Source organism: Rattus norvegicus, chromosome 18, assembly GCF_036323735.1.
Source record: "Rattus norvegicus strain BN/NHsdMcwi chromosome 18, GRCr8, whole genome shotgun sequence".
Lineage (NCBI taxonomy): Eukaryota > Metazoa > Chordata > Mammalia > Rodentia > Muridae > Rattus > Rattus norvegicus.
In genome coordinates, this window is record NC_086036.1 from 34,849,624 (window position 1) to 34,903,521 (window position 53,898).

The following is a 53,898-nucleotide window of genomic DNA, read 5'->3' on the forward strand; positions in this document are numbered from 1 at the left end:
GTGAAACACAGTCCTGAATATTTCCACTCACAACCCAGTTGCATTAACTCCATCAAGCTGTGCATGGGCGTTGAGATGTCCTTGTGAGTAGGGGGTAGGAAAAATGAAACCTGACTGGTCTCAGCTGAAAGTCCTTGAGACCAGGAATCCAAGTAGGCACACTCTGCAAAATACAGCTCTGAAGACAAAAGTTTAGAATTGAGATATCTTTTGTTTGATTCTCCTAAATAAATTTTTCAGGCGGTCTACCTCTATCAAATCTGATCAGTATGACTCTGTGAAGTTTCCAGAGCCTAATCACACCTTTTACAAGCACAAAGACAAATTTTTTCTCCCAAAATACTGTGTTCCTTTTATCTCCTTTTCTTTTCTTTTTTTCTTTCGAGACCTTTTCTCCCTCCGACATACTTTCTTGTTGTTCTGTAAGGATCCTCTGACCTGTCCTAATGGCTGTAACGGCTTCCCACACAAAGAAAAAAATAAACAAAATTACCAGCCTTGCCCACAAAGGATCCATAACTTTCGGTTTCTTCACAGTGGTTCTCCACCTAGGCCCATATCTTTCTTCTTCATAGCCAGCTGCCTCATCTTCTAAATCCTCTTCCTCAGAGGGGCTAAGCTTGTCTGTTTCTGAACTATCAAGCCCCAAAGCCTCTAACTCCTCTACCGGATAAAGGCTTTTTTTTCGGGGTTTTCTTCTCCTTCCTCTGTTTCTCTCCCAGGGCGTCCTTTCCCTTATCTCTCGCTTCCTTGGATCTAAAGTCCTTGGAAGGGCCTTTTTTCTTATGTGCACCTTTTCTCTTTGAGCTCTTTAATTTTTCATTCCGCTCTGTTTCTGACATGCTGTATCAAGACCAAACATGCCTCTCAGAGTTTACCTGCAGTTCTGGACCCTCTCCGCGAACGGAGGCTCTCCTCGGCGCCGGCGATGGTGAGGCGTTTTTTCTGGGTTTCGGCACCATATGTCCCGCGCTATCGTCCCGCCAGCAAGAACACGCGCGGACACCAGGATCCTTCTGCAGCAAAGCGTTTATTGCATCTTGAAGGGGAGAGACCTGGGGCCCAGAAAGGCACTACTTATAAAACCCTAGCACGGCGCGTCCACGCCTGATTGGTCGTTTACCCATGATCTCACTGGCATGCCCTGGGGTGGGCAAAGACTTGGCGCGAACACACTCTTGCACATGCGCACACAGCTAGTTTCCTGAAAGGAAGTCGGGCTGGCGCGGCGGAAGCCAGCGCCATCTTGTGATGGCGAATGCTATCCCGGCTTTCCACGTGGGGTGCAGCAGAAGCCAGCGCCATCTTGTGATGGCGAATGTTATTGCGGCTTTCCACAAAGACCCTTACAGGGAAGACCATCATGCTCAATGTTGAGCCCTCGGACACTATAGAAAATGTAAAGGCCAAGATCCAGGATGAGGAAGGAATTCCTCCTCATCAGCAGAGGTTGGTCTTTGCTGGTAAGCAGCTAGAAGATGGCTGTACTTTGTCTGACTACAACATTTAAAAGGAGTCCATGCTCCATTTTGTGCTGAGACGTCGTGATGGTGTGTTGGGAGCGATGCCCTTGAAGCCCTCCATTATTGATGTTATTATTATGGTGAGAATTAAGTATGACTGGGTTCATGGAAAATCCCCAGCCAGCTGCAGAAGACTAATACAAATCTGGTGGTCAAGATGAATAATGATATGATAAAGTTGTGACCTTGCTGAGAAAGACATCTGACGTCAAGATGCCCAATGTGATGACCTGTAACCTTTCTGAAAAAACCAACATCCTGCTGACCAATAGATATGACAAACCTGTGACCTTTCTAACATCCAGTTGACATCAGCTGACCACACGAATACTGTGTCCTTGGCCTATGTAAATGTTTCACACTTCCCCCTCCCTGTTACCCCTGTTATGGTATAAATTCAGCCTTGGAAAAAAATAAAATTGTCACCTTGATCAGACTCTTGTCTTGGCATCCTTCTTCTTGTCTCTTGTCCCCCATTCTCTTCCAGATACCCTTAGCACCCTCGTTGACAAATGGCGCCCAGTGTGTGGCTGTTTGGAGGTCTCCTGGAGGAGAATATCATCCCCTGTGAATAGACAGGCCTGTCTTCCTTCTTTGTTGGAGCCTTTGCTCCCCTCTCAGAGCTCCCCCACTTCTGGCAACCATGGACTGCCTGACCTTGGTTCAGAGGCTTGGTGTGTATTTCTCCTCAGACAACGCAGATCTCAGTGGTGAGTGATGGCACAAGCATTCTACAGTCACCTTAGTGACAGGACTCAGGGAGTCACTCAGGACGTGAAGAATAGGGTTAAGAAAAAAGACTTAAAAATTCTTAGATTTTGTAGGAAATATTTGTCCATAGTTCCCCCAGGAGGGAACAATTGATACAAAAGACAGTGCAGAGTTAGTGACTGTTTTATGGGCCAGCTCACCCTCTTGCTGAAGTCTGCCCTCTGTAATGAATAAAAATTGTGTGTTTTTTGGGTTTGAGGTTGCCTCTTCTTGCATGGATGAGCAACCCCATGTACGTGGATTAAAAACCTTATACCCTCATGCTATTGCAGCGGTGACTTTGTCAATCTGTGCTCTGTGGGTGGTGCTCCTGAGGTAAGGTCACTATGGGGTCTTAAACATTTTGATGCATCAGTTGGGAACTGCACTCTCCCCAGACCACAAGTGGTGAGGAGATAGGAGGTAAGCTTGGGGAAATCTGTGTTCTGTGTTACTTTCTGTTTTGTCATGTTGTTTCCTGTTGTCTTGTATTGTCCAAGTCTGCTGTCTGAAGGGTTTGTGTCCCTTCAGAGGGGGGTTCAAACCCCCTCCCGGGAGAAGGGTTAGAGTCCCCTTGGTGGACTGCCATGGACTGCCTGACCTTGGTTCAGAGGCTGGGTGGTCACTGTGGGTCCAGTGAGGGGCTTACAGCTCTGACAGGTAGACGTGCTAGTTGTCACAGGCCACAGGTCCTAAAGGATGCTCTAGAAGGAGAAAGGAATCTAGAGGACACTCTAGAATCCTGTTGGGAGGTGGGATCAGATGGTCTGCCTCATCCCAGAAGCAGCTAAGGTTAAGCTGCAGTTTGGGCCAGGTACAGAAGGTATCAGGCATCTGTGGAAATCAGTTATAGGACGCCTTGTCTTGGTCTTGTTTGTCTAGTTTGTTTTCTGTGGTATTGTCATGTCTTTTTGGCTTTTGTTTCATTTTTGGACTTGGACTGATGACTGTGTTTGAAAGCATGGAACTGTTTGTTTTGTTTGTCAAAGAGTTTTACTTGGTCCTCTTGGTGCTTAACTTGGAAATAATTTGCTTGAGAGAAATTCTTTTCTACCAGGGAGTTTTGTCTTTGTCTCTTGAGCTGCCTCCTCCCCAAGGAGAGATGCTCCTCCCTTTGCTTCCCTTGTCCAGTCTAGCTGCTGTTAACAGTTCATCACACATGGACTCCAGGTTAGTGAGTGACCCTGTCTGAAGCAGGCATTAACAAGAACCTGAAAGCTTTGCCGTGGATCCTGAAGGACCTCCCTGTTGCTTAGACATTCACAGCTTCTAAGGAAGGGACAGCATGGAGTGAGGAAGTGTGGGGCTAAGGGTGGCAGGCTAGCGGGCCTGCTAGCAAGCAAGCTGGCAAACTGGGCAGTGGCACAGTTCAGGCCAAATGGGCGGGAGATTGTCAAGGCAAAGGGATGGCCGACTGGGGTTGACGCTTTGACAGCAAAAAGATAACACAGAGTTAGTGTGCTTGTTTTAAAAACTATTATGAGACTTTTGGATCTGAAAAAACTTCCAGTTGTTGCCTTCGGTGGCCAGACCTTCAACACTTGCTCACAGAAGGAGAGCATTCATTAAGAGAAGTTCTTTGAGGAAGCCTGCTTTAGCTGCTGGCCCTATTCCAAGAGAGGAGTTGATCTCCAACATTAAGTCACCTTCCCTGTTAGTCATCATTGACATGGAGAGTGCCTCTGATCCTATCCCCACAGCAGTCAGTTCCTGCCCCTGTGGTCAAAATGCCCCAGGTTGGGGGGCAGGGGAGCCCCTAAAGTAGTTTCAGAAAGAGTCTGCAGCAGACTGCAAGGAACTTTGTTTTGCCAGACAGAACAGGCTTTACTCTAGGGTGATAACAGGAGAAAGTCTTGGCACTGGCTCTTCAGCTACTCCAACTGGAGACTGTGGCCAAGGTCAGGATCAATGTTTTCTTTTCCATGGCCCTCTAACCCAGTGAGACAGCTTGGTGAAGGGCTGCTACTGCAGTCCTGGGAGGCTGTAGTTCTATTAAAGATCAGTATTCCAGTGTTAGCAATCTCTTTATTGGATGTAAGAGACAGGAAGCTTGCTCAACTGTGGACTCCTACCTCAGGAATGGCAGCAGAAAGAGTCCTTATAGCCAGTTATCTCTGACTATAGCTTACTGTCTGATACCTGAGGCATCAATCGGATCACACCCCCCTGGGCAAGCCCTCCTTCAATAGTCAGATGCTATTTTTTCCTGGTCTCTTGACTCAAGGTTGCCAGGCATGTCTGACAGTCTGGAAGGAACTTCCCCCCCTAAAGTGAACGAACCATACAATTCTTTTATTGGCCACTTGGCATCTAGCACCCAGGTCCTAACTATCTCTCCATCCTTTTGTTATTAGTTCTTACTGGAAGCCTAGTGTCCTTTGGAGTCTGGATCTCTTGAGAGGCAGAACCACCGAGCTGACACTAAAGGGAGGTAGTCCTTAAGGAGAATCTAAGTCCAGAGAGACAGCCGGTAACAGATTCCAGCTGCCCCTCTGCTCGCCTTTCTGTTTCACAGGCACAAAGCTTATGCTTGTTTTTGCACTGGCCTTTTTGTCACAAGAAAGCTTTCTCATTTAGCTGTGTGACTGAATGCTATTTGTCACCTGATCTGGTTGTTCTGCCAGCTCTCACCAGGGCACCCCCTAGTTTTCTTGCCTGGCCCCTTTCCCCTGCTCTTAAGAATTTTATCACCTAATACACTGTGTTGTTTGACTTATAATCTTCCCATCCTGCTAATATGCATGTCCCAGATTCCCATTGTGAAGGTTCTAATTCTAAAACAAGGGGATGGTGCATCCCCCTAAATATTAAATTTACTTCCACGGTTCAAAACCAGGATTGGACACATGGATATACTTGGAGTCTTAGAATGTTTCAATCAGGTGCCAATACAGGGATTATATTAACCATAAAATTGTTAAAAGAGCCTGTGCATTCTTACTCCTCAGTTTCTGGGCACTGACCCCAAGAAGGAGCCCAGGGAGGCACTGAACATGGCGCAACTTTATCTACAGCCTGCACTCCACCGAGAGGAGCTGCTTGCTCAAAGAACTGCACCGCTTCCAGTCCATTGCCATTGCACAAGAACAATTGGAACCTCTATCACCCACTCCAGGACAGCTGAGATATGTATTCTTCCACAATGAGATACCTTTCGTGGGGTTTGGCTTTTTGGATAATGTGATTATGATTGTTACAGGAACCCAAATTGAACTGTCTATTGGATTTATTTTGGGAATTTCAACAATGTCAATCAACATGTTATTTTTCCTTCTATGTATCAACATATTATTTAACTTTCAGTCATTGATACTGTACTGTACTGACATGGGGTTTGCTTATTTCTTACATAACATGCATGGGATACCTATTAATGTCTTTTTTTCCCCTGATGGTTATAATTCAATGCTGAGGTTTCTCCAAATTATTTAAGATGTTTAATATCAGTTAAAATTGTAATTCCCTGCCTGGTGGCATCCCTTCTGTGATATTTCACGGTAAACATTTACCATCATATACATTCATTCAATTTTTAAACTTCCACATCTATCCAAAATGGAGCAGTGTTTTAGGTATATCTGACTTTTTAAATTTTGACCCACACTGTCTTTAAGAGTCAGAGGATAATCAGAAAGAACAATTGTCTTGTCCCTCTTTTACATAAACCATACACGCTAACAAGTGTACTTATTTCTGATTGACTTTTTACCTTTAATTTCCCAACTTTGAGCTATCACAGGGAATTCTGGTTTGTGAGAAATAGGCAGTGCTTGGACATTTCCTGTGTCTTAGAATAGTTAAAGAGAGCATGAAAAAAGTCAGAGAAGGCTTAGAAAAGAGAAAATGAGGAAGAAAAAAAGCTGAGAGCTGATATCAAAATCAGTTCTCTACCTCCCCTTGGTTATCCACCCTGCTTCCCTCTCTGTTGGGCCCCCTAGTAGGCCTTCTTTTGGTTATATCTTTTGACCCTTGGACATTTAATCTTTTAACCAACTTTATTAAACAAGAGATAGATAATATAGCAACAAAACCTATTCAGGTATATTATCATAGGCTAGCTATGGAGGATGCCTTTGATGAGGGCCAAGATCACCTACACATCTCCTACCAGCCTAGGCAAGGACATTTTTGTCCTTCAGCCAAATGAGGCCAACATTCTTTTCTGCCTGCTGTCCTGATGCCTTTGCTGAAAAATCAATGAATTGTCACCTCTGCATGCTGAGCTGGACAGTCAATGATGGGTAAGAGAGTGATATATTCATGAATAAAGGGCCTAAGACAGGAGGGCCACCATTAGCTGCTGCCTTATCCCATGACGGACCCTGTCCACAAGATTCTCTTGGCCATGTGACAAATATCACTCCAACCTAAGACAGACGCAGTTCCTGAGGGGCTCATTCCAGGACAGCATGGCCATTTGGTCACCTTTTCATTTGACTATAAGGAAGGGGGAGATGTTGGGAGCGATGCCCTTGAAGCCCTCCATTATTGATGTTATTATTATGGTTAGAATTAAGTATGACTGGGTTCATGGAAAATCCCCAGCCAGCTGCAGAAGACTAATACAAATCTGGTGGTCAGGATGAATAATGATATGATAAAGTTGTGACCTTGCTGAGAAAGACATCTAACGTCAAGATGCCCAATGATAAGACCTGTAACCTTTCTGAAAAACCAACATCCTGTTGACCAATAGATACGACAAACCTGTGACATTCCTAACATCCTGTCAATATCAGCTGATTCCCTGACCACATGAATATTGTGTCCTTGGCCTGTGTAAATGTTTCACACTTCCCCCTCCCTCTGTTACCCCTGTTATGGTATAAATTTAGCCTTGGAAAAAAAAATAAAACTGTCGCCTAGATCAGACTCTTGTCTTGGTGTCCTTCTTCATGTCTCTTGTCCCCCATTCTCTTCCAGGTACCCTCAGCACCCTCACTGACAGTGGTGCTAAGAAAAGGAAGAAGTCTTATACTGCACACAAGAAAAGTAAGCATAGGAGGAAGAAGGTTAAGTTGGCTGTGCTGAAACACCATAAGGTGGATGAAAATGGTAAAATCAGCCGACGTTGTTGGGAACGTCCTTCTGATGAATGTGGTGCTGGAGGTGGTCACTTTGACATGCATTACTGTGGCAGGTGTTGTCTGGCTTCAACAAGCCAGAGGACAAGGAGTTGTGTATGAGTTAATAAAAAGAATCTGAAAAAAACAAAAGAATAGGATACCATGGTTGTGCTGATGCAGGTGTTGTTGACTTTGACTTGGGTTATGTTCTGCTTGGGGACAATCAAGGAAAAGGAAGGGAGACCCCTGATAAACTAGGCACTGTAGGAGCCGAGCTAACGCAGCAATTTTCTTGTTAAACATAAAGCTGGTTTCTCTTTTTTCTTTCTGTGTTTTCAGCTTTTAATGGCATGGTCTCATGTAGCCCAGGCTAGCCTAGGACTCCCGATTTTCCTTCCTCTACCTCTCAAGTGCAAGGAAGGACAACAAGTACATGTCACTATACCCAGCCTAAAGTTGAAATATAAAGAAATATTTTATTTTTAAATGTGTGTGTGTGTGTGTGTGTGTGTGTGTGTGTGTGTGTGTGTGTGTGTATGTGTTATATGTGCTCCGGAAGAGGATTCTGGATACTCTGGAGCTGGAGCTGCAGGCACCTGTAGCTTCCCAGTGTGGGTTCTGGGAACTGCTCTTGGGTCCTTTGGAAGGGCATCAAACACTCTTAACTGCTGAGTCATTTCTCTAGCCCCATAAAGTTGAATTTTTAAATATTATCTTAAGTGAGTAGACAGAGACTGCGAAGGTATATTAGTCAAGGATCTCTAGGGAAATAGAGCTGATAGGATGAGAGTGTGTATGTGTTGTATGGTGTGTGTGTGTGTGTGTGTGTGTGTGTGTGTGACTTCCTGGCTACACACTCCAAGAATGGCTGTCTACTTGTCTACTAACAGGACATTTAAGAATCTCATAGTTTGGGCTGGAGCGATGACTCAGTGGTTAAGAGCACTGACTGCTTTTCCAGAGGTCCTGAGTTCAATTCCCAGCAACCACATGGTGACTTACAACCATCTGTAATGGAATCTGGTGCCTTCTTCTGGTGTGTCTGAAGAGAGTGACAGAATACTCACATACATGAAATAAAAAAAAAAAGAATCTCATAGTTTGGTCCATGAGGCTAGATGCTTCAGGAGGTCTTTAGTATATGTTGGAGTATCTTCTAATGCTAGTGATCCAGAGTGAGGCCAGCAGACAAAGAGCAAAAGCTTCTTTTTCCCATGTTTTTTGTCTAGGCATCCAGGAGAAGGTATGACTCTGATTTAGGGTACATCCTCAGACTGCAAATGATTGGTATTTAATCCCAGGAAGAATGTGGGAAAATGGCAAGCATGTGGGATTCAGGCCATGTGTCTGGGCTCCAGCCTCAAACAAGAGGGTACAGCTGTTCTGTGGGGAATAGGCAGATGTAGAAAAGGAAATTGAACGTCAGAAGGGATTTACACTGGGGAAGTGGCAAAATATGGGAATGGATATATGGCTTGTGCTTTCTTCATGGAAGGTGGGGTGAGGCCCTCAAGTGAAAGGGGGCACACAGTGGAGGCTTTGAATTAATGGGACAAATTAGTGCCTGGTTGTTCTGAAATAGTAGAGTGGCATTTAAGACTGGGGAGACTAATTGTCTTAGGGTTTTGATGGCTGTGACCATGGCAACTCTTAGAAAGGAAAACATTTGATTGGGGGCTGGCTTACAGCTCAGAGACTTAGTCCATTGTGGTCTTGGCATGGCAACTGCAGGGAGACATGGTGCCGTGTCGCGCGCCCAATGTCCCGCCAGCAAGAACGACGCTCGGCAACAGGATTCTTCTGCGAGCAAGCCTTTACTGTGTTACAGCTCTTCTCAGTGTTACAGCTCTTCTCAGTGTTACAGCTCTTCTCAGTGTTACAGCTCTTCTCAGTGTTACAGCTCTTCTCAGTGTTACAGCTCTTCTTAGTGTTACAGCTCTCTTGAACAGGGACCCCGAGCAGCAAAATCGCTCGACTTATATAGACAACTGTATGCTAATTATCTCTCAGGGATTGGTGGGGCTTGGATCACTCCACTACTTGTCCTCCAGTGATTGGCGGAGAATGAATCACCTCATTAGCATATTAACAGTCAACTGACACCTGGTGCATAAACCGCACATGTGCAGTACCGCTGTTCACCACTAGAGGGAGCCCTAGCAAGGGGGACAAGCCTGCACATGCGCAGTAAGTCATTTATATCCAGACAAGGCTGGATGTCGGTGCCATCTTTGTTTCGCCGCGCCGCTCTCTACAGTGCCGGAGAAGGAGCTGAGAGTTCTACATCTGCATCTGAAGGCAGTAGCAAGAGAGACACTGGGCCTGGCTTGAGTATCTGAAACCTCAAAGCTTGTCTCTCATCTACTCCAACAGGGCCACACCTCCTAAGAGTGCTACTCCCTGTGAGCCTACAGGAGTCATCTTCGTTTACCACACTGATTTCTGACAACAGCCAGCTCATGCATGTGATTTGTCTGGTGGGCCAATTCTCCAGCTGAGGCAGAGAGAAGGGCGTGGTTGGGCTCTTTAAAGGGGGTAACAATTCTGGGTACTTTGCCACTAGGAAAGGCTTTTCCCCTTCCATTTCTGTCTCTTTGATACATATAGGCTTCTTGCTGATGAGAAGATGTGAATGTGACTAGAGTTTGTAGCTCAGCTCTTAGTGGCATACCTCACATCCCTCTATCCCTCTAACCTGTCTGTGTCTCTATTATTTGGAAGATAGGATGAGACCATCAGAATGTGACTACATCAGAATATGACTACAAAGTCATACAATGCCGCCCCCACCCCAGCTAGATTCATTTCCATTTAGAACAGTGTTTTTTTAACCTTCCTAATTCTGTGACTCCTTAATACAGTTCCTCATGTTTTAACCCCCAACTATAAATTTATTTCTGTTGCTATTCCATAACTGTAATTTTGCTACTATTACGAATCATGATATAAATATCTGTTTTCTGATGGTCTTAGGTGACCCCTGTGAAAGAGTTGTTTGACCCCTAAAAGGGCTCAGAATTTACAGGTTGAGAACCATTGATCTAGAAGAAGCCATGTGACCTGCTAGATGGCTCCAGGTGGTCAATCCACAGATGAAGTGTCCCTGAAGGGAGGAACCTGCCCACACTCTGAGGAAGATTCTTTGGAGACACATTAGCTAAAATTTCCTGGCTGCTGCTGAGTTTGAGGAAAAGCTGCTCTGTAGGCCCAGAGGTCCTAAGTCCCATCTGCTGATGTTGAAAACTTCATCCCTCTTTCATTTAACAGAAGTCTTTTTTACCCTTCAAAAATCAGTTTTTACTTGGACAATTGCCTTCTCTGAACAAATTCTCCTAAAAGCTAACTATGAAAGACAGAGTTGCTTTCCCCCAGTATTTTCTGTAATTTCGTCTCTCTTTTGTTCCCAGGGTTACAACTGATAATAGATTAGTGTGTCTCCTTGCAGACTGAGAGATTTACCTACTCTGCTACTTTTGTTTACATTTGGCTGCAGGAGTAGGAAATCTCAAATAACAATAGTTCAAGCAAGTCAAAAGTTTCTGCCAGATGTAAGGAAAATCTGGAAGCGGGAGGTCCAGGGCTAAATGGTGGCTCCATATTGTTATAAGGAATGCAGGTCCACTTTGTCATACTTTATCTGTGGTTTCCATCCTGTAGGTCACCTGCTCCAATATGATGATAAAAGATCTAGCCATTCTTCTTGTTCACCAGACCAGATACAGCAGAAAAAAACAAAACACAAAAGCCCCCAAACCAACCAACTAACCGACAAACCAAATAAACAAACAAACAACAAAAAACAAAAACCCAAGACTCTCACTTATGTACACCTCTGATTACATCTCATTTAGCAGAATAAAGCCACATATAGCTGCAAGAGATGCTGAGCACTGAATAATTCCTACAAATAGCATACCTATTATTAAATAGAGAAGAAAAAGACAGTGAAGCCATCATGTGCATAGAAGGGCACAGTATCACTTTTGTTACATAAACTATGATTTTTCAACTCTCCTCCCAGTTTAATGTATTTTTTATCTCAACATAAGTACATATAGTTCCTATTTTACTCACTGTTACCCAGCATGCATAGTATAGAGGTATAATTTCTTCAGTTGTTTCTCCATAAGAGATCATTCGAAGTCTTTAAAATACTTAGATGCTATCCTTCCTGTATCCAGACATAAAAAACTGATACATAAAGATGGTTAAGTACACGTTCTAGGTTGCTAAGGTAGATCTGAAATATCATAGATTATCAAGGTTCATCCCAAATACTGCATCCTTCCACATGCAAAGCATCTTGGTAACTATCTCTGTATTGTTGCAAGTAAGGATGGGGACAAAGGAGCCAATGGAGAAGGGCTAAGTTGTTACATTTGGCCTATACATTATGATAGACCTCCGGAGCGGGGAGACCCTCACTCAAGTCTCAGAATGACTCGACCCCCCAAGAACTCACGTAAGACCATCCTTGCTGTAATTTACACAAGGTTTATTGATAGGAACCAGTGCACTGGGGTCGAGACTCGTATCCCACGCAGGGGCAGTGGAGTTTGACCACCAATAGCTAAGAGGAGAGGAATTTAAAGGAAGAAACCACAACCCAAGGGGATAGGGAGGGCGTCATTGGAAAAATGTTGAGAATACCAGTGAAAAATCACAAGAAAGAGCTTCCTGCTTCTCAAGATTGTTCTCTAAGATTTTAATCTAACTTTCTGGTCAGCTAGTTCCTGGGAGAGAGTTGTTGAACCTACCGATGTAATTCTATGGTCCTAGGAGAAGCTTCCTGGAACATACAATCCCAGGGCCTAGCTGTTTTTTTTTTTCTTCTACTCTGAACCTTTGTCTGGGGGGGAGGCAACCTTAAAACTTCTATCTTTCAATTACCTTCAAGGTTCAGGATTTCATTGGAAAGGTGTGTAGGGCTCACCTAGTGACTGTGCCTTTCACAATCAGCATCGCATGCTATTGGAAATCCTAGGGTGGGAGGGTCCCCCGTCTGGGCAGAGACAATTTACTAGGAAGCCACAATCTGTAAGAGTCTCCTAATTTATCTTCCTTCCACTTTTATTTGGCTTGGCATGCACAGCGGGCTTTTAAAACAAATACCAGATACTGTCGCTATAATGTTGCTAAGCTTCTACTATGTTTCAGCTCTTGCTGGAATATACTAGTTTCTATCCTGCTAAGTATCTTTACCTTTGTCCCTTTTTTCCAGAACGGTCTCCTGTGACATTTCACAGCAGGCTTAGAATCACATCCAGGTGCCAGCTAACATTGTTTTCTGGAAGTTGTCCTCACAAATGTCTCCGGTTCTGCAGTAAAGCCATCAGCGACTCTCCCATTGTTCTCTTGTCCCTTGACAGCACTCACCTGAAGACTTGTACAAGTACATGAATGTGTGAGCGGCATTAGGGGGAGCCGTTGTCTTGGCCATGGTTCAAGGCATGGACTTGTGGTAGGCTTAAGGTGTATTTTATCTTTTATATTTTGCTGCATGGCTCCTTGGAGCCTTTTTTTCTTTCTAGTGTTCTCAGAGCCTTTCCCCCACCATCTGCCCCTCTCAGGTTCATGCTGTTCCTGTGGTCTTAACCATCTAGCTTCCTCAGCAGTGTCTTGCCTTAGGAATACTTCATAGGTTGGGTGTCTTAAATATCTATTAAAAAATAATATCCCAAATAAAAAAATAGGCTATGGACAGTGTGAGGTGAGTCATCAACCATCTATTAAGAAAAATACTCGACCTAGCTCCATCCCACCCTGGGGAAAAATCAAATTCCATTCCTCTTAAGGTGTTTTGGACACAATCAGTATTTATTTTTATGGTTAAAGGAATAAGAGCAGGTGGACTGGGCACATGCCCATTCAGTTCCCATGTTTCCCTTCTTTGACACTAAAATAAAATTTTTAGTATGGTCCCTTTGGCAGGCGATCACACATGTTATGTCAGTGTATTTAAAAAGTGGGTAATTCATTTGTTAAATGAATACGGCGATTATTAATTTCAATTTATCCTGTTTATTGGGAACAGCTGTTCATTAACATTTATGTAACTGCTAATTTTAGAGCCAAACTAATTACCTCAAACACAGCGCTGTGGTATCCTGAATAGAAAAGCACTCTTAACTGTCCTGCCTGCCAGAATATAAATATAACAACAGCGAGCCCTCTAGGGTGCTATTTTACACTTGGCCAGATGGGGGCTCTCTTCAATTGGAGTTCAAGTCATATGCTCCAAAGGAGCTCATCCGGACAGAAACGCTAAAGGGTTCTTGAAGAACATGGTGTGGCAAATCGTCCCCAGGGGCCAGGCAGGTAATAAAGAAGAATGAAATGGGAAGGTGTGAGAACTCACACATGGTCATTGGTCTTTGTTTTGTCACTTTTGATCAAATTTGGTTATGAGAATCTGTGCAAGGAAAGGTGATAAATGCCTGTCAGTCCTTGCAGTTAGATTTCAGGAGAACCTGATGACACGTAGGGATTGTGGCAAACAGGACCACAACCATTGGACTGGATGCTGGGGGCTGGACAGGTACGTGGTACGGAGATAAGAGTTAGAACTGCTCTCAGAGGACCCAGCTACTGTCATCTGGGACTGGGACAAACACGAAGAACTACAGATCCTCCATGGAAACCAATATATGGCATTTTAATGTGAAATTTCCCAAATAGTAAGCATCAGCTCAAATGGTAATAGGCTCCTGTAGACTGACTTAGTACGTGTGAAGTCAAGGGCTGTTCATGTGTGGCTTGCTAGTTAAGAGCTGTTCCTTGGTGAGGGGTATGGCTTAGTTGGTAGACATTTAACCTAGTATGCTTGAGGTCCGAGTTTGATTCTTTGTTTCTGCTTTATTACCTGCATGATCCCTGGGGACGATTTGCTACTGTAGCCTTCAAGAACCCTTCAGCATTATAAAAAAGACATGTGGTGGTTCATGCTGTAATCCCAGGGCAGTAGATGATAGAGAGAGTTTAAGGCTTGCCCTCAACATGAAATCCTGCTCTTCTAATTTATCTGGTTTAATTTTTAGACCAGGATTTATTTTTATTATTTTAAATTTTGTATAGATGTGTGTGTGTGTGTGTGTGTGTGTGTGTGTGTGTGACTGCATGTGAGTATATGCACACGAATGCAGAGGCCAGCAGAGGCCTGTGTGCTGTCCTTCTGGGGCTGGAGTTACAGACAGTTGGTGCTGGGCACTGAACTGGGGTCTTCTAGAAGGGCAGCAAATTCTCTTAACTGCGGAACCATTTCTCTGACTCCCTCATTTGTCTTCTATTTCTTTCATACAGCGGTCTGTTCCCTTAAAGAAATTAATCTGAAGAAAAACTCATAACCCTCACATTGCTTCGCTATTCTTATTATACAACTAAGGAGTTGGGTTTTATTTTTCTGTAAAACATGGTATCACTAAACTTTGTGGAAAAATATGAAACTTACAGAGAACATTAAAATAGTCATTTTCATGTAGGAGTACTTTATTTTATTTCCTCATCCTTTTGTGGGCAAATCACCCTTGACATGGGGCAGAGGACCTTGGAATGCAGTGGGTCTTCTGATGATAAATGGCTGGTATGTGGTGAGAAGCTCCCCCGCTTGGGGAGATGAAGATTCCTGGAACATGCCTCGACTCTTTTTTTATATGCTAATCTAAAAAAAAATTTAAAATAGATCTTATGTGTTGGTGTTCAGCATCTGTTTCTGTCAATGTCTCAGCCCTCATGGGCTTTTAGCTAGAAGCACCTTTCCAGATGCCCTAGGTCACTGGGGTTCTAGAAGCTACTTTACTTTCGGGTGAGTGAAAGCTCTGGAGAGACTTTGAAGACAGAAGGGAGGCAAAGGCCATTTTCCTCTCTGATTTCTGTCATGTCTGTACATGTGAATATTGGCAGCAACCAGGCTGTATGTTCACTGTTCATTCTTTAGCTTTGTGGTGTGGGAAAGCTGTGGTCTCAGCAGTGGTGGTAGCCATGGAAACAGCACTAGCCCGGCATCTCCATGGCTGTGGTAGTTTATGATCCTGGAGTCTGAACCTGTTTCAGTCAGCACTGACAAGGTTTGGCCATGCTAACAAGCTACCAGAAACCTTAAATCAGTGGTTCTCAACCTTCCTAACGCTTTGGCCCTTTAATACAGTTCCTCATGTTGTGGTGACCCCCAGCCATGAAATTATTTTTGTTGCTACTTCATAACTGTAATTTTGCTATTGTTATGAATTGCAATGAGAACATCTGATATGCAGGATGTCTGATATCAACCCTGTAAAAAGGTCATTTGACCCACAAAGGGGCTGAGACCCACAGATTGAAAACCACTGCCCTTAGATGATGGGTTAATGCTGGGCTCTGTTTGAACAATATGTCCCATCTACTCTAAAGAATTCAGGGCACAGGTCTGCCATTCATCCACTTTTCCACAAAGGGAAGTGTCACTGGTAGGAGGCCAGCTGGGGAGATTTGTTAAGTCCTTATATATCTCGCAGTAGCCTATTGGTGGCCTTTAAATCCCACTCAGTTGTCTCAGGATTCTGCAAGCATCTAGGTTTTGAATGAAGACTCCATTCTTCTAATGTAATGGTTCTCAACCTGTAGGTCATGACCCCTTTGGAAGTCTGTGTCCTTTTCACAGGGGATGCCTAAGACCAACAGAAAACACTACAATTCATAACAGTAGCAACATTATAGTTATGAAGTAGTGCCACACCCACTCCAGTGGAGTCTGTGTGACGTGAAGCTCTTGTGCTTTGTTTCTATGCAGAACAGAGGCTGTGCCTGGAACGGCTCAGCCTCCTGGAGGTCCTGGCTGTCTCCCTACAAAAAGATGATGACTGGGGTCTATGCTTGCGGTGGAGGTGCCTTCTGTGTTCTAGCCTGGGTGATCTTAGCAACTTTAAGCCTGTCAACAATATCTGATGTTAAGAATATAGCAGTGTGGGAAGATGGTCATGTACCTTCAGATGTCTCAGGAACTGAAAGTTCAGAGACGGAAACGTCTCACACGGTCCTGATGAACTCAACGGCTGCGATGAACTCAACTGCTGCAGCCATTAGTTCCCAGCAAATAGGAGAGAAATTAATTGCAGCTACTAACAACATGACTGCTCCAGAAAAACCTCTCCCCCGTTTTGGAAAAGTTTTGTTTAGCATGATTCAGAATAATAGTGACTCTTTTAGAAAGATCATAGACAAGTTCCAACAAGTTGAACAAACTTATCAAGAGTTAACTAAAAGGAAAAGAAATTAGCATTGAGCAAGAAATGAAAGAAATTATAGAATGGTTACAAATGTTTCCATATTATTCTGAGGGACCATAAACATAGAGTTTAAACTTTATTAAAACAAAGGTAAATGTTGAATGCATATCTGGTGCCCACAAGTCTGGCAGTATAATTGCAGTTTTCTAAACTATTGTTTGCGGCTGAGAATTGTTTCCTAGACTGTACGTTCAGCTTTCCTCCTTGCAAGGGACATTTGGTGAGGTGATGAATAAGAGCTAGATGATTGCCAGTTATTGATGTACCTGTTCTAACTGCTTAAATCTATGCCAGAAAGTAAAGCTTTTTGCAGCAGCACACACCTCGAGTTTGTGTCTGTCTGTCGGGACAAATCCGTTCTCTACCTGAAATCCAAGCCTTGGTCCCTCTGCTGACACACTCCCCTGGGTGGTCTGTGACAAAGTAGCAACAAAAATGATATTGTGGTTGGGAGTCACCACAACATAAAGAACTATATAAAAGCATTAGGAAAGTTGAGAGCCACTATTGGAGGGCTCCCACCCACATCCTTTTGGCATAGCTACTTTGGGGTGTTTGCCATGCCTCTTCCCCTTCCCTGAGTAGCTCCAGTATCATAGGTAACATTTGCTACTTTGCATCCGTAGACAGTCTTTTTCTTCCATTAGCCTGAAAATGCCTGAGGTCCTACGTGCCTTCTCTCTCTCTCTCTCTCTCTCTCTCTCTCTCTCTCTCTCTCTCTCTCTCTGTATGTTTTGAGACAGGGTATCTTTGTGTGGCTCTGGCTGTCCTGGGATTTGCTCTCCAGACCAGGTTGGCCTTGAACTCAAATCTACCCACCTCTGCTTCCCAAGTGCTGGGATTAAAGACAGGCACCACAACCAAGCAGCTTCTGCCTCTGCTCTTAATCACATTCCCAGAACCTAGTGCAGCTTCTGGCATGTAACAGACACTAAATAGTGCTTGGCTGAAGGAATGAGCTCTTGCTTCATTAAATCTTAACTAAAGTTCAATTGGTTAATAACCATGATCTAGTATTATTACTATCCCAACTTGGATTACAACTTGAGTTTATTAAGGTGAGTGGAAAGTTCTGCATGGTGTAGAATGCATCTTTGTATATTAACTTTTTAAATTGACACACAGATGTTAAGATTACTCATATGCAACAGTGCGCAGTTTCCATTGTATCCAAGTAGCAATCAGGAATGGCAGCGTGCCATTTGGTAACAACCGACACTGTGGCTTTTCAGATTTGGCTTGCAGAAACTTTATCCTCAATTAAATCTGGTCACACTTTTGAAATGCTTTTGAAATGTGTTAGATCACTCCAAGCTCAGCAATTAGGTTTTTTTTTCTTTTTATTTTTCTTTCTTTCTTTTCTTTCTTTCTTTTTTTTTATTTTTTTTTGGTCTGTGATAAAAATAACTGCAACAGATACATGACAGATACAGTCTCATAGGTCATAAACATACACAGCAAAAGGAAACGGTGCATCAGCAGTTACCACAGTTAATAGAGGAACTTAGTAGAGACATCTGGGAGCTTTGGTTTATAAGCCCTGACAGTTCTCGAAGCAGAGGCAATGTTTACAGAACAATTATGATTGTTAACACACTGAAAACAAGTACAGCATTATGAGCTCACTTGTGATGCCTTACCTTTGCATTTATCAACAGTATCTTACTATAAAAATATTCAACTTGTGCTTATCATTGAACTTTCAGTGCTTGCTAAAAGGTGCCAAGTGAATTTAACAGAGGCAGGAATTTTCTATAAGATGATACATTTTTTAAAAGCATTTTTACAGTTATCCAGACCTAAAGACTCTCTAGTCTTTTAGAGTTATCAGTGATGAGCGTGGTCACATTTCAACTTACAATAGTATTATATCCTTGACTCACAATGTCCTTTTGTCAATTTACCTGAAAAGAAAATTTAATCTGGTAAAGAATGTTTTAAGAGTGGCATAATAAATAACCAATATATTGAGCTGGTTGCAGCTCCAGATGACAATTACAAAGGATATGGAAGGGGACCTCTCGCTCAACCCACTGGTAGTTGAGATTCTGTTGCAGGATATTTGATCATGCTGCGAATGCCAAGATTGGGTCGTTTACCGGAAAAAGCCTGTTTCTAGTTGTTGTGTGGCTAAGTCTTTGTACCTACCTTTCATTCCTCTGGCTGGAATACAGACATGCACAATGAAGGCAAAGTAGGTTGGTAGAAGGAAGCACCCATGTTTGAAAGTGATGTCTACTTGAGAGGCAGGCAAGTTGTTGAATCAGAGAAAGATTTGATAGGACAGCATCTGCCCAACTCTCATGAGAACAAAGGAGAGAAAAGAGCCTACTTAGAGAGCACAGAGAGAGGAAAAAGCAGAGGAGGCAGTTTAACTGGGACAGTTATACAATACAGAGACAGGTTGAAAACAGAACGAGCCAGAGAATGAGAAGGAGCCAGAAGACTAGAACAGATTGCCAGAGTTAGTGTGAGGCCAACAGAGCACTTCAGGAGAAGCTGAGAGAAGCCAGATTGAGTCAGTAGCTTAGAGAGGAGTTTGAGTCAGGACAGCGGAGTTGACCAGTCAGCCAGAGCTCAGAAAGAACTAGTAGGAAGGGGTGAACGTATTCAACAGCAGGTCTCAGAGGCTGAAAACATCCCAGGCCTAGATTGGATTGTACAGAGTCTAGAACCTTCCAGGACTGGGTCTAGGTTAGCAGACGGAGGCAGTAAGCATCAGAGACAAAAATTATATTAGGTGAACAAAGGTTACTTTTGCAAGTTTCTGCATATTTTATTAAAAAACACTTTTATTGATTCTTTGTGAATTTTATATCATGCGCCCCAATTCCATTTATCTTCTGTCCCTTCATATCCATATTCCACTCTTGCAACCTCTTCCTGCAAAACAAAAACAAATCAAAACAAAAGGAAACGTCTGCTTGTGGAAGCTGGAGTGAGTCACGGTGTGTCTTGCAGCATACTCTTTCGTCCACACATCTGCACTTGCAAATGTTCATTGCAATGAGTCGTGGGTCTGGTTCAAGGTCTTTGGTTTCTGCTGCATTAGCAATACTGGATCCTCACCATGACTCCTTTTGCTTATCATGTTGTTGCCCTGCGTCATGGAGATGCCTCAGCTTTGGGTCTGCAGGACCAGCCCTATCCCATGCTGCAGCAGCTCATAGATGACGTAGGTTTTTGGGTGGGTCAACTCAAAACCCCAGGTATAGGCCTGGGTGGTAGTTGAGTTGTTCAGCCCATAAACTCTCCTGCATTTGAATCACCAGGGCAAGCCCTCCAGCACTGCCCCTGCTAGCTTACCCAGTGCTAGAGCCATCAAGGGTCAAGGTCAGCTCTCAGCTCTCATGCCTTCTGGGCCAGCTTACCTACACCTATGCCACCAGAGCCAGCTTCACTGTGCTGCCCAGTTGAAGTGCTGGGTTCACTCTTCCGAGTGTAGGAGCTGTGAGAGGTGGGACCAGCTCTGCACAGCCAGTCCTTGGACATCTACATGGTCCCAGGCAGCAGTCCACTCAGCCCAGGGACTTCCACATGCTCTTTAGTGGTATTAAGTCTTGGACACTGACATAGACCTCTGCTGATGCATGGCCATGGACCCAGACATGGCTCTCAGAGGCAGCATGGGCTGGGGCTTCACCATGGCCTCAGGTGACAGGGCTGACTACTCACAACAGGCTGTTCCTCTTCACCCTCCCGTCTCTAGTTCCATCTCTCTTCATGAACTTCAGACTGTTCCATTTCTCTTTCTCTCCCATCTGACCACCACATATTTGCACACGGTAGTGGCTCCTGCTACAGGTTGGCCACGTGGCTGATGTTCTCCACCCTCCTTCACTGGGTAGCAAGGTGGTGTGCTGGTCTCTTGGTGTCTTACTCCACTGACACTGGGTGGCATGGTGACAGGCAGGTCTACTCCAACTGCTGCTTGACCTGGCTGAGTTCATGTTTTTAACTTGAACTACAGAAGTACATACACACCTGTCTACTACTTTAGTTTGGTGTCTTCATACAAAACCTGTTTATCCAAGGGGGAAAATGTACCTGGTAGTTTCTCCTTTAAAAGGTATGACATGATTCCAAAACTTTTAATAACTAGAATTTAGAAAAGAATAATTTTATTTAGAAATCGGGTGTACAGAGACTTAAAATGGAAAGAAGATGGCTACAGGGAAGAAAGATCAAGCTAGAGACCCAGACGTTGAGTGATTTTGGACAAACACAGGGGTCATCTGTAGCTTCTGTCACTCTGGTGAGTGTGTGGGGACTACAGAAGCTCTAGGATGCCATTTCCCATATGAAGGGACTTCAGTGCACACTAGTAGGTGATCCTCCTGAGTGGAGGTAAAGATAGCTTCTCTTCATTTAATTTACAAACTACTACTTGGTCAAATAAGTAAAGCCACATAAAAGTACATCTGGTAGAAATCAGCCATGAATGTTGGCAAGATGTGCTTGGATCTCACTCACAGCAGCTAGAGTGGGCAAGAGAGCACAGGTCAGCAACTCAGGTACTCTCCTGCATCTGTTCTGGAGTGGCCCCATGTTCACGGTACTGGCAGCCTTTGCCGTGGGACTCAGGGCTTCTCCAAAATCCAGCAGGCTTGATTCCCCTACCTTAGCACTTAAGTTTTCAACCTTTTCTTCAAAAGACTTGAAAGTTGGGGAGTGTGGTGATTTGAATAGGAATGGCCCCCATAGACTCATGAGTTTGAATGTTTGGCCCATAAGAAGTGACATTAGTAGGAGGCGTGACTTTGTTGGAGGAAATGTGTCACTGTGGAGGCAGACTTTGAGGTCTATGATCAAACGACACCTAGTGTTGTGACTCACAGTGTCCTTTTGCTGCCTTCAGATCAAGATGTAGAACCCTCAGCTCCTTCTCCAGCACCACGTCTGCCTGCATGCCATGTTTCTTGACATGATGATAATGGACTAAACCTCTGAACTGTAAACCAGCCCCAATGAAATGTCCTGTATAAGAGCTACTATGATCATGGTGTCTCTTCACAGCAACAAAAGCCAAATTAAGACAGTTTTTTTTTTCTTTTTACATCTTCCAGCTTTTTTGGTGACTACTGAGCCAACCAATGAAAATGCACCTGAAGCCTTTTTATAAGGTTTCAGGTGTCTTCTTGTATGCAGAGGTTGCTGTCACATCTTGCCATCCCTTGGTGTGATCTGCTTGAAGTGCTAAAGTGGGCTGATTCCAGTTGCCAAATGACCTCTGCTAGATGCTTTTCTTTTGCTGACAACATTTGAGACAGAGTCTGTAATTTTCCCTCCACCTTAGCAAGTTCCCATCTCAACTGTCTTGCTCTTGTTCTGGTAGGGTGTTTGGGGGCGCTGAGCATGGCTCCAGTGCCCTCTCCTTCCCCTTTGTCTTCAGCAGATTCTCTTGCCTCAGTCCATGTCTTGAACCATAAGCACTCTGTGTTAAGCTTAAGCTTAATGCTGAATTTCTACTAATTACACTGAACTTTGTCCAATAACGAATGAGTTCATTGTGGGGTAGAAATGTGAAGATTTTTCTAAGCCTCCTAAGGACTTAGACTGTTCATTTACAAACTCTGGATGTGAGGATGGACCAAGTAATACAACAGTTTAGGATTAGCAGAGCCAACTCAGAGTGGACATAAAGACACTCTTCATTTCTTTGGTGATATCGCTGTGACTCTAGGAACACAGCTTCCTAGGTATTATCCCGCTCCTGATTAAAAATATTCCATATTTTATTTCATATGCATGGGTGTTTTGCCTGCATGTATGACTGTTTACCACATGCAAGCTTGTTACCTTGGGGCCAGCAGAAGAAATCAGGTACTTTGGAACTGGAGTTATGAGTGGTTCTGAGTTGTCATGTGGGTTCTGGGAATCAAACCCAGGTCCTCTAGAAGAGCAGTTGGTGTTCTTAACCACTGAGCCATCTCTCCAGCTTCCCTCTGTAATTTTTATCTCTAAGCCACTGTTTGTATGATATGCACCTGCGGTGAGGATTCTTCCTTTAAAAAAAAACCAACAAACCCACCATGCTCAGCAGGCAGTTGTGAAGAGTCGTTTGCCATGCCAGTCTCCATGTTCTATGTGGTTACACTGGGCTGCTCTTTGTGGTCTTCCACTGCCTTTTTGAAGCACAATGTGCAGGTCTAAGTGCATCTTCATCATGGTATGTTCACCGTCTCTCTCTCCCACTACCCTGGGAACTCCCTGAGGTCCTTGCAATGTTAGGCACAAGAGGACCTCAGATCTGTCTATCTTTTCTGTGGGACTTGCAGCAAGTTGCTAAACTAGAAGAACTTCTTAGGCAAGCAGAGAGACACACTCCTGGTGGGGTAGAGTCAGAGCAGGACAGGGACTCTCTGCCTTCCATTTGGGTCTAGAACAGTGGACGTACTCTTCCCACGCTGACTCTGGTTTCCAAGATAGTCCATGAGTTAGACTTGATAGCTCTAGATGTCATTCCTCACGTGCTTTGGGTCTGTGCGTTAGGTGTCTTGTGCCAATGTCTCTTCTCATTCTTTTATCACGAATTCACCTAAAACAAGTGTATTTTTGTCATCTGCCATTTCACTCCTTATGGCTACAGTGGAAGCTGCTAAAATAATACTAATTATAGGAATAATAATAGATGTCATTTGTTTGCCATCTGCTACATTCTAAGTCACTAAGAGCTTTAAGCACATTGGCTTATTTATTCTCCACAACAATCACTTTGCCATAGATTCTCATTTTGGGCAGAATTGCCCTTGGGGACACTTTTCATGCATTTGTTACTTGTGTGAGGGGACTCTATCTTCAGGAATATCCAACTTTGTTTTTCTCTGTCCCCAGTAGATGTGTCGGCCAAATAGAATCTTGGGCTTAATTCTTTGGGCATCAGTCAGAAGAGAAGGAAGATACAAGGGATAGAAAAATCTACCATGCAGCTCATAGCAGCATCTGCACAGATGTCTTACCACTGCCAAGGCTGAAAGAACCTGCAACTGCTGTTGGAGTTCTATGTGTGCACATCTTTTGTAGATTCTAATGAAGTCTTCTTTTACTTGAATTCTGTTGCTTATAGCCGTACCCCATCATAGCAAGAATTTACCCCTCAGATGCTGGGAATTTTTTTTTTATTATTAACTTGAGTATTTCTTTTTTACATTTCAAGTGTTATTCCCTTTCCCGGTTTCCGGGCCAACATCCCCTAACCTCTCCCCATCCCCTTCTTTATGGGTGTTCCTCTCCCCATCTTCCCCCCATTGCCGCCCTCCCCCCAACAATCATGTTCACTGGGGGTTCAGTCTTGGCAGGACCCAGGGCTTCCCCTTACATTGGTGATCTTACTAGGATATTCAAAGCTACCTATGAGGTCAGAGTCCAGGGTCAGTCCATGTATAGACTTTAGGTAGTGGCTTAGTCCCTGGAAGCTCTGGTTGGTTGGCATTGTTGTTCATATGGGGTCACAAGCCCCTTCAAGCTTTCCAGTTCTTTCTCTGATTCCTTCAACGGGGGTCCTATTCTCAGTTCAGTGGTTTGCTGCTGGTATTCGCCTCTGTATTTGCTGTATTCTGGCTGTGTCTCTCAGGAGCGATCTACATCCGGCTCCTGTCGGCCTGCACTTCTTTGCTTCATCCATCTTGTCTAATTGGATGGCTGTATATGTATGGGCCACATGTGGGGCAGGCTCTGAATGGGTGTTCCTTCTGTGTCTGTTTTAATCTTTGCCTCTCTATTCCCTGCCAAGGGTATTCTTGTTCCCCTTTTAAAGAAGGAGTGAAGCATTCACATTTTGATCATCCGTCTTGAGTTTCATGTGTTCTAGGCATCTAGGGTAATTCAAGCATTTGGGCTAATATCCACTTATCAAGAGTGCATACCATGTGTGTTTTTCTGTGATTGGGTTACCTCACTCAGGATGATATTTTCCAGTCCCAACCATTTGCCTACGAATTTCATAAAGTCATTGTTTTTGATAGCTGAGTAATATTCCATTGTGTAGATGTACCACATTTTCTGTATCCATTCCTCTGTTGAAGGGCATCTGGGTTCTTTCCAGCTTCTGGCTATTATAAATAAGGCTGCTATGAACATAGTGGAGCATGTGTCTTTTTTATATGTTGGGGCATCTTGTGGGTATATGCCCAAGAGAGGTATAGCTGGATCCTCAGGCAGTTCAATGTCCAATTTTCTGAGGAACCTCCAGACTGATTTCCAGAATGGTTGTACCAGTCTGCAATCCCACCAACAATGGAGGACTGTTCCTCTTTCTCCACATCCTCGCCAGCATTTGCTGTCCCCTGAGTTTTTGATCTTAGCCATTCTCACTGGTGTGAGGTGAAATCTCAGGGTTGTTTTGATTTGCATTTCCCTTATGACTAAAGATGTTGAACATTTCTTTAGGTGTTTCTCCAGCCATTCGGAATTCCTCAGCTGTGAATTCTCTGTTTAGCTCTGAACCCCATTTTTTAATAGGGTTATTTGTCTCCCTGCGGTCTAACTTCTTGAGTTCTTTGTATATTTTGGATATAAGGCCACAACAAATCTGTTGTATATAAGGATATACATATGTATATTGTATACATATGTATACAATATATACTATATATAATATATGTATATTGGATATAAGGCTACAACCAATCTGTTGTAGGATTGGTAAAGATCTTTTCCCAATCTGTTGGTTGCCGTTTTGTCCTAACCACAGCGTCCTTTGCCTTACAGAAGCTTTGCAGTTTTATGAGATCCCATTTGTCGATTCTTGATCTTAGAGCATAAGCCATTGGTGTTTTGATCAGGAAATTTTTTCCAGTGCCCATGTGTTCGAGATGCTGCCCTAGTTTTTCTTCAATTAGTTTGAGTGTATCTGGTTTGATGTGGAGGTCCTTGATCCACTTGGACTTAAGCTTTGTACAGGGTGATAAGCATGGATCGATCTGCATTCTTCTACATGTTGACCTCCAGTTGAACCAGCACCATTTGCTGAAAATGCTATCTTTTTTCCACTTGATGGTTTTGGCTCCTTTGTCAAAAATCAAGTGCCCATAGGTGTGTGGGTTCATTTCTGGGTCTTCAATTCTGTTCCATTGGTCTATCTGTCTGTCTCTGTACCAATACCATGCAGTTTTTATCACTATTGCTCTGTAATACTGCTTGAGTTCAGGGATAGTGATTCCCCCTGAAGTCCTTTTATTGTTGAGGATAGTTTTAGCTATCCTGGGTTTTTTGTTATTCCAGATGAATTTGCAAATTGTTCTGTCTAACTCTTTGAAGAAATGGATTGGTATTTTGATGGGGATTGCATTGAATCTGTAGATCGCTTTTGGTAGAATGGCCATTTTTACTATATTAATCCTGCCAATCCATGAGCATGGGAGATCTTTCCATCTTCTGAGGTCTTTTTCAGTTTTTTTCTTCAGAGTCTTGAAGTTCTTATTGTACAGATCTTTTACTTGTTTGGTTAAAGTCACACCGAGGTACTTTATATTATTTGGGTCTATTATGAAGGGTGTCGTTTCCCTAATTTCTTTCTCGGCTTGTTTCTCTTTTGTGTAGAGGAAGGCTACTGATTTATTTGAGTTAATTTTATACCCAGTCACTTTGCTGAAATTGTTTATCAGATGCTGGGATCTTTAGATGTGTTAACACATCTAATTGTGTTTTCCCTTTTTCTTTTTCTCTTTCTTTCATTCACTCTTTCATTTACTCTTTCATTCACTCTTTCATTCACTCATTCATTCACTCTTTCTTCTTTTCTTTCTTAGATTTACTTATTTATTTTATGTATATGAATACACTGTCTCTGTTTTCAACACAGCAGAAAAGGGCATGAGATCCCATTACAGATGGTTGTGAGCCACAATGTAGTTGCTGGGAATTGAGCTCATGACCTCTGCAAAAGTAGCCAGTATTCATAACTGCTGAGCCATCTCCGTCTATCCCCCCATTTTTTAAAAGTATTGTTTATTTATTTTGTATATATGAGTACATTGTCACTTTCTTCAGACACACCAGAAGAGGGTATCAGATCCTATTGCAGATGGTTGTGAGCCACCATGTGGTTGCTGGGATTTGAACTCAGGACCTCTGGAAGAGCAGTCAGTGCTCTTAACCGCTGAGCCATTTCTCCAGCCCCCACTCCCCTTTTAAAGGCAGGGTTTTGCTCTGTATCCTAGGTTGACTTCAAACTCCTGGTAATCCTCCAACCTCAGTTTTCTAAGTGTTGGAATTATAGGTATGTGCTACCACACCTGGCTGGGGGTTGCTTCTGAAAACTTTAAGAGATGTGGTCTAGCTGGAGGGAGCATGCCATTACGGTGAAAGCCCATGGATCTATATCTTTTCCTGACCCCATCATGTATCAATTTTCCTGCTTCCTGACAACTATGATATGAGCTGCTTTTCTTTACCATAGCCTCCCAAACACTATGCACTGTAGCCTCTGAGACTGAGAGAAAAGCCTAAGTTCCTCCCTTAAGTTGTCAGGTGCTTACCATAGCAACAGTAAAGTAACTAATAGTTTGCCACTGTCCCTATTCTATGGGAGAACAGATTGAAACTCAGAAAAAATAACTTTATCAGAGTTGCTTATGAACATGTGGCAGGGCTGGGGCTTAACCTCATGGATGGAAAGTATAAGGATCCATTCTTCCCACTGGCCTCTGCCGAGTAAAGGAATTCTAACTCTGTTTGCAGTTCTATCAGATGTGGGAAGAATGATCACACGGCTTGTTCTGTAGAAAAGACCCATGACTAGGTTTCTTCTCCATTTAGCAGAACTGCCTTTGCTTTCTTGACTTGTGATTATTACAATCCCTGTTGTTTAATCCTTTTCAGCCATCTTAACGTACCAAAGTACCACAAACTCGAGAGCCATTTTTAATTAAACACCATTTTTTGTTTGTTTCTTGAAATCTATAGCTCCAACCAAACCAAACCAAACCAAAACCAAAACCCAAAACCAGCCAGCTGGATACGACTATTGTTAGCTGAAGTCCCAAGACAGAAAGTTGTCACTAAAATAGTGACAAGCCGGAGATGAATTTCATGCATTTATATGCAGAAGATGACACATCTGCTAATAGGCTATAGCCTGAAGACTTGAGGCGTGGCTGTGGCAAACTGGTTAAAATGTCAGTTCATAAATGGCAGCAGGTGAAGGATGGGCAACAATGACTGTTGCCTCCTGGAGGTCCAAGAGGGATAGCATTTGTGCACGTATCTGGGGAAGAAACTCTCAGCACTGGTTTTGAGGGGCCAGAACTGAGTGGGCACCCGCAGTGGCACGAGCTCCCACCTCTTCCTGGGGTTTGTTAGTTACTATCCCAGGTGTCGTATGTTGTTTTATTCCTAAGGAAAGTTTTGATAGAAATGGCTTTAACTGTAATTTATATTTGTGAAAACTGGCATTCAGAAAAGTCACCAGAGGCTGGAGTGATGGCTCAGCCATTAAGAATACTGGCTGCTTTTCCAGGGGTCCTGGGTTCAATTCCTAGCACCTACGTGGTTGCACACAACTGCCTGTAGTTTCCATTCTAGGGAATCCGACACTCTTCTCTGGTCTCTGCTGACTTTGTATGTATGTGCTTCACCGACACACATGCAGGCAAAACATTCAACTCCATCAAAAACCATTAAAAGATGTTACCCATTGCTGTGCATAGGGAGGGGTAAGCAGGACACAAACCTGTTCTGGACTTAAGAGATTTAGCCTACGGCCCAGTAGGGTGTTTCTCTTCCCTCACTGGACCTGTTGGTGATCCAGAACTCTCACAATCAAGGCTTGAAAGCTGGGCAGACCTGGTGTCACATTTCTTCTTACTGCTGGCTAATCAGATGAACCTTCCTGGGCATCAGAGTCTGTTCCTTGGGAGGACATTTAAGGACATGTCATAAGATGATAAGGTTGTAACCACATGAGGTATGGCTAAGCCGGGTACCCACTGACAACGGTGTTGACATTTATGTTGATTTCTCGTTTCCTTGGCCTTGTAGGCTCATGCGTATCTCGTGTTTATCTGCCTGGCACCTGCAGTACTGCATGGTTTCCTTCTAACTCCAGGCTCCTCATGCTGTCATTCTAACTCCCAGGAGCTCCCAGCCCCCTCTTGTCTTAATGCTGAGCTCCTGTGTACTGCCAGGAACATGGGTGCACATGGGGTTGTATCAGTAGTGTTCAAAAATTCCGCAATAGAAAACTTCATACAAATGTGAGCAAACTGTCTTTGAATAGAAACTGAAAAGTAGAGTGAATCTGTGTGGCTGGCCTCTGTGAGAGCCAGGCTCAAACTAGCACCTGGCTTCCCTCTGCTGCTTCTTTATCTTCTATTTAGAGGTGTGTGTGTGCACGCGAGCAAGCACAAACAGTCACACACACACACACACACACACACACACACACACACACATGGGTGTTAACACTTCTGACATTGGTATGCTGTTTTTACAATTATTTAACATTTTTTTTACTATTTTCGAGGCTAAAATATAATTGTTTTTCCCCCTTTCTCTTCCTTTCACCAGCCCCTCCCATACATCTTCTTTTGCTCTCTCAAATTCATGACCTCTTTGTATTTAATTACTGATATTATATATATGAATATTTATATTCATATATATTTATAAATATATAAATACAACCTACTGAGTCCACACAATGCTACTTGTATGTATATGATTTTAGGGCTGGGGCCTCTTCCCTGGGGAAGGTGATTTCTTCCACACTTACCCTTATCTAGTTCTCTGTCTAGAATTGAGGCCACAGGATCCTTTCTTTTTCCATGGAACATGTTTAGGCAGCCATGCTGGTGAGGATTCTTGGGGTAGGAAACACAGTCTCACAGCAAACTTCCTCTTCCCTTGGCAATAATTATTTCTTTTTTAAATCAGCACACAGAATAATGGCTCTCATTGGCTTTTCCACACCTATGGTGTCATTATATTCTGCTCTCATGTGCTCTTCTGCCCTACTCCCTACCTAGCTGGGAAAGTGAGTTTGTATCAAGGGAAGCTGATGAAGCAGAAGGATGAGTGGTGATGGGCCAGAGGCTGTCTTTGTTTCTATTCAGATTTAGCCTACATGGTTAGAATTTGACTTGAAATCTCTCTAGCAGCCTCACTGAAGTTTAATTTGAATTCAGTGAGGGTATTTCCTTATTGGTTTAAGCTCCAGAAAGCTCATATCCTGAAACAATAGAAATTACTGTGTACCTCCTCACACAGATAGTAACAGAGATTTCACACACATAGCTGTGGTATTGGTCAATACTTTCCTAAGTCCTGGGAAGAGACTGGCATGATACTCTATACTTTTGGATTTCCTCTGATTGTTTTAAACAACAACAACAACATCCAACTTCCAACACCATGTGTTTCAATTAAAGGACACAGAAATTCTAAAACTAACCACATAGGAAATAAAGGTGAAACCTTGTTAGTCTTTGATTTCTTTTGAAAATACGTAAGAGTTAGAGATCTTCATGCTTTCAGATTTAAGACTGGGAAAAGGCAATGACCAAATAAATGCCTTCTTCCTACCTAGGGAGTGCCCAATGCTAGTAGTTTCTGCTATAAACTTTGGTGGCTTATGCTGTATCAACACGAGCAAAGATGTTTCTTGCATCATCTTCAAAGTACGAATGAAAGCAGAAAGAGTCCTTACTGCTCAGAACTCGGCTTTTCTCTCAGCACAATACTGTTTCCTTGGCAATCAACTCTTCCTGCTGAGGCAGTGCCCTAGAGAAAAAGACAATGAGTATGGAGAAGGGCAGGTACTGTAGTCAGCATCCTACAAAACTGCTTAAGGTAGGCAGTGACTCTCAAGTGTCTGCTTTCTGACACCCAGGGGGCAGCATTGCTTGGGAGCTTAAGAAGAAAGAGGGAGGATATTGTGGGGCTGAAGAAATGTCTCAGTGGTTAAGAATACTTTTTCTTCCAGAGGACCCAGGTTCAATTCTAAGCATTCACATGGTACCATCAATAACTCCAGTTCCAGAGAATCCACTGCCCTTTTCTGACTTCCATAGGCACCAGGCATGAACATGGTGCACAGATATATGTGTAGGCAAAACACTCATAAACATGAAGTAAATATATCTAAAACAGGAAAAGGAGGCACTTGCCATATGAAAAGAGGCAAGTTAAAAGACATGCATGTTTAACATGCTATTTTTTCCCTTGAAATATTTGCCACTTTCTTGACAGGTATCTCCACCATTATAGAAGATGAAAGTCCATGGAGTTATAGCCTCTAAATACTGTGCTTGGTATAGTGTCCTGGAGACCCCGAGACACCGACGAGGTTGTGGACTTTGACCCCAGACAAATCAATTTAGATAAAGAAAAATCTCATTTTAAAGGGCAACCTATACATGACCTTAGGCTCATTGGTGCCAAATTGTAAGAAGTGGGCAGTTGATGCTCATATTATGGGGTAATAGAGTTCATGTCATGTTGGAATTAATAATGAGCCCATTTTATTATGACTATAGACATTTTATCAAATAGGAAAGCTGATTGCAGCGTTCAAGGGTGAAATAAACTCATAAGAGATGTTTGAATTTGGTCAACTAGCAATTCATGTTCAGTAGTTATTTTTTTTCCATAGTTCACTTTTTTTCATTGTTCCCTACCTTTATTAAATTGGGTATTTCTTTTTTTCTTATTTATTTATTTATTTATTTATTTATTTATTTATTTATTTTTTCTCCATCTTTATTAAATTGGGTATTTCTTATTTACATTACAATTGTTATTCCCTTTCCCGGTTTCCAGGCCTTGTATATGGGTGTTCCCCTCCCCAACCTCCCTCCATTACTGCCCTCCCCCCAACAATCCCGTTCACTGGGGGTTCAGTCTTGGCAGGACCAAGGGCTTCCCCTTCCACTGGTGCCCTTACTAGGTTATTCATTGCTACCTATGCAGTTGGAGCCCAGGGTCAGTCCATGTATAGTCTTTGGGTAGTGGCTTAGTCCCTGGAAGCTCTGGTTGGTTGGCATTGTTGTTCATATGGGGTCTCAAGCCCCTTCAAGCTCTTCCAGTCCTTTCTCTGAATCCTTCAACGGGGGTCCCGTTCTCAGTTCAGTGGTTTGATGCTGGCATTTGCCTCTGTATTTGACATATTCTGGCTGTGTTTCAGGAGAGATCTACATCCAGTTCCTGTTGGCCTGCACTTCTTTGCTTCATCCATCTTATCTAGTTTGGTGGCTGTATATGTATGGGCCACATGTGGGGCAGGCTCTGAATGGGTGTTCCTTTAGCCTCTGTTCTAAACTTTGCCTCCCTATCCCCTCCTAAGGGTATTCTCGTTCCTCTTTTAAAGAAGGAGTGAAGCATTCACATTTTGGTCATCCTTCTTGAGTTTCATGTGTTCTGTGCATCTAGGGTAATTCGAGCATTTGGGCTAATATCCACTTATCAATGAGTGCACACCATGTGTGTTTTTCTGTGATTGAGTTACCTTACTCAGGATAATATTTTCCAGTTCCATCCATTTGCCTATGAATTTCATAAAGTCATTGTTTTTGATAGCTGAGTAATATTCCATTGTGTAGATGTACCACATTTTCTGTATCCATTCCTCTGTTGAAGGGCATCTGGGTTCTTTCCAGCTTCTGGCTATTATAAATAAGGCTGCGATGAACAGAGTGGAGTACGTGTCTTTGTTATATGTTGGGGCATCTTTTGGGTATATGCCCAAGAGAAGCATAGCTGGGTCCTCAGGTAGTTCAATGTCCAATATTCTGAGGAACCTCCAAACTGATTTCCAGAATGGTTGTACCAGTTTGCAGTCCCACCAGCAATGGAGGAGTGTTCCTCTTTCTCCACATCCTTGCCAGCATCTGCTGTTGCTGGAGCTTTTGATCTTAGCCATTCTCACTGGTGTGAGGTGAAATCTCAGGGTTGTTTTGATTTGCATTTCCATTATGACTAAAGATGTTGAACATTTCTTTAGGTGCTTCTCAGCCATTCGGCATTCCTCAGCTGTGAATTCTCTGTTTAGCTCTGAACCCCATTTTTTTTTTTGGTTCTTTTTTTTTTTCGGAGCTGGGGACTGAACCCAGGGCCTTGCGCTTCCTAGGTAAGCGCTCTACTGAACCCCATTTTTAATAGGGTTTTTGTCTCCCTGCAGTCTAACTTCGTGAGTTCTTTGTATATTTTGGATATCTAGTTATTAATGACATAAAATTTCTATGAGTTGTTGTTTGGGGTGGCTCCTTTTGCTCTCCAAATATATGCAACTTTTATTGTTGTTGGTTGCCCCCCAGATTTGGGGAGTAAGACTCTTTTGCTGAGACCATCGCACATACTGGTTGTAGGATACAGAGAAATCAAGCTTGAACTAAGCTGGAGGCTTCCTCCTGGTGGCCAGCCCACAGTGTTGGAAGGGGTTTCGTGAGCTGCTGGGAGAGAAAATTCAACCATTTTACTCAGTCAGTCTTTGCATGCTACACTATCAATTTGCCCTGCAAGCTGCAACCCACTTGTGCAATAATGGTGCGTTTTTTTATGGTGGTAACTAAGTCCTTTCTGATTAGATTTGAGGTTGGGAAGGTCATATGCCCTCGTAGGGAAGCAACTGTTGATGTTGTGCTAAACTGACACATTGTGCCCAATATGTATTCTAAATATTTATGTCTTCACCTTTTACTTAATGCCTTGGTCAGTTACAGTAGAAGCTGGTAACTGGTCAGAGTGCTGAGAAGTGACTGTTGGGTGCTTAACCTTAAATGGTACCTGCATATCATTCCTGGCAAGGTCCAAGGAATGAGAAAGAGAGGGGATGGAAAGAATATGAGAGCCAGGGGAAGGGGCAGGATGCTGTGGATGATGTCTTTCAGGCATGACAAAGCTGATGCACTAGAACTCACAGCAGCTGCAATCACCCACATGGGCCAACATCCTATCACAGGGCATGGAGGGACCTGGACGAGCCCGTGAAACTGCGTTCCACCCCTGCATGCCAGAGAATGTCTAGGCAGTTAATGATTGCTATGGAAGGAAAAATGGTTTGTTTTTTTTTTTCAGGTGCTGGTAAGCTGTCTTGCTTCTGTAAACAATCCTTCTTCTCATAAGATCCTGTGAGCGATTCTAATGAAACCAGTTGGGTCACCCTCTCCCAACGTAAAAGGACAACTAATTGGATGAAAGAAAGGGAGCAGAAGAGGAAGTGTGGGAAAGGAGAGGGTTGATGGGCGGTGGATAGGATCAAAACACGTTGTATACGTGGATGAAAACACATGAGCTATTTTGCATCACTGATAGATGCTGGTAAAAAGAGTATATTTTAAAAAGCATCATAGACTTCATTGTCAGAATGTCAGGGCAGAGGGAACAAGTTCAGAATTCTGTCCCTTGCCTAGGACAAGCAGGGCAAACTAATCTTAAATCCAACTTTTCATTTGTTTGTTATAACTGTGCCTTCCCTAGAATGGTATGAACACAGGACATCAGGGCAAGCTGTTATGAAGTTCATCTCTGTTTTTAAAGGAAAAGCAGTTTAATTACTCTGATGCGACTTGCCATGACCTGGAAGGGCTAGGTGGCAAAATGGTTATTAGAAACATGTTCTGTTGGTCATTTGGGGGGGGGGTGATGGTGGTGGTGGTGGGTTTTTATAGGGACACTAGACATGTCAGGTAAGGTTTATGGCTCAGGGTGATTACAACAGCAGCAACCTGACATCTGTGCTCTCCACACACTCTTCTCAGTGCTAAAAGGCTGTTTGTCTCTACCATGACTGAAATTCTATTGCATGACTAAGCTGAGAAATGCCTCGTTAAATCCCTTAATGAAGGGGAGTCTTGGGGAGCAAGCGGTGAGGGATTTCTTCCTCTCCACTCAAAATTTGCTGAAAAGGCCAATTGGGAGGATCTTTTCCAATCTTATTTCTAAGAGTAGAACTCACCCTATAGCTAGTTTACTGATTCTTTTTCCAGCCAGAGCAGGGAACGCGCCCTCATAGGCCTTCTGAAAAATCAAGATTTTTGCCAAGCCCATTGTGTTTGTGTGCATTGTTCTCTTTGTGTATGTGAATTTACTTTTATTTGTGTGTGTGTGTGTGTGTGTGTGTGTGTGTGTGTGTACACTTCCCTCAGTCATCTTAGGGCTGAGAAAAAGCACTGAGAGATAAAGGCACGGAAGTCCATTCATCACTGGGACTTGCTGCTCTGCCTGCACAATGGCTCTCAAGGGAGCCCTAACAAGGTGCTGCAGAGTCCAAGTCCCCTCCTCGCCCCCAAACAATTCTGGAGACACTAATTTGAAACCATTATATCACCCTCACCCTTAGGCTCAACATGACATGCCCTCCCCCATTCAACTCTGGGCACATCAGGGATGTGGGTAAAGGAAGCAGAAAAGTGGATGGATTGATAGCCTTGGATCACATGGCTCTTCATATGCGCTAGATATCATGTCAATTATTTGTCAGCCAGAGATATCATGGCAGGCAAAATCACATCAAGAGGAGCCTGGAAAATGAAAGGTTATAAATTTCAAACCAGTTCCATCTCTGGCAGCTTTGGAATTCAGTGCCCGCTTCTCAGAGGTGTCTGGCTTTCTTCTGGGGCATCTTCCCAGTGTCACCCCACCAGGTAGAAGGGGCCCTGTGAATGTAAGCACAATGCTCTCCCTTTTAAAAGTTTCCTTGTAGTTCTGGAGTTTTGACAGGTCTGAAACACACTTTTCCCCCCAGTCAGCTCCTCAGTGAGGCATTTCTTACAGCCCTAGATGATACCAAAAATGGCTGGCTGAGAAGATGGCAAATGCCACGAGTTAAATATAGCCCAAAGCGGCACCTCAGAATGCCTGGCAGACAGAACGTGGGGGCGAAGACTGCTGCGAGGCAGTGACTCAACCTCTCCCAGCCCCTTTCCTCATTTTGTGAGTGAGACATCATATTAATTCAACTGCCAAGCCCATTGTATTTGTGTGCATTGTTCTCTCTGTGTATGTGAATTTACTTTTATTTGTGTGTGTGTGTGTGTGTGTGTGTGTGTGTGTGTGTGTGTGTGTACACTTCCCTCAGTCATCTTAGGGCTGAGATTAGTGGGGATTGAACTCTTTGTTTGCATTTCATAGTTCCAAAGGCCAGGAGTTAGGGAAGTGCCCATTTCTTAATACCATACATTTAAAGTCTCTGTGGGTCTGGGTGAAGCTGGCTATGGTGGCTAGTTTTATGTCAACTTGATACAAGCTGGAGTCATCAGAGAGGAGGGAGCCTCATTGAGAAAATGCCTCCTTAAGATCAGGTTGTCAGTAAGCCTGTAGGGTATCTTCTTACTGGTGTGGGAGGGGTCACCCCTGGGCTGGTTGTCCTGGGTTCTGTAAGAAAGCAGGGCTGAGCAAGTGGGGTAAGCAGCATTCCTCCATGGTGTCTGTGTTAGCTGCTGCCTCCAGGTTCCTGCCCTGATTGGGTTCTGCCCTCACTCATTTCAATGTTGGATTGTGATGTGGAAGGTTCCACACTAAATTGCTTTGGGCTGTGGCGTTTCATCACAGCAGTGGAAACTCTAACCAGGACACTGATATTTGGCCAGTCCTATGCTATAGTAGCTGGTACCCCTGGAAGCTGGTCCAGAGGGTGTCACATGAAGTTCTTTGTTCTATCCCTAAAACATATGATTACCTTCATTCAGTCCCTCAAAGAAATGCTAGCCCAGCCAGTGACTGTGGATGCATCTGCCCGTGGAGCACATGTAGGAACAGAGAGTTGTATGTAAGATGAGTCCTGATCTCCAGCTGTTCATGTTCTGGTGGGAAGGACAGAGGGCAGAAATGCAAGCCCAAGCCATGGAGCAGTGGGTATTGTGAAGGTGCTGAGGCAGGTCAGGCCAGAAGCGGGTTGGGGGATTCTGATCTGAAAGTGAAGCTTGGGTGGAAGGAGGACCCAGTTCACAGAAAGAGTGTTCTGGTACTTCAAGCCTGCTGTGGGAAAGAGTAGAGGGGCAGGAGAGTGTGGCATGAGATGACCCGAGAAATGCAGTCAGGGACTTAAAAGTCTGAGGGATTGGGACTGTGTTTAAAATGTATGTAAGTAATTTTTAATTTTGCAAAGATTTCAAAATCTCCTGCTATTAACTTCCCCCATGTTTTTATATTACTTCAGCTGTTTTCTAGCCTTTTAAAGTAGGCATCATTCATCAAAAGTCGAAAAACATTTTTTTTTCCTGCTGAATGATATCCCCTTAACTTAAAGATTCCAAAACGTGAATCAAGAGTTAAAGTTGCTGAGGGAGAGGGGTTGGGGATTTAGCTCAGTGGTAGAGCGCTTGCCTAGCAAGCTCAAGGCCCTGGGTTCGGTCCCCAGCTCTGAAAAAAAAAAAAAAAAAAAAGAAAAGAAAAGAAAAAAAAAAGTTGCTGAGGGAGGCTCACACTTATTTGTGGGTCCAAAAATAGCCCTGAGGTCGAAAATAAGAAAATATCTCTTTTATAAGCTATTATAAAACTCTCACTTCAAAAATAAATATCTCTTTTGGTTTTTATGAGACAGGGTTGCTCTGTGTCGACCTTGCTGTCCTAGAACTTGGTTTGTAGACCAGGCTGGCCTTGAACTCAGAGATCTGCCTGCCTCTGCCTCCTCAGTATTTTGAAGGTGGATTAAAGGTGTGTGCCACTTCAAAGCCTAAAAAAATTTGAATTATCTTGCAATGCATACAATTTTATTTATATCCAGAAGTAATTTTATACATTCAGAAACAAACCAGACTTTTACAATGGGACAATGGAAGTAGCTTTGTCTTCAGAAACCAGAGCTTATACCAGTAAGAGGAAGCTGAAGTCTAGCCTCTGTGCAGAGATCAGAGGGGAGGATGGGTACTTGGCAAGTTGTGGTTGGTCATGTGGCTGGTCAGGTGGATTGGGGGAATGCAGACAGAAAAACTAGAACTCTACTGCAATGGAGGCTCAACCCAAGGGAAACCTGCAGCAGGAAGGTGTTGGAGTGAGAAGCCAGAGAACTTGCTGAGAGGGGTAATTATAGGTGCAATGTTGGGGAAAGATAGGGAATACGGCAAGAGACCAAAAGCCTCCCTTTTTGGCCAGAGATTGGCTATTGCTATGAGTAATCAGAGAGTGGGGACCATTGACTAAAAGATGTCAGGTGATTTGGGTGGCGGTGGTGGCTCATACCTTTAATCCCATCCCAGGAGGAAGTGGCAGGTGATCTCCGAGTTCAAGGCCAGCCTGGTCTATTGATCAAGTTCTAGGACAGTTAGAGCTACACAGAGAAACACTATTTCAAAAACAAAACAAACAAAGCAAAACAAACAACAACAACATCAAAAACAAACCAACCAAACACCCAAAAAGCAAAACAAAACAAAAAATGTCAGGTGATTTATAAACATCTTTTATGGCCAGCTAGAACCAAGGACCAACAGTGTAGAGGATAAGACTCTAGCAAAACAATTTATCTTAGTTCTGGAAATGCTAATTACTGTGGTTTTGGGAAAGTGTCACCATTCAGCCAAAAAAGGAGGGATGTTACAAAAATGCCAGGGCTGTGGCTAAAAGTGGTAGGGGACTGTTTTCATCACTGTTGTAGAGGGTAGATGACAGTGAAATTGGCAATAGTATTTAAATCAAAAAAATGATGTTGGCTTAGATTGGAGTGGTGTGAGTGGGAATAGTGGGAAATGGGTGGAGTCATGAGCTTTTCAAGAGGCTCAGTCAAAAACTAGAGACACATTGATAATCTAGCTACCCACAATGCTTCAGCCTGCCTGCCTTGGATGCTTTCTTGCAGCCTGTGCCTCTCTTTGAGCTCCAACTCTCTTTTCATTTGGGTTCCCCTTCTTCCATGTGTTCTTCATGAGAGCTGGGTCATTCTGAGCAGGGGAATGGTACTATTTTTAGAGCTTTATATTGGCAGCCCCCTGAATGCCTAGACCTATGCTAGTCCTTTAAAGGACTATGGAGAAACGTCTGGAACCATTATCATGCTAATGTTCATCATGAGGAGAACACCATTATGCTTCTATGAGCAGAGACATTCCCTTTCTGCTCTCCCCAGGCTTTCTCACGGGACCCAGTTTCCTGGAATAGCATCGTGGTAACTCAAAACAGGGTTGTTAGGAGCTCACATGCACTGAACATGCTGCCTAACATCTTGAAAGCTAATTTTCTATGTGTGAAAAATGGGAAACTACTTTCTAGGGCATGTAGGAAGATTGCAGGAGGCTTTGTGTGGGATCTGGCAGATGTACAGCAATTGAAAGTAAATTAGCTCATAATGCTTTGCTATGCCTACTATCATTTTTATTGACTTGAAGAAGTCTTGCATCTATTAAAACAGAATGCTACACGTGGGTCCCAGTGGTTTGTGTTGTTTCAGATACTTATAGACTCAAGAAGTATTAAAGATTTTGATAGTCATGCCCACCAATCTCTTGTTATAACAGTGACAAACAAACCCTTTCAGAGGACAGCCAACCATTTCTAGCAGTCTCTCAGACATGGAAAGATTATTTATGTGAGAGCTTTGGGGTCGTTGACCTCTTCAAACCTCACCTGCATACACATTTCTTCTGGGCCATCCTTGCCCAGGGCTCGAGCTCCTGAGATCTCTTTGATGCTTTCAGTGATGTTTTGGAATGGTTATTAGGCTTTCCTACTGTCAAAAGATTTCCAACACTGGAATGATCTCACACTTTACTCACAGACCCAGACACTCTTCTTCATAGTCATCATCTTGGTGACTTCACAAGAAGATGGGATATCAGGAGTGCACTGCCTCATAAGAGAGTTTGCAACCGACTATCATGAGTGAGAACATTATTTCACGTATTGAACTGCAGCTGACTTTATTCAACCTCTCTTGGTTTAATATTTTTGACTTATGAGGCCAAAAGAATGTTAGACTTTCTTCTTTTCCTTTCTTCCCTCCTCCCTCCTCTTTCTCCTCTTCTCTTCCTTTTCTCAATGGTAGAGAGAGGGAAGGAGATACCAATTCAGTGTAAAGAGAGATTTGCCTTGGCTGTGTGGTCATGGCATGTTGAATTCTAGTTGAGTCTGATATGTGGATCACATATGGGCACATATGGGTATGGGCACAAACTTTGGTCACTGGTGCCCTTCCCACACTCTTTAAGGTTTACTTTATATTTATTTCTTGTTAGATGCAACCTAGAGTTCAATTCCTGTAGGAGGTGGAAGATCTTATTTTCAGCATTCTCTTTGAGATGTAGAGTCAGGGAAAGGGATTTTTGCAGCAAAAGCAAGAATCTGGACCAGTCATTGCAAAGGAGATGTTGAATATGGACCCAGTGTAGACCAGGACCTTTGGTAGGAGTTTCTCCCCTATTATGATAGAGCTTAATGACTCAGTTACCAACTTTGTATAAGTCATTCTTTCCATCAAGTTGTTAATCTGACCAGGGCAGGGAAACAGAGGATTAGGGCTTGTACAAGGAGATACTGATGGGTTCTAATTTTGTAAATTGAAAAAATAGTCTATATGCTGTGATGGTTAAAATCACAGTGATAAAGTGATTGTCACTTTGACAGGATCTAGAATCACCTAGGAGAAAATCTTCTGGTCATGCCCGAGAGGAATTATCCAAGTAGGTTGATTGAGGTAGGAGTATATACACTGATAATGGGTGTTATCATCCTATAGGCTGGGGTCCTGGACTAAATAAAAAGGAGAAAGTGACCCAAACACCAGCAGCCATTTCTATGCTTCCCGACTGTGGATGCAATGTGAGCAGCTGCCTCAGGCTCCTGCTCCATGGTTTCCTTGCCACGGTGATCTGTGAGGCAAATTAAACCTTTCCATAGGAACTAAAGGTGCTGCCAGGTTCAGTGAGGAAATTATGGGATGTGAATTGGGATAGTCCATGGTTGGCAAAGATTTGTAGCCATAGGGAAATATGCTGCAGTTTTCAGACCAACTGAAAGGTATTTTACTTCTCCTACATTGCTGTCTAGATTCAAATTTGGAGCACTTTTCTGGTAGTAGTGTTGTTCTAGGTCAGAAAACATACTTTTCCAATCTCAGTTTAATTCCTTAAAACATAATTATTTTTATTTAAGTGCATACATGCAGGTACCCACAGAGTTCTGAAGAGGGCGTTGGATCCTCAGGAGCTGGAGTTACAGGTGCTTGTGAGCCACACCCTGTGTGAATGCTGGGAACTGAACTTAGTACTCTGGAAAAGCAGCAAGTGCTCTTAATCACTGAGGCATCTCTCCAGGCTCTAGAGCTGTCTCTTAAAGTAGGGATGGCAGTGTCTATGCCATCAACTTGTGGTGACTGTGATGAAATCTGACATGGAGGTCCTGTTTACTGAGCAGTTAATAGTAGTGAGACATGGTCTGGTAGAACTCTGAGAGTTCATTTCATGAAAGTAGTTTTTTCCCACTAGTAGCATATAGGTAAAGCCAATAAAAGGTCCAGTTGTGAATTACACAGCAGTCTATTTGGGATGGGAATTCTATCTTAGCTCCCCCAACCCCTTCTAGACCAGAACCAGTGTTCTCTAAATTGACTCTATACCTCAAGGCACCCAGTGCTCTTACATTCATCTTTGCTCATCGCTTGGACATCAGAGGATCTGCCTGGAGCTGATCGTGGTGACCTAAATTCAGAATCTGTCTACCTACAAGGTCGAGAAAGATGGATAACTTCAGTTTCCTAAAACTGTTATTAGAAAGTAAGTATACTAACTTATCAAGCGACTGTAGGGAAGAAAGGGAGAAAAGTGTGCCCCAGGGAGAGGGAGGACATGGCTTAAGAGGAGACCCATGATGGATTGGTTTGTACTGGTGAACAAAGATCTGAGCCTGGGGCATGCTGGCCATTGGGAATTTAGCCCAGATGTCCAATGACTCACACAGTGGCTGTTCAGTTTGAGTCTGTGACATTTGTACATTTGATGGGATTTTATGAGACGTTTTGCAGCATGCACTTCTCTGCCACTGTTTAGAGAAATGACCTCATGAGATCCAGCCCTCTCTCTACTTCCACTTTATGAGATGGATCCTTGCCAAAAAAAGAAAAAAGGAAAAGAAAAAAAGCTTTTTGAACTGGGAGCAAAGCTCAGTGGTACAGTGCCTGCCTAGTTTGTGTCAGTCCCACCACTGTTTGATCTCTGAGGCTGCAAGAAAAATAAGGTGGTTTTCTGTTGGTTTTTCTGCCCACTTATATGGGCCAGCCTCAGGTAGGAGGACTTTGCCTCTGGTTTCTAAAAGCGACTGCATAGTTGAAGGGATTGAAGGGATCCTGTGGTCTTTTGGGGCAAGAAGCAAGAGTGACAGAGCTGGGCCTATTCTGGAATACTTAGGTACTTGAGGTTCTGTCTGTTTGTTTCTGAGTTCTTTGTGGGTCCTTAAGGGTTTGAGAGTAAGATTTAATTTATGTCCTGTCTTCATGTCTTATCTGGGGCAAGTTGAACCTGCCTTCCCACCTGTAGAATGGGGCTAGCAACATTATTTTATAGGTTTGCTGTGACGATCTGGAAGCACTTAGCAGCACCTGGCACAGAGCAAACCTTTCAGGGCTGACACTATCGGTAATTACAGCTGCCTCACCATTTTCCCACCTTCGTGTAGTGGTGAGTGGTTGGTCCATTTCCTTGGACAAGTATAATTTCTTTCTTTGTCCATATCACTTTCTGTTTCTATTTTTCTCTGGCCCATAAAGGGAAGAAGAACCCACCTATCCACAGTTTAAACACCTGTGCTGCATTGGATTCAGTCCATGGTGTAGTCTAGTAGCAGCTATCCCAGCTCTTAATCTGTTTTTGTTCACATTCATCAAGAGAAGACTGTTTATAAGCAGACATGGTAGCCCATGCCTATGATCTTAATACTTAGTGGCTAAGACACTTAGTTTAAGTTTAAGACCAGCATCTGTTATATAGTGAGGCCCCCATCGCCCAAAATATGTCTCTAAGTTCCCCACCTCCATCCCTCTCACTCTCTTTGTCCAGAAAGAGAAAAGAGAATGAGAATGTATTTAATTATTTTTGGCTGGCTTAACCAAAATTCTAGAGTTCGTTTGCCCTGGTAGTTTCTTTTTGAACTTCTTGGGTTTCTGCTCCATTTCTCGAGTTTTGAAAGTGGTCAGCTTTGTTCAAGATACATGCTTGAGGTTGGGAAAATATGGCCCACCCTATGAAAACCTTCAGGGACTTGTCAAAAGGAAGGAAGGAAGGAAGGAAGGAAGGAAGGGAAGGAAGGAGGAAGGGAGGGAGGGAGGGAGGAAGGAAGGAAGGAAGGAAGGAAGGAAGGAAGGAAGGAAGGAAGGTAGAATCTTGGGTATTGAAAACAAGTGTTAGCTGCATTAGAATGACATTTATGCTTTTCCATATTTAGTGAGGTAAATGGAAAGATTTTAATCAAGTGGCTAGACTGCAAGTTAGGCCTCATCACCAGAAGGAAGATAATTGTGGTGTCCTTTTTGGATTCAGAAGAAGGTCATCCTGTGGCTGGGGAGTTGGCTTAGAGGATGAAGCACCTGTCACTGAGACAAGTGTGAGGACTGAAGTTCAGACCTCCAGCACCCATGTAAAACTGGGCAGAAATGGTATCTACCTGTAACTTTATGTCCCCGGGTACAAGCTTGCTAGGCAGACTAGATGCAGTTGATGAGCTTTGTGTGCAGTCTCCATGAATAGAATGGAAATTGATACAATGTCAATTTCAGGCCTTCATATGTACATAAGTATATACCTATACATATGTGTGCTCTGGCCCTTAAAGGGAAGAAGAGCCCACATCTGAACACACACACACGTGCACACTCACGCACAGACACTCACTCACACACACACACACACTCACTCACTCACACACACACACTCACACACACACTCACACACACACTCACTTACTGTTGGAGAATGAGAGTTCTAAAAGAAAAGGAGAGTCTGAGTATCCTCAATCCACAGCTTTAACATTGGCTCACTCCCAGCTACACTACTGCAACTGCCTCAGCTCTGCTTTAATCTGCGGTGGACCTGACATCTCCTTGCCTTGTTCGTCGGCAGACTCTGAGCTGACTCAGTGTCTCCAGAGTGACATGATCATTACTATAGACACACTATTCCAGGCTGCAATGCAGTCTTCTCCAGGATGTTGGTATGAAGTTGGGGATCTTTCTCCACATCCTAACCCGTGTATTTAGGGTATCCAAGTTCCTCTGTTAGTCTTCACACAATAAATCACTAACTAAGGTTATGCACAATTTTTTCTTTGGTTTCTTTTTCTTAGCCTCATATTTTATTCATCGTGCCATATGGAAAGTTGTTTATTAATTTTCACTGAAACTATCCTATTTTGTGGGAGAACACAGTGTGTGTTTTACAATTGACAGTATTTGTTCTATTTTCTTATAGTGTCTATGGCTTTGTGAATTTGTCTCCTGGTATCCACAGGCATTTTTTTTGTGAGTATATACTTAGAAATGGGTTACAGAACAAGAGCCCATTGTGTGTTTATGTACATAGAAGTATATTATATATTATAACACATAGTATGATTACAAATACTATGTACATATTTACATACCAGCACATATGTAAATATATTGTATGTTATGATATTTAGTATACCATTATGAATACAATATATATGTCATATATATATAATATTTTCATATTAGGAAGTTATAGGGTTTAAAAATGTCCAATGTTAGTAAGAATAGAATAAGGTATCTAAAGTGGTGGCCTCTGAGTCTCACCAGCAGTGTGTGGAAGTTCAGCGGTTGGTTTCTTCTCCCACTCTTGTTAATGTCAACTCTTCACATTTCATTCAGTTTTGTGGCTGCCCCATCCTGCTTACCTTTTCCTCATTGCCAAGTGGAACACATCTCTTAGGTTCACTGACTTTGGATATTGTCTTTAAAGACCCTTACCCATTTTCCTTCTTGGGTTTCTTTAAAGAAATGTGATTTGTAGGTGGGCTGCCAGGTCTCTTCTAAGGACACTGCCGATCCAGAGTCAGTGGCAGGTAGCTAGACACAGCAGGCAGCTAGGGGCCAAGGTCACAGCATCTGAGCAGGAAGTGGCTGTGATCAAGCTTGAGCACCTGGCTAGTTGGGCTGGGTGGGGTTCAGTGATGGAAGCTTTGGGAAAGAAAACTCTTCCTGGAGTGTTACAGCTCAGTAAGACAGGTGCTCTCAGATGATCTTTAGTGAAGTAACTTATGTACTTTATTTCTTGTAGACAGGGACCTTATGTTGGAATCTAGAGGCAGATGCTTTCTATTGGCTTTGTCTGAGATGTTAGGGATGCCTCATCTGCATGTAGAAGGACTTCAGGTGCTGTCATTATGTGACTGTCACAGTTTTCTCCATGGTGTATCATCGTCATGTGTTCCAGGACAGGAACCTGGTTGGGAGTAGATTTAAATGCCTACCATTCTCAATTATGAGAATTGCTGGGATTCCCGAATCTGCTCAGCCTTACCAGGGTGTCTGTCTGGTGGCACCGTTCACGGCCTCACAGGAATCTTGTCTTTCATAGAGTTGTGCTCCCTCATCTGGAATCACTGCTGGGGTCTTACACCTCTGCTGGACTCTTCACTGTTCCTTTGTAAGGGTGTTTCCTCTATGTGACCCTTCAGATGAGGATCCTCTGCCCAGCTAACACGCTCTTGCTATAGACCCTTTGTGTAATTCCTAATGCAGGGGCCAACCATGAACAACAGCTAATGCTCTGTTATATCAAGTGTTCTTGGTGTTAACCTTTTTATTTCCATACCCAAAGTTCTGTCTTCACCTTGAACTCACCTGGTTCCTCACATGTCCAAGAATCACCTCCCCACCCCTCCCTGCTTTTTACTTGACACCTCATTTCAGACTCACACTGAGCAACTCAGCTGTCAGCCAAGGCATCTTGCTTAGCTTCTTTTTCGTTGTTTACATGAAACCAGTCTTCTAGTCAGATTGATTATACCTTTTCCATTTTCCCTCCATGCCCAGTTCAGGGTTTATCATTTCTGGGACACTGATATGTAGCAGTTTCCTCTGAGACTGAAACATTTCATCCTGTAGGGAAGTTCATTAAGACAAAAAGTAAACAACTCAAAAGTTTTAGAAAGTTTCTGAAGCTGACCAGATTCACTGCCCCTCCATCACTCGTCCCCACTGTCCCCTTCCCCAGTCCCTAAGAGTATACAGTAAAGACTGCTGGGAGTCACTCTCAGAGAAGCCAAGCTGCAGAGTATCAGATTAGCTGAGCTTCTCGGGAAAACCAGAGACCATGCAGCCTGGAAGAAGCAGGGGTAAGCTGAACTCCCTACAGGAAACAGCGACTTGCTGAGCTGCTCGGAAGAGGGGTTTGTCTAAACTGAACCACCAGAAAAGAACACTATTCAACCTGTTGAGCTGCCTGCTGTCTGCTGCCTGTGCTCTGCAGCCTCCCAGCTTTTGTGAGCTGTCACCCACGCTGCGTTGGATGGGCTTTGGTGATGTGCTGTCTTTGAGTCATTTCTGTGTCTGTAAGTGACCCCTCATGTAATTTTTCTAAGAAGTCCTAGTAAAACTCATTGGTTCATCATGTTAGACTTTGGTCCGTCATCAATTTGCATTCTGGGGTGAGTAAACCTTTGTTCATGTCTCCTCAGGAACAGTATCACCAAACAGCCCCTTCCACACTGAAGTACACTCTCTGCCTTCAATCTTGTCCCCTTTGATGGTTTCACTTCTATAGTTGCCAGAGAGATCCTCAAAGATGCAATACCAGCTATGGCACTGCTCCCTTCCTGTCTCCCAGTGGCATTTCAGTCACTGTGTGTGTGAAGTCTAGACAGTCCCCTGCATTCCAACCTTGGGCTCTCACCAGCATCGGAGCCCAGCTAATCTGAGACATCCCTTACAGCTCAACCAGCTTGCAGTGCTCATGTATTTTCTTCCTGATCTGTCCCTGGTTATCTTTTTGGATTTAACCCTCTTGCCTCTCCTTCAGAAGAGTGGATGTTCTAACACAGCAAGCTGTGTATCGCTGCTCTGTTTACCATGCAGCATTTGACAGGTTAATTCGGGATGATGTCTCCTAACAGTCTAGATTCTCTAAGGTCAGGACCTTGTGATCTCTGAAGTTTACATTGAGGCACATACTATGGCGTAATTGGAGAAGAAATTTTAAGAAGACAAAACTGTTTATAGTATTAAATCTTGTAGTTAATGGTATTTAGTGTACTAAATAAATGCAGGGTACCCATCCATGCCAGCTAACAGCAAGGACTTCAGCTTGTGTTCCGGTAGATCCATCGGCTTGCCAACATGGGGAAGTAAAATCTGACAGCCCTAATGATGCAGTAAAATAGATCCTCAGAGTTCAGACTATGTCGTTTTTTTATCCCCACCTTGGAATAAGTCTTTATGTAGCTGTGGGAAATTGGCACTATCTTTTTGGTCATGAAAATGTCTGACTATGTTGAAATGTCTCCAAAACCAGTAATCTGCAATTATCGTCCCTCGCTCTAGCAGTTATGTCATACAGAGCGCATAAAAAGACGGCCGTAACAATCTTCTGTAGAGTCATATAACCTTACATCAACCAACCCAGCAGAGATTTAATTTGTAAATGGAGCCTCACTCCCAAAGTAAAAGATAATAAAAGGTTTACGACCGGTTTTTTTTCAGGCTCTGTCCCTAAGCTATTGGGAAGCCTCCTCCATTGCGATGGAAAAGGTAATGAATTCAGAGAGGATCCTCCAAGGGTCCGCTAATGTGGTGTTGAGACCATTTGTGCATGTAGTGTGTGCGCGCATACATGTGTGTAGTGCTATGGCAAGAAGAATTCCTTTCGTGCTGGAGAATGAGGGGAGCTGTAATCACTGTTCATGCGGGAGGGTCCCCAGAGTCTCTCCTGGGACATGAGAGAGTAATGGAATGATTTAACCCTCCCTGTGCTGGCTAGAGTGAAGCACTGATTGAGCCACATTCTTTCTGCACTTAGGAAAGTCAGCGTTTTTTTTTTTTTTTTTTTTTTTTTGGAAGTCCACTTTCTCCCTCTGTGATGGACAAATTCAGTGACATCTGTCCAGAATGCCATCATCTTGGCATTTCAGGTCATTTTGTCACTAACAGCCATCACATGTGAAGTAATGAGCTCTTGTCTATTTAAAAAACATGGAAAGTGAAATTATGCCTCCCATCCCATCAGCTGGGAATAAGGGAACGGGAAGGGGAGCTGTGATTCTTTAAGTGTTTCACCGAAAAGAGGATACAACCCTGGGCTCCCACCCCTGCCTTCCTCAGTGGGAATCCCAGACACGGCCGGCGCACTGGTGCATGCCGTGCTTGCTCTGTGCACTGGGGATCAAATCAGTGCACGCTAGGCAATTGCTTTATCTCACATCCTTAGGCAATCATAGGTAATCTGCATTATTGGCTTGTATGAAGGAGTGTGTGCGCATGGGTGTGCGTGCCTGGGGATGAACCCAGGGCCTGTGTATGCTGGGCAATGGTGTGCCCCTGAACTCTACACCAGCCCTTTGTGTGTTCACTAGCAGGTCTGTGTTGTGGCTGGTATGTAGTAAAGTAAAATGTAACCTATTTTACTTGATTGAGAAATAGACCATGTTCATCATTTGTTGCTCTCTGACAGTTCATGAGCAAGTTATGTTTGGGCTTAGATGGGACATGACTTCCAATTGTGCCATAAGCAGAGAATCAGAAGTAAAAAAACTATACCGGGGCAATTCATTTTATTTTTAATGTTTTTTATTGGTGTGACTTGGGTATATAGAATGAAATCAGCATTTACTCTTCGCTCACTATCCTCATCAACCTACCACAGACCTCCTTTCTAATTTACCACCTTGCATTATTTTCCTGGGCACTCAGAAAGCCCACTCTGTACCATGGACACACGGGCAAACGAACATTCCAGTCTCCTCTCAACCTTGCTCCACGCTGTGTGGTGTACACTCAGCCCCAGAGATTTCAGGCAACAAGCTTGCTTTCCCCTCAGAATGTCCCAGGGAAGATTTGTCTCGCCTTTTCCTTCCACATGGGAGGGTTGAGAGTAATCACTCTTGCCCATCCCCTTAGCCTCGTTATGGGGAATATTTAGTGCTGCGGCCATGATGTGCGGGCGATATCTTGGATGTGCTAATGTTCTTTCCTGCATCGGTGCACACAGTATTGATTGTAAGCTGTCAACCTTTCTGCATGCCTTTCAGGGTCCCAGAAGGCTCAGCTGCAGGGAGGGTAATGCATCAGCCAGGAGCACATGTGCTCTGCTAACCAACACTACTCTGAACTCGCTCGCTCGCTCGCTCTTAATGTATCTTGGCTCACTGCCTCCCAAATTTCCCTTTTAATCCCCCTGACTCTTCTCAAATCCTTTGGTGCTGTTTGGGTCTCCATATGTGGAGTTCTCCTCACTCAGTAGCCTCTGTTCATCATGCCATCCTCTGAGGGCATCGGCTGGCACCATGCTTATTCACTCAACAAACATTTATTGAGCATTTAGTGTGGACCAAACATTGAGAAGAAGATAAAGAGTGGACCAAGCAGTGTTTCATTCCTGTGGAACCTAGGGAGGTAGGAAAGGCCTGACTGAGGAGGTGACACCAGCTGCAGTCATCAGTGTGTCCCCTGGGACTGGATAACTAACACTTGCTAAGGTAGGATGGAAACTCTAGCTTCTCAGGTGAGTTACTCCTAACCTGGCTTTTGATAGGCCCCATGGGTGACTTTCGTTAAGGCCAACCACTGCTTTCCCATCATGTCCCTTACCTCTCAGGACTGTCTGCTTCCTGCCTCTTATACTCAGCTGCACTGTACCATGGTAAGTTCCTTAAATACCCCCTCCCCCGTGCTCGTTTTCCTGCATGTCCCACTTTGAGGCCTGGAATATTCTTTTCTGTTCATCTGGAAAACTCCCTCCCATCTTTCTTCCAAGTTTCACCCCAGGAATTGCCTCCTCTGTGGCCCCTCTGTTTGGATGACATGGTTTTGTGTGCTCTCGATGCCTGTCCTGCCCAGCATGGCACAAATTGTTCTATCTTGTACAGCTCTCATGGAGCCATACGGTACTTAACAGTGTGGCCCGGCACCCATCTGCGAGCTTGGAGAGTATCAGATCTTTCAGTGTTCACACTGAATTTACTGGCTACCTGTCTATTAGGAAGGCCACTGAGGCACAACGATGTTATTTGTCTGGGGCTGTTCAACTTTTCAATGGTAGAGCTCTGGTTTCTTCTCAGGAGGCAACCAGAAGGACTGGTGGGCGTGGCTCTGGAGATGCTTAGCCAAGACCTCCAGCAGCTGCTGTTGCCTGTGAGGTTGCCCTCATCTGTGTGGGACAGGGTATGTGAAGATATCTGCATCGCTACTGCTTGCAGACCAGCCTGGCACAGGCTTGCCAGGCATTGCTTGATCAATTATTAAATGTTTAGTGAGTGACGATCACTCAGAGTAACAAAATGTCATGTTAAATTTTGAGACATCCATCGTTTAGCTCCACTCTCTGGGATCTTTGACACCCTCAGAGATTTCATTCTGTCTGGAAAGGCAAATTCTGCTGCGACTGGGGCAAGATCACACTGCAGGCTGGTCCTGGAGGCCTCTGGGTTTCCTCCCAAGGTTCATTTTTGGAGAAGTAGCCTCTACATTCACCCAGATGGGTGAAAACAGCTAAGGGTGCCTGAGATGGTGGTCTGGGGGACTTTGGTGGGCTTTGCCTAACCAAGAGTACCAAGGGTGACTTTCAGGGGACAGTGACAGGGTAAGGGGCTAGCAGTGGATGTTCTGGCCTCACAACAATCATTGTCTTTAGTCTCTAAAGGCAGGAAAAGGCAGAAGTGAGAGGTCAGGCCGGGTCTGTCCTAATGGTTTACCCAGTGTGGCAGATCTGAATGGGAGTAAAGTGGGAATAATCAGAATTGAGGTCAGAGTTGGAAGTTTGAGACCTATGTGGGTATCTGGACTTTTCACTTATTCCAGGGCAGCCACCTATCTGCTCACAGAGTGGCCTTTTCCTGAGACTCCTCATTGAGAGAATGAGTAAGCCAAGGTCTCTATGCATTGCCCATCACTATGGGGCTTCCCATAGGTACAGGATCTGGAGAAGGCCAAACCTGGATGATACTCTGGGCTGTCTGCAAATCTTTTCGTTTATATCATGGGAATCTATTTCTACCCATAAGGCATTGCAGTGATTTTCACAGTTACATGGTGACAGTTCAGTATACACTTTCCATCTATTATGCTTAAATTCTTGGGTGTGGAGCTTAAAAAATAATTGTAACTGTGACTAGGGATGTGGTAGCTTAGTGGTGGAGTACTTGAAAGGCATGTATGGGGTCCTAGGTTCAAATGCAAGTAGCAGTAATAACATTGTTACTGGATGAGTGAAAGCCAGCAGGGGAGGTTAACACTGGGGAACTGAAAACTCATTTCTAATAGCACAAGGGGAGCTTTGGCTTGGCATCTTGCTCTGGTGATGCACCACACCCACTCCAGCTTCACCTCCTTGTCAGTGGGCTTTGAAGTGCTGTGTCATACTTGCCTGCTGGGTGAAATGTCTTAAATTGGTGTCAAAAATTTCAAGTAACCATTTTCTTATCACTTTGTTCATCCATTCCCTCTGTGGTTTCTGAACTCCCTTCACATCTCCTAGTGCTGATGGTGTGTGCAGAACTCCTATATGCTTGTTATTCCCAGCAGAGGCAGAGTACTGTCTCAATACCTCCATTCCTTTGCTTGGGATCGGGTGCCTGATCCCCTCCCCCTACCCTCAAGCCATGAGGTAACCTTCAATGTTGGTAAATTTAGGCTCACAGTGAGGACTGACTTTCTAATCTGTACTTTTCTTTATATGTAGGGGGAGATGGGGATGAGACCTTACACTTGGAAGTTTTGTTGTTTGTGAATTGTGTAAATGTTATTTGTTTCCTTTACTGTAATACTCATCACACAGCAGTGTATTGGGAAGGGGTGACTCACATGATTATTTGATTATAGGAGTTGACCGATTCTTCAGTACCACCTTGGTTGTCCTGACATTGTTGTCATCCTTATGTCCTGAGGTAACACCTTGTTCTTGGTTGTAGTGATACTGGTATATACAAACCTGTTCAGATGCATTTAGATACAGAAGCACTGTGTCTTGCAGTTGCCTGTAATGTTCAGCATGGTAACATGTCATGTAGGTGTGTGGCTGAGGAGCAATAGGTGTAGCACACCTGCCATTGGACTGTAGATTATCAAGTGACTCCAAAGGCAGGCTGGACTGATGCTGGGAGTCTCAGAACATACCTGTTATATCATGTCTAGAGTTTTGTGGGTAATTATGTTGATGCATATGTAATTTTTAGAACAAAGCCTTGCCCATGAGAAGTGCTGGGTGATGTTAGCTCCTGTAGCTAACAGGATTCTAACAGCTCTGCTTCCCTCAGCTACCTTGAGTTAGAGTCCAAGCTCTCAGGGTGATGCTCTTTGCTGGCTCTTTGCCAGATGCTGAGCAGTGAACCCTTTATCATCTCCTATCCTTGGCTAGGCTGACAGGCTGTCATTTCTCTATTGGCCAAGTGGGAGTCAATGGTGTGCATTGAGGGAGGAGACACCACAGTGAGCATGAAAAAGTTCATCCTCCTCAAGGAGTGTGGCTGTTATGACTGGTTTGTTGGGCTTTTAATCATGATCAGAGGAAAGGCAGGAGTTAGACTTTAAAGACTTAAGAGGCAGGTTCCCACCACCTGTTTACCTGGCACCATACGCCCTTGTTGCTAGTTTAGGTGACTCTTATTTCTCATAACCTATCTTTTTCCTTTGGGAGAGAAATCATGGCAGCCTATTAAGGTCCAGGTTATTGAGTTGCTTTGCTTTTAGACACTGGGAAACTGAACGTTACCTTGGGAGAATTTAAATCAAAGCACAGAAAGATGTGCTTCTCATTTTACTTAATGAACTCATGCCCTCCAATTGTAATCTGATAGCATTTACAGCATACAGTGCAGGGTCCTTAGCACCACACCAACTGCTAAAACCATAGCAGTCTAGTTTTCAGGTAGCTCTGAGTGTCTTCTGGGTTTGCTAAGTACAGCCTACCTGCGGCTCAAGGAGATGATAAAGGGTTCAGTGCTCAGCATCTGGCAAAGAGCCAGCAAATGATGACAGGTGGAGGTCAGTGCTACCTGAGGCTTTGCTTTAGTGATATCCTCTCCTGTTCCTGTCTTTATGGCTGTTTGTTCAAGGTTTCCTTTCATGTACAATGAAGAAGAGTCTGGTGGCCCTGTGCTCTAACTCATCTGACGAATCTGCACCCTTCCCATCTTCAGCTCCCAGTGCCCTGAACTGAGTTTGTTAGACAATGTGAGGCTTGTAGTTGAAGTCCGCTGACTTCCGGGAGTCTGTGGGCTCCTTAAAAACCACTATAATTGTTCATGAGTATGTTTTAGGGAGCAATGATGACTTCAATATATGCAGACCATGGATATATACTAATGCCTACAAAGGCACTGATGTCATGCTATCTCAATGGTTCCCAACCTTCCTGATGCTGAGACCGCTTAGTACAGTTCCTCATGTTGTAGTGACCCCCAAGCATAAAATTATTTTCATTGCTACTTTTTAACTGTTACTGCTATGAATCATAATGTAAATACCTGATATGGAGGATATCAACTCCTGTGAGACGGTCGTTTGGTTCCCAAAGGAGTCGAGATCCACAGGTTGAGAACTGCTATGCTAGTTACTTGGAGTTTAGTGAGCACACATTTGGTGGCTCACCCAGGAGGTGTGTGGATGTGTATTTCATATATGCACAGTGAAGCAAGTTATGCAATTACTGTTAGAAAGAAACATTAGTACTTCAGACCCAACATTCCAGGGATGATGATGTTTGGATGAGGATATCTTGCTTCTGAAGAAAGGTGACTTAGATACATGATAAATGAACAACAGTATAAGGGAGTGCTGATGCTCAGTTTGATAGAAATATGATTTATACAAGCCCACTTGGCATAGTCAGAGGTGGGAAGTCCCAGGGAGCTAGAAAAGCCAAGAAGACAAGCATCTTCTTGGGACTGGATGCTCCTTGTCCATTACAGCTCTCTAGGAGCTGGAGGACTTTCTGGTTCTCCCAAGTCTCATCAAGCTACTTCCTGCCCAGGGAGCTTCTCCAGGGGCCATGAAAGATGCTCAAAGAGCAGCTTGAATTGCAGAGAACTGGAGAAACATAAGGAAAGTCAAATCTTCATCTAATGTGCCGCCGGGTGGAGACACAAAGGCTTGCATTAAAGCTTCTGAAATTGGGATGTATATTACAAAATTACTACTTAAATAGCTAGTTATGTCTTGCCAGAAAACTGTTAATATACAGACAACAGCTTAGAAATAGAGACAACAAGATACAT

The 53,898-nt window shown here is 43.6% G+C and overlaps 1 pseudogene; it reads left to right on the forward strand.

Moving 5' to 3' along the window:
- Positions 1-1,318: 1,318 nt before the first annotated feature.
- On the forward strand, positions 1,319-7,464 carry LOC108348734 (ubiquitin-40S ribosomal protein S27a pseudogene; annotated as a pseudogene).
- The last annotated feature ends 46,434 nt before the right edge of the window (positions 7,465-53,898 follow it).